Here is a 72089-nt window from a genome sequence, read left to right as displayed (position 1 = left end):
TGCGGGTACCAGTGACAAAACGCTCACTGTCGCTTGCTAATCATGGATCCTCCCATATATCAATCTGAGTGCCACACCCAACTCGCCAAATACACCCTTCCTTAATAAGGGCTTTAGCACTCTAAATGCTTTTCCATGAATAACTACAAGAGTAGCCAAGTTTTGCATCAAGGAAGTCACAAGAAGAAAAGTATTTTGCTTTCATAACACGGGCGAGAAGAGTATTAGGGAAACGAGTTAACCTCCAAGCTTGTCTCCCTAAAAGTGCATCACTGAAAACACTTAGGTCTTTGAAACCCATGCCTACAAAACACTTCAACGTGCACATTGTGTCCCAGTTTTTCCAATGAACTTTCTTGTGAGAATCAGAACTTCCCCACCAGAAACGGGCCATAGCTGAGTGAATCTTTTGAATGATCCTGTTAGGGATTTTATACACCCCCATAAGATACGTGGAATTGCCTGAATAAATGACTTGAGAAGAATTTCTTTTCCAGCTCTTGATAATAGTTTCTCTTTTCAACCTTGGAGTTTCTTCCTAATTCTGTCAAGAAGGGATGAGAAAATGGCGGTTTTTCGACCTCCTTGCAATAGAAGGGATACCAAGGTATTTCTCGTGCTTGTCAACCTGTCTCATATTTAGAATTCCCATTAGTGCTGTTTTTTTTATCAACACTGACACCTTTACTGAAAGAAATCTCCAACTTATCATAGTTAATTTTCTGTCCTGATGTTGCTTCGTAATTGTTGAGTATATCAACTATAACTATGCACTCCTGTCGGGTGGCTCTAGTGAAAAGAAGGATGTCATCAGCGAACAATGAATGAGAAATCTCAGGGCCACTTCTACTTGCCTTAGCACCGTGAATCATTTTCTCCTGATGCTTTCTCTGTATCATTTTCTGAAAAAGTGTCATCAATCAAAATAAATAAATACGGAGAGAGAGGGTCACCTTGACAAAGACCGTGAGTAGGGGCCACAGAGCCATAAACCCCTCTATTGATGATGAAAGAGTAGGAGACAGTAAAAACGCAATCCATGATAAGATCGACCCAACTCCCATCGAAACCCATAGTCAGTAATATATAGTTTCCTAAGAAATCCCCACTCCATTATGTCGTAGGCTTTGCTCATATCAAGTTTCATAGCAATTGCACCATTTTCACTACGCGGGTGATACTTCATAGAATGAAAAATCTCCATGGCTATAAGAGCATTGTTGGTAATGAGGCGACCAGGCACAAATGCACTCTGATTTTAATTTCATAAACAATATCAGGGAGAACTAACTTGAGCCGAATCACAATAGCTTTAGAAACAAGCTTATAGAGCACATTACAGAGGCAATGAGACGATACATAGCAGCACGAGAAGGCTCCTTGACCTTAGGAATCAAGGCAATGTTAGTGTCATTGATACTGGCAGGGGAGGAGAAACCATGGATAATATCACTAACAAACTTTGTCACACCATCACCAACAATGTGCCATAATCTTTGATAGAAAATAGCATGCATTCCATCTGGCCCAGGGGCTTTGCAGGGATGCATTTGTTGAAGAGCCGCATAAATCTCGTCCTAAGAATAAGGCCGCATTAATGTTGTTTTACAATCATCAGAACAATGGGGGTTATACATTGAAGAACATCATGAATAGTCAAATCAGAAGGATGCAAAGAGGAGAAAATACTGCTAAAATACGAGGCAAATATTTGTTCAATATCATTAATATCATCGCGCCATTCTCCTTACCTTGTTCATCAAAAAGACCCTTTACATAGTTTTATTTTCGCCTTTGAGACGCTTTGTGATGAAAATATGATGTATTTTTGTCACCATCTCGAATCTCAGCAACTCGAGATCTAAGGTACCGATAGGCCTCATACTTCTCATTTAAATCATCAAGTTTCTTTTCGAGCTCAGAGCAAACCTTGCAATTAGTTGCCGAAATCTGGTTTTTTTGCGCCTCTGCAAGATCTTTTTCAATCTTCTTTATTTGATTGCCTAGATGATGAAACAGTTTAGCACTCCAAACCTTGAGTTTTCCAGCTAGAGAGGAGAGGCCAAGAGATCATAGTATCTGTAATCCCCCATATTTTAAAGATATTTAATTAAATAGTTCTAATCATTTTTGAATTATTAAAGCTATTCAATTTCCGTATTTGAGAGTAGAAGGGTATTTTGGTCATTTTACCAAAAGAGTGTTTGAGTATTTTCACAAAGAAGTACTTTAGTATTTTCAAGAAAGTATTTTATTAATACTAGTAGGAAGATTATTTTGGAAATTGATCACCAAATGTATTTTGGCAATTCGATGAGTAAGGGTATTTTAGTCTTTTGACCAAATTGACCACCACTATAAAAAGGGAAACCCTAGTTTCCCCATCATTCTCCATCATTCTTCTAGCCACTTTGGGTTTTGTTTTCTCTCTCAAACTCTAGTTTCCTTCAAGTAATTTCTTCAAAGTTCAAACTTCTAATCCACTTTTTGTTTTTAAAAATTGTAGGAAGATCTTGCAAATATCAAAGGAAAGTAGAAAGGTTATTTTTCTAAATTTTATTTTCTTCTTTTACTGTTCTTCCTCTTTATTTTCGGATTCCCCCTCCCCCTTGCGTTTTCCGGCCACCTTGTGGCGGTGGGGCTTGGCTGGGCACCGGCGAGTGTGGTGTGGCCACTGCCGTGCCAGTGTAGCAGCAGCAGCTAGGCACGACGAGTGTCGCCTGCCACTGCCGCGCCGGTGGCGGTGCAGGTGGTGCTCGTGGTGGCACCGGCGAGTGTTAAGTTTTGGCTTTTGTGGTTTTCGAACCACTTGTAAAAAAAAAATTCTGTTATTATTTATTTTAAGTAATTTACAACAGTATTTAAGTTGTTAAATAATTAATTTTAGGAGGTTTTAAGTAGTAGTATATAGTGGGTTTTGCCTACTGGTGAAGGTTCTCAAGTTTATGACTCAAAAATAATTTTAAAGCATTTTTAAAGAAAAATCAGCTTTATCATTATTTTAAAAGTGCTGATTTTTATTTATTAGTAGCTTTGAATTGTTGTTGGTAAGTACTAATTGATAGTACTTTATTGTTGGTAGGTTTCAAGTATAATAAAAGCCAGTCAAACTTTTGACTGTTGATTTTTGTGAGTTATCAAGGTACATACATTTTGACCTTGACTTTAGTAATTTCAAAGGTTATTTATTTTATTGAGCATGAAGAGTAAGGATAGGCTTATGCCTTGTAATTGTTTGAGCACATGTTGAGAACTTATAAAGGAGATTAGGAATGGAACTTTTATTAGTTATTCCTATATTTGAAAAGCATGTGATTGATGATTGTTGCTTTTGAGCATGATTAAAGTTATTAAAGTTACTCTTAAAGCTATGGCTTGCCTTTGAATATTTTATTGAGCATGGTCTCATTTGAGGTTATTTATTTTATTGAGCATGATCTCATTTGAGGTTATATATTTTATTGAGCATGGTCTCATTTAAGTTATATATTTTATTAAGCAAGGTCTCATTATAAGTTATATATTTTATTGAGCAAGGTCTCATTACAAGTTATATATTTTTATTGAGCATGGTCTCATTAGAAGTTATATACATTATTGAGCAAGGTCTCATGAGAAGTTATATTTTGTTGAGCAAGGTCTCACAGGTTTTCAAGTTATTGAGCAAGGTCTCACAAGTTAAAGTTATTGAGCAAGGTCTCACAAGTAGTTGAATCATTGAGCAAGGACTCAATTGATTGGATCATGGATCCTTAAGAAAGTAAGAAAAGGACTCATGGAGTCGTTAAAGTAATAAGATGAGCAAGGTCTCAAAGAATTTAGAACTGAGTTAATTGTGGTGCTTGTTGCATTCACTTGTTAAAGAAAGATAAGAAATTGATTTATTTGCTAGATGTATTATTGTGATTGTGTCTCACATAATGGGGTTTGACAATAAAACTCTTGGGATGGATCCCCCATGAGTATTGAACATAAGGGAGGAGTTAGTGTGAAACTATACTCCTGCATATAACTTAGCATGACGATGCTAATGCTTTTATTTTATCAAGCAAATTTATCGAATTCCAATTATCAAGATTTTTGAGTGGACTAGGCGTCACTCGTATTCTTTATCTCTGAGATGTTGAGTCTAGAGGCTCACTCTCACCCTCGTTCATTACTAACAAGCTTAAATTTCTCGAGTCAAGTTATTTAAAGTTCATGGAACTTTAGTAAGAGGTGTGGGATCTCTTACACAAGGAATAGTAGTCCGTATGATTCCAAGAGGAGGACGGTGCCCGTTCATTGCCAAATAATAATAAAAGAAAGTATTTAGTAAGTACAGTTATATGCTTGTCGCATGTAGAGTCATAAGAAGAGCAAGCCAAAGTTGTCGAGGATTGCATGCATTATTATTCGCATTAGTTAAGTTGTGTTATGTACTCAACGTTACTGATGTATGTGTTTCTTTGTTTTCTTTTGGTTGTTGTTTTTCCTCAACGACTCTGTGATGACCCATTTGGCGAGCAGAGCTGAGAGGAAAAGTTTCAGGTACAAGTTCTTGATGTGCATGGGAATCATAAGCATCCGGATGGGAATTATAGTACAGGAGTACTTTCTTAATAAAGTTATTTTGAATTTATGTTTGACTTTACTTGGCCATTGGGGTCAAGGTTTGACTTGTTTTGAAGATGAGACTAGTATGGGACAGTCTCTGAGTTTGTAACTCAATTACATACTTTCTTATTTCAGTTGTATTAAAGTATTTTCATTTTATTTTAATAAGACTTCCGCTGTATTCTCTGATTAGCCTTACGTATTATCATGCGTGGCATAACAACTCCCGCAATTTCTCCTAGTTTATATAAGGAGGAGTCGTGGGGGTGTTACAGTATCCCCCACAGTCGAATCCCACGCTCCGCGAACCACATTCTCACAAGTTTCATCCAAAAGCCAGCAAGTCTCAAATCTGAACCCTTTTTTCTTCCTGCCCGAATTATTAAAACTTCTCACACGAGTCAAAATACCACAATGCTAAGATTTATAACGCACAAGATGATCAACATAAGTATCTGGGAAAATATCGAGCCATGAAAAAGTGCAGATGAAACGATCAAGGCGCTCACGGACGCGGGTAGCTTCAGTAAGCCCTCGTTCCCATGTATACCATGCTCCAGAGAAACCAAGATCACGCAAAGCACACTCATCCATGACATTTCGGAACCCCGTCATTGCCACGCGAGTTCTATCAGCTCCACCTTCCTTCTCTTCATAATTAAAAATTTCATTAAAATCGCCTCCAAAAATGATAGGGAGATTCGATTCACCACACAAATGTCGAATAAGTTGCCAAGTCTTATACTTCTCCTCCTCTTTTGCCCATCCGTACAACCCCACAAACCTCCAAATAATATCTCCCCTATTAATGGTACCACAAATATGATGCTTCGAGAAAGAGGTCAAAGTGAAATCAAGAGCCTCTTTCCAAAACAGACACAAACCCCCGGAGTTACCTCTACTAGATACACCGAAGGCATTCTCAAAACCAAATCTACTCTTAAGGTGCTCCACAACACTCTTATTTATCATAGTCTCACAAAGAAATTTAAAAAAAAATCTGGGCCATGGCTAGAGCTCCAACGTTGGAGTTGACGAACTGTCCGAGGGTTAGCCATCCCCCGGCAGTTCTAGCATAGTATACTCATGATGAAGGGTGGGGTTGGTCACCACCAACCTCCACCGGAAAGGAAACACTAAGATGAGCGAAGGAGCTCGACTTTAGACGCTTCATAGATCCTTCATTCACAACTGTTTCCACATCAACAATATCATCTTTAGTGCGTTTGTGGGAAGGATTAGCCAAATCCGTCTCCATGTCTTGGACTTGGCCTTACTCCTCTCTCTTCTTTCGAGTGAGTCTCTTCCATCCAATAGCCTTTTAATTAAAAAAAATTAACAAAGAAAATTATATCAATCAAATATTTGATCAATCAATACACAATCAAGTAGTAAATCAAAAAAGAAAATACAATCAATTAACAAAGTGAAATGATTTAATTAAAACAAAATACTTTTTTGATGAAAATATAAGAAATCCTTAATAAATTTGCGTAACATTCTTTTATCGCTCATCAGTTTTAATTTTTAAAATTTTAAAGAAAGTATAAATAAAATCAATAATAAAAGACAGGTTTGGTTAAGTGATATAGACTTAATCAACAAAATAGCTAGCCCAAAAAACATGTCTAATGTTTAAAATTTACCTTTGTTTATGCCCAAAAAAATTATAGATTATGTTCTAAAAAAAATGAGGTATGCATCGCGTGTATAAATTACTAAGTAAAAAATAGTGAGATCTACTTAACACCACAACAAAAAAAAAAAAACTTGAGTTAAGCAAACATTAAGGACCCCAAGTTTGCTTTTTTTCACCCTGTGGGACCTATCCTTTTTTTATGCACCATTTGGGACCTGGGTCGGAAAATCCGGTAACCTAACCACACTTTAACCACACCGGAGGTATAATAATAATAATAAAAAAAAAACAAAAGCATTTCATATTCAGTAAAATCCAAAAAAGTAACCGTTACTTCATCAACTGCATAAATACATGGGTTCCATGGAACATGGAACAAATGAACCAGTTTTTCTTCATCCAAAAAAAGCAAAAATACCATGTTAATTCTTCCCAAAAAAACTGTATAATCTAAAACCCAAAAAAAAAAACCACAATTCAGTTTTGGGAACACATGCATAGTCATTATCTTAGGCATGAACAACACTAGGTGGGGAGCTTCAGTTTCTTCAGCCATTTTTTCCTTTGAAAAATAACATCTAAAGTCAAATAATGACTACATAAAAATAAACCTAATACCCTCTGTTGTAGTTACTTAATATCATAACAAAGTTCAAACAAACCCTAAGTGTTCATCATAATTTATAGCAGATACACATACAAAACAAAATAAAACCACCACACAAAGTATAATCCAAACAAAAAAACAACAAACATGAACAAAAAAAATTCAAATTTTGAATTTCCATATTTTCAACATCCAAAACCCGTCCAACTGACCCAACAAATACACTGAATTTCGCTAAAAAGACAAGAAATAGAGAGTTTAGATGATTACCACAGAGATACAAGCAATTGTTAGCAAATTTTTTGGAGATGAAGCTTCTTCTTCTGAGCACTTTTTTTCCCCTTTGAGAGAGATGAAAGAAAAGAGAGTTCAAGTTTTCTGGAACAGGGGAGTGGAAGGCGCCAAGTACAGGTAAAGCCCCCTTGCACTCCTCATTTTTGACGGCTTGTCAACTGACAAATTTTTTTTTGGGAATAACAACAAATGATATCTTTTGGGGTTTTTACATTTATTATATTGTCAATTGGGGCCATAAGTTAACCAAGGTTAACATTTATGCTCAGAAGTTTCTTTTGGGTAGCAAACGGTGAAAAAGAAAGAATAGGTCCCAAACGGTGAAAAAAACCAAACTTGGGGTCCTTAATGTTTGCTTAACTCAAAAATCAACTAAGTAAAAAATAATGAGATCTACATAGCCTAAATCACACCAATGAAAAAGAAATGGATAAGGCGCATGGCGTTGGAAACTCCTCAGGTGACAGTATATTAAACACTGCTTAACTAGCTAGCTTTGGTAAACGAAATGTCTCCCACCTTCCTTGAGCTGTGATTTGCGCATACCCGGTATTTACAAATATCGGGTAAAGTTGTAAATAAATGCAACTTTTTCTTTTTCTTTTTTCTTTTTTATTTATTATTTTTTTTTTTGTTTTTTGTTTTTTGGGATTTACTTACATAAATTCATGATCTGATTCACATTGTAGTTGATCTGATTCACATTGTAGTTGATCTGATTCATATAATAGTTGATCTGATTTCTCTCCTACATGATCAGAGTTGTCTAAATTGCCATTAAGTCAACTTTTTTTGTCTTTTCTGGCAAAATTACTAACATACCCCGGTATGGACACTGCTGGCCCATACCGGGTATGCGCTGCTACTTTCTCCTATTCTATAGGACACCAAAATATTAAAAACCCCATTTTACCCTCATTACATCTCTATTCTAACTACTTACTTTAATTAAAAAATTTAAAATTTAAAAATAAAAATGAAAACTACCTAATTAATTTAAAAAATAAAAAAAGACATTACAAAAAGAAAACCATCAACCGTTCAAATATCCCTAATTTATTAGATATAATTAGCAATTAGTTTAATTTTCTACATCCCTTAAAAAAATTAATTTTCTAAATTAAATTGAATGATAGTTAAATTTGAACTAAACTGAACTGAACCGAGCTGAGCTGAGCTGAACTGAACTAAACTGAATTAAATTAAATTATGAATGTAATAAATATATAAATAATATTTAAACAATAATAATATGAATATTAAATAATTATTATAATGATAAGTAATAATAATAAATAATAATAGTATTTTGGATATTTTTAAATGATAGTTATGAATAAATAATATTAACAATCATAAATTAATAATAATTAATGATAATTAATAATAATTATTTTATATTATTTGTATTAATATATTAATATATTAATACTTGATGATGATTATATAACAACAACAATATATAAGAAGTAAATTAATATTACTATTTTAATAATTAGATTTAATAATATAATAATATTTAGTAATAAAATTAATGATTGGTCGGACCGTGCAAAATTGTATCATAAATCGTTTTGACGCGATTTGATTGGTTTATGGGTTAAAAACGTGGGTTTATTTGTGCTTTCGACCTACACCATGTTCCTTCTAATAATAATACTAATAATAATGAATAAAGCTATAATAAACAAAATAATATATAGAAATAATAATAACAATAATAATAATAATGATAATAATAATAATAATTAATAATGATGATATAAAATAAATAATAATAATAAGAGTAATTAGTAAAATAAATTAGACCAACATAATAATAATATTTCACAAAATGATTATAAAAGAATTGAGCTGAACTGAACTGAACTGAGCTGAACTAAATTGAACTGAACTGAATTGAACTGAACTGAAAATAAGCTGGAGAGAACAGGCCCTTAACCACTTCAATTTCCATGAACTTGAATGAAATTTTGTGATTTTTAGTTGCAGTGATTCATAAACACTTTGCCAATTATTTATGATAACTTTCGAGATTTTTCATGCCATGAAACGAAGAGGTGAAGGGAAGGATGACTCGGTAGCTCTAAAATTGAATATGAAAAAAGCATACGATAGAGTTGAGTGGTCTTTTCTGGAAAAAGTTATGTATAGATTGCCGTTAAGTGAAAATTGGGTCCGCATAATTATGGATTGCCTCTCAAATGTATCTTTTGCTTTCAAGATTAACGGACAAATTTTTGGGTCTGTGATATCTTCCATAGGACTCCGTCAAGTTGATCATATCTCCCCTTATTTAATTCTCACTAGTTGTTGGCCCGCGAGCTATCGTGCGCGTCCCCTAAGAAAGCGAAAATTATTATGAATAGCTTTATAGAGATACCAGTGAATTGAATTTAAGGTATTTCAAAGTATGTGAATGTATAGGTAAGATAACAAGGCTATTAGATTACATTTCTTATGTGCGTTGATTGCAAACCGTTTGATTGTTACAAAAAATGCCCCAAGGTTTTGTGCTTTCTCTAATTTGCTATATCTATTACAAACATTAAATCATGCCTAGTAACAAAAGAGATTAGTTTATATTAGACAGTGATTAACTTTAGTTGACACATTATTAACAAGGAGCATTAGGCCGCAGAGCAAAATAGCAAGCATAAGAACTTGATGATCGTGCATTCTTCGTTGTTGAACAGCTATCGGGCGTAGGTTTCAAGCTACAAGAAGGCAAAGACAATTTAAAGAAAGCAATGGTGAGGAAGTAGAAAAACTTGAAGTGATTATTAGTAAGCAGGAATGAAATTTCACTTTTGTAAAACTTGGTTGTAACTAAGCATGATGGAGTAATGTAATGCATCTTATCTTCTAAATTTCCAATTGCATTTGATGACACACTCAAAGCTATGTATGTCGTCTAGACTGAACCTTATCAAAATTACCTCACCTAGAGCCATGAAGGTGAAAACTTTTTCATAATATTTTTTATTGAAAGTATACAATCATTTATTAATTTATAAGTACTTATAGTTGACGTTTGAGGCTTAAAAATCAAACCTTGATGAGCATTTTTTCTTTTAGTAAGGCCAATAAAATTAGAAAAAAACAATGTGTAGTGTAGAAACTCACTTGATAAGAGAAAGGCTAGTACTTGACTTTACTTGCACATAAGATCTATAGGTCACAGGTTCGAATCCCCCTCCCCTTCTTTGTATTGTGGCTCATATGGATCAAGATCTAGAGTTTGGTAGTTTGATTATGATCAAGGGTTTGAGACTTCTTGCAAAGGTTTTGATCTTTTTTGCATAAGTAATACAAAAAGGTGTTATGTGGTAGATACATGCATTATATACATAATTTCTCTTTTGATTTTGAGATGATGGAAATACTTGTAAAACAAGTGTTGGGAAGTTCGACAAGATCGAATTTTGGTACGGATGGGTTTTTAGTTTGGTCTTGGACAAACTTTCTTTTGGCATGTTGTTTCAAGTCGAAAGATTATCTTTTTCAGGTAGGCTACTAGCCCAGTGGCGGAGCCACTTGGTAACAAGGGGTAGCAAGTGCTACCCCTAAAATATCTTGAAAAAAAATCAGTTTAGCTACCGCTAAAATGGTCGCAATAAAATTAGCGACCGATTTTTTGGTCGCAAAAGGTATTTGCGACCAATTTTTACTGGTCGCAAACTGTATTTGCGACCGATTTGTTGGTCGCAAAATGGTTTCTCAATCTTGATACAATCCTGTTGAAGAAAACTATAACTGTGTCATTATGGCAACTTAAATCCTGGGATGTTAAAGATAGTCCATCATTATAATCCACCACCAAACAAGTTAACGTCAACCACACCAAAAACTCAACCAAGTTGAATTCTTTTTTTTTTATTATTGTTATTGTCTTCATTTTTGTGGACCTGACTTCGCATAAGTCTGTACAGGCACATCAGTCTTCTTTATTTTTTTCTTCGGTTCAATCTTGGAATATGAATTCACTGTTTTTTTTTCTTGTAGTGTTTGTGTGCCACTCCCCCTATTCTTCTATCGGCGAAATTCACACTACCTAATATTTCAGGACATTTTTTTGTTCTGGAGGACACAAGATAGTAATATTTCAGGACATTTTTTTTGTTCTAGAGGGGCCACCTAGTAAAAATATGGATTTTTTTGGGTGTTAGATATAATCATAATATTACGCTACCCCTATCTCTAAATCCTAAATCCGCCACTGTACTAGCCTACTATTAAGTGTTAACATTATGGGAATGTTGTCAATGTTCGATAAAACTAGGGTTGGCATTTGGCAATGGGTCGATTTAAATTAGGTTCAGGTTGTTCCGTTTACTAAAAATGGGTTGAGAATTTGAGATATCTCATCTCAACTCACCCAACCTGTTTAAATAGTTAAATGGGTTGGAATTCTCAATCCAACCCAATCTGATAATAAATGGATCGACTTTAAATCGACTCACTAACTCATTTAAAATCATTTTTAATGTTCCTTAACAGCAACCTGATTATTTATTACTTAAATACCTCAATTTGTAAGCTCTTTGAGATACAAAGAGTTCATACATAACAAGAAGATAATTTTTTTCCTTTAAAAAAAACAAGAAGACAATTTCAAATACACTACAACTTTTTTAGTGTTCACATAATTAACTTGGAAAATAGGGTTTTTTGGATGGAAAAATAAATAGGTTATTGGGTCAACCTATCTAAGTAAACGGGTTAAATTGATTGAATCAAGTTGAAAATTTCAACATGATCCACTCATTTAATTAATACGGGTTGGGTCGACCCAATTATTCAAATGGGTTAAACCATTGATCCAATCCGTTATTATTGAATTAAATTGGTGGATTGGGTCGATTTTGACCAACCCTAAATATAATTTGATTGTCAAGGAACGCTATTAAGTATTAACTACTACATGTATATACCTAAAATTACTCAATACGACCAAAAAGCTCAATTTATACGAAAATTGGCTCACCCATGAAGGTGATAAAAGCCCTATGCGGTATCGGACCCAATTCTCCGATGATATCCGCCAGTACCTCGTCATCGATCTCTTCGTTGAAACACACCGTTCCACCCCAGCCATAGATATCGTGCAATATCTGGGCCATCATTGCCGTTTGAATATCATCTACTTCCAAGATCGGAGCCCTGACAAGATGACTGATATAGAAGCTTTTAATTCTTGTTGAAATTTTGTTATTCATCCTATCTTTCAAAGTATGAATATTTGCAATTACCCTGGAAAGATTTCCAGAGCACCTCTCCAACTCCTGGGAAGTTATGAGCGTAAATGGATCAACATTACCTAGATCCCTTAATTGGATATTGAGATTATCCTTTTCCTTGGTTCAATTCAGCAAGATTTTCGGCAGGTTCAAACAGGGGATTGTTTGAGTGGATCAAACAATTTCTCATGCTTAAGAGAAATTTCATTCTTACGAGATCATAAGGTTGTAGATTCGCCATGAAACAAATTTGAACTTGAAGGATTCTTGTTTTCTTGAAATGGAGAATCAACAGAGAGAGGAAGATGTTTAGGAGTTTAGGAAAGAAAGAAATTAGGGATTGTGTAGACTAACGGTATTTTTTTTTTGAGGGGTGCTTATCGAGCGAGCCGAGCCCGAATAGCACTGGGCTCGGCTCGAGCTCGTTTAAAATTTCTTAGGCTCGGCTCGGCTCGTGAGCTCGCCGAGCTTGGGAGAGCCGAGCTCGAGCTCGGCTCGTGATGGAAATTTGGGGCTCGAGCTCGGCTCGCGAGCTCGTTTAGGCTCGGCTCGCGAGCTCGTTTAGGCTCGGCTCGCGAGCTCGTTTAGGCTCGACTAATGAGCTCGGCTTGGCTCGTGTAGGTGAGCTTGTTCACTCACCCATCATATGCTTTTATAAGTTGATTTCCCTCTTAGCATTGCTAAGATTTCAATGTGGGACTCCATGGTTTGTTAAAGAAAAACAAACTCACTATCCCCATTTCAATGTGGAACTCATGGTTTGTTTAAGATAAACAAACTCATTCTACATATGCTTATATAACTTGGAATCCCTCTTAGCATTGCTAAAATTTCAATGTGGGACTCTATGTTTTGTTAAGAAAAAAAACTCATTATACCCTTGTTTTGTTTACATATGCTTTTATAACTTGGAATCCCTCTTAGCATTGTTAAAATTTCAATGTGGGACTCCATGTTTTGCTAAAGAAAAAATTATCAAATATTTTAAGTATTAAATAATCAAATATTTAAAAATATACTTCATTCCCTCTATGAAGAAAATAAAGTATAGTTTTTTTTTCCAACCAAGGAGATACAAAATTAAACTTTAAGTTGAAGTAAGGAGTAGTAGCTATTTATAAAGAAATAAGGTTGATCCTTGTTTTCTTAACCAATGTGGGACTTTAGTGCCTAGTGGAGTAGAGGTGAAGTTGGATCACAAATTAAAATATATAATTTGTAATCTAAATTAAAATATAAATTAGTATTAAATTTTTTTAATATAAAATATTTTTTTAATATAAATATTTTTTTAATATAAATATTTTTTTTTACTTAAAGATAATTAAAGATATTAATAGTTAAAGTTTTGCATTGGCAAACATGAAAACTCTATTGTTGCAATAGAAAAAGAACGGAGATAGTATTTTTCTATTCAAATTCTTCCAGAACACAATTATAAAATCAAAACTTAAGCACAAAATTTGTCAAAATTACCCGACAATCACCTGCTTTCGGCGTTGATATTGTGGAAATCGACTATAATTCTTCCAGAATATTCATTGAAATTATATGCTAAGAAATTAAGACGACTGCACTTATCAACTAAGCGTTGTGAGATGAGGGAGGAGAGAGAAAAACTCAGTAAAATCATAAGCTTCGTCAAGTCCTTTTAAAACTAGAATTTTAATTGGCTCTCTCACAATAAAGACAACATTTTACCTTTGGATTATTGTTTAATATTATAAACTTTATATCAAAATCGAGTAAGATAAAACCATATGCAACTTAATAAATAGGTAAAATTGGACACTTGTCGTCATTTCATATCACTCGAGGGATGCATGCATACAGTCTCAATGACTAGTTATGAAATGGGTGTGCAACAATCTCGAGTTATTTCTTGTTTCGACAACAAGCGTCACTTGAAAGTATTTTCTTAACCAGTGTCTGTGGTAGTAGTTAAGGATAAGATATCATATGTTATAAGTATACAAGATTAATGCCTTGAATGTGTACGACAAAATGCACAAAAATGGTGTCTTCGGAGTACTGCCCAATCGAGCCCGTAACAATTTCGTCAAGCAACTCTATTGGGAAGCCGCATGATTGGGCGTACTCAACGAACTATGATAGGGCGAGTTCGCCCGATCGGGCCCGTAACAATTTTGGGTTTGGTAAAATACCGTCTGATTGGGAGGTTGCCCAGTTTATGCGGGAAACGCGTTTTTGACGCGGAGTATAAATAGGTTATTTTACCTAGTTGTTTTAGACTACGAATTTAGTCTAATTCTATGTAAATATGGTTTTTCTCACACAATAAAGCATTCTCTCACTCTGCCCGTGGACATAGCCAAATTTGTGAACCACTTAAATCTGTTGTCTGATTTTCATTATTTTACATTTATTATTTGTTTCTTTCTCACGTCCGTTATAACAAATTAGTATCAGAGCTTTGTATTCGATTTGTGTGAGAAAGATGTCTGGGATGAATGTGAAGATTGATAAATTCACTAGGATGAATAGTTTTAGTTTGTGACAAATCAAGATGTGGGCTTTACTGAAGCAACAGGGATCGTGACAGGAAAATAACGACATTGTTGCGGTTTCGGCCTAAAACCGTAGCAATATGGTGTATAAGCCAGCCTGTTGATAGCCAATTGCCAGAACATCTTTAGTTGTAGGGTCCCGAAATTTGTATGAAGAAGGTGTGAATATAGCAAGCAAATTATTTTGAGACAAAAGCTTACTAACAGAAAGAAGATTATGTGTAAAATAATCAGGTATTAACAATACATTTTTCAAGATGATTTTATCAGTAAGTTGAACATTGCCAGTTATATGTACTAATTTGGTTGTACCATCAGGTAAACCAACTTTGATAGGTGTATGTAATATATTATGTGAAGCAAATAAGCTTCTATCCCAGATCATATGATCTGTTGCTCCAGTATCCACAATCCAAGCTATTTTATCATGCAAATGTGGCAATAATGAATTAGCATTGGAAGCAGTTATAATACCTGCAAAATTCACTAAAGGATTGAAATCTGAAGCAGCTAGAGAAGTGGTTTGGCCTTTCACCATCTTCATCATTTCTTTGTAAACAGCTTGGACAAGAGCTGAATCAACTTGAGTACCATTAATTCCTCTTCCAGGAATTTCTAAAGGTGTAATGCCAGCAAAGTCAGTAGCAGTACCAGTGTCTCCAACATGTGCAGCCAATTTATTTGTGACAGTAGCACAAGTAGATTTGTTTTTCATATTAAGAAACCAATCCGGATACACACCAGTCAACTTGAAACATTGATCCATAGTGTGACCAGTTTTCTTGTAATAGTCACATTTTCTACTATTTTTATCAATCTTGAATCTATTACCATCTCTTCTGTCATACTGAGAAAGATTAACATGTTGTATAGGTCCTTGAGGTACTTGTTGTCTCATAGAAACACATGCACTGGTCTGTAGTGGAGATTCTTGCTGTACATTAAGCCTATTCTGCCTCTCAACTTGTAAAAGCATGTAATATGCTCTATTCACATTAGGTAATGGATCCATGCTTAGGCTCCGTTTGGTAGGGCGTAAAACGTTTTCCCGGAAAACTATTTTCCTCTATTTTTAGTTTTACATTGTTTGGTTGGCAAAAGAGTGTAAAACCATTTTCCTTTGGGGTAAAATTACTCTCCCAATGATGGAAAACCATTTTCCTCTCAAAATGAAGGGAAAACTATTTTCCTTATCTCTCTTGTACACTCCTCTCACTACCTCCTTACTTTCCCTTTTGTTGTGCATGTACATGTTATGTTTTGATGATGAAAATTAATATAATATGTTGTAGCATGAAAGTATGTAACAGTTGCAACAGATGCATGAAGAAAGAAATTGATAAACGAAGACTTTGAAGAAAAGAAGAATCAAAGAAGAATCAAGAATGAAGTTTTAGTTTATAATTTCTTAGAATAGTAACTTTAGATTAAAATGTAATATGCTCAAACTTGGTGATATGCTATGTGTCGAAATATAGATTATATGATATTAGTATAATTATTATTTTCTTAGAGTTAAGGAAATAAATAATTATGTTAATGTTATATGTCTATATAAAAAGGAAATTAGTTTTCAAAATAAGGGAAATAGATTTTCGAAATCAGAAATAAAAAGGGATTAAGGAAAATGAGTTTTTAGAAAAAGATTTTGTAAAACCGAGTTTCTAAAAGATTTTAATAAAAATGAGTTTTTAAAAGATTTTAATAAAAATAAGATTTTGATAAAAACGAGTTTTTGAAAATATTTTAACAAAAATCAGATTTTGATAAAAACGAGTTTTAAAGAATTTTAGAAAAAGAAATTTTCGGAAAAAACGTGTTTTGAAAAAAGGTTTTAAAACTAAATTTGAATAAAACGTGTTTTGAGAAAATATAAAATCAGATTTTATTTTGGAAAATATCTTTTTGATAAAAGAAAACAGAATTTGAGTTGAAAAGAAAATCTAATGTGGAAAACTTATCTTTGTTTGTTTAAAAGATAAAGATAGAAAAAGATAAAGTTTTATCCCTTAAATCAAGGATTAAAAGATAAAGATATTTTTAAGTGATTTTCGTCCTAACCAAGCCTATAAAAGGGAATCAGAATTCACTTTTAAATCTCACGTTTTCAGAGACAAAAACCGAAAATATTAAGAGCTGAAAATTGTTTCCTCCGGCACTGAGCATAGCACTGAGCGAGTCAGGTTTAAATTACTATTTCATAATTGTAATTGTCCTCTATTTGCTTGACTAAGAAGCACATCATTGAGGATCGTTCTTTCTTGTAACTTTTACATTATAAAGAGTGTCAACACTTAGAGTTAAGTGTTGGGAGTCATTACTAGGGTTAGTAGTGAGGGGAATCGTATTGTATCAAGAGTTTGATATTTTAGGATTCAAAGAAATAAAAGAGTTTTTGTTTCTTGTGGACGTAGATCTCAGAGGTGAGATTGAACCACGTTATATTTTGTGTCAAATCTAATATCTTTTAAGTTTATTATTCGCAAAAACGCAAATTAGCAATTTTCGAGTGTTCAGTTTAGAGCCTGGCACTGAGCTGTTAAAGGATTTTTGCGAAAATCGATTAGATTTCACCACTCAATTCAACCCCCCTTCTTGAGTGTTCCCTTGGGTTCCAACACCTTTTATTTTCCTTTCATTTCCTCATTTTTCTTACATGTAACCAAATAACGGAAAACTAATTTTGGAATTGTGTTTTCCATTGTAAATTGTTTTCCATGAAAATCATTTTGCACTGAAAATATTTTACGCCCTACCAAACGGAGCCTTAATATGTTTGTTGTTACATAATCATAACCTCTATCTAATCTAACAAGCAATTGAATTAACTTTTGTTTCTGATCAGCAGCTAAGACTTTCTTTAAAATTCCACAAGAACATTTCTCTAATGCACCACATTCACAATCAGGAAATCCATCTAACAATTGTATTTCATCCTAAACTATTTTCAGTTTAGAATAGTATTGCACAATAGAATCAGGACCTTGAGAAATAGATGACAATTGCTTATGTAATTCAAACAACTGAGGTGCATTAGATTGTCCATACCTTTCAATGATTTCTTCATACAACTGATTGGCAGATTGTTGAAGAATGAAACCTTCTGCAATCACCTTATCCATGGAATTCAGTAACCATGACTGAATCATGTAGTCATTCCTTAACCATTTCTGCAGTTCTTCAGAATCAGATGGAGGTCTAAGAGTTTTTCCATCAATAAATGTCAACTTATTCTTAGCTCCCAAAGCTAATCTAATTCCACGATTCCAAGTGAGAAAATTATCACCATTGAGCTTATGAGCACCAAGGTGCTGATCAGGTTGATCTCCTGATCTTAGGAAATACTTATTTGTATATCCTAGCATAGTAATATGAGGTTGAGAAACTGAATATTGAGAACCTTCTGTCATTTTTCAGAATCAAAAAACAATAATCTTGCAAATGAAGATTAAAATCTGGAGGAAATCAACTTAGATTGTTGATTTAATTGAAGAAGTTTGAAGATAATCAACCGACACGTTGATTTGAATCAAGAAAATGTACAATTTCAGCAAGAATTGTATTGATTTCTGTAAGAATTGACTGAATACAATCAAAAAATCGAAGAACTCGATCAAATTTGAGCGTGTGGCTCTAATACCATGAAGAGATAACAGAAGTTATCTCAATGAGATTAGAGAGAGAAACTCTTAATCTTTATTTCATTCAAATCTGAAAGTGAAAATTTACATCCTAAAGATTATTTATACAAAGAGTTCTAAGCAGCTAAAAACTAATACAAACTAACTTCTAACAAACTTGAATTGTAACAAACTCTAACAAACTTCTTAACAGAAAATGCCAGCTCATTAAGGAGGTTAATACCTCCTGAGTTACAATCTTAAAGTTTAAACTGTCAGTTACTAGCCATAAATGGTACGGCTTCCATGGAGGTGGAAGTGTGAGGGCTGTTGTCCTGAAAGGATGTGTTTGTACTAAAATAATCCATGACCACACACTCCATACTCTCCAAACATTCTGGTTCTTTACGCTTGGGCACATGGGATGACCTGATTCCCTCAAGAAGCACCACAATTTCTCTCATTGTAGGCCGTTGTTTACCTCTCATGTTCAGACATTTCCTTGCTAGGTCAGCAACAACGATCAAATCTTTTTCATTGGCTTCTTCAGAAATGGCATTGTCCACAATATCGAACAAACAACAATGTTCCATTTGAAAGAGAAAATCAGTAGCCAGGCTAATCCACCCACCAGATTTGGTGGGAAAAACTGGTTTTTTGCCTGTGATAAGCTCAACAAGGACTACTCCAAAGCTATAAACATCACTTTTTTCGGTGAATTGATTAGTTTGGAAGTACTCCGGATCCAAATAGCCATATGTGCCTTGGACACAAGTAGTCACATGAGTTTGCTCAATGGTAATGGCCCTTGAGGTTCCAAAGTCAGAAACTTTTACCCTGTATTTGTCATCCAAAAGTATATTGGAGGATTTAATGTCTCTATGATATATTGGAGCACCTGAAGATGAATGCAGGTATGACAGCGCACTAGCTGATTCCGCAGCAATTTGTAACCGCATTTGCCAAGTAAGATGGAAATCTTCACTTGGGTTATGAATATGCTCGTGGAGTGTTCCATTTGAGATAAACTCGTAGACAAGCAACGGGACTTCTGTCTCTAAACAACAACCCAGTAAATTGACCACACTCCGGTGATTGACTAGAGAAAGAATAACCATTTCATTAATAAATTGTTCCAACTGGTTCTTGTCAATCTTTTTGGATTTCTTGATGGCCACAATTCTTCCATCCACAAGCATTCCTTTAAAAACTGTACCTTGTCCTCCTTGCCCGAGTATTCTGTCTTCACTAAAATTGTTCGTGGCTTTCTCTAGCTCACAAAAACCAAAAATTCTTGTTTTTTCAACAATGCCATCTTTAGAAGAGATTTGCTGCTGCAATAGTAAACCACCATTTCTCTTAAAGCATCTCGCTTTCTCCTTAACCTGTTTTATCTTCTTTACCAATCTATAAACCCAATAGCAAACTAGGAGCAATATCACCAATCCTGTGCTTAAGCTGAATCCTGAAAAGACATTGTATACATATAATTAACATTTGAACAGATGAAAATCAAGATCCTGAGCTTCTATTGTATGGAGAATAATTTTCCTGTTAAAACATGGCAATCTTCAAGTAGCCAGTGACTTTAGGATTGTTTCCATAGCAAAATAGAAATGCGATTCCAAAGATTAGTAATTCTAAGATAAAAATTCAAAAACCTTGTGGACTGGCCCTAGAATTCTTTTTAAGATTCTACCATAAAAGGCAAAACAAGCAATCATCTTCGAATATCTAACAGAGATGTGAATATGTGACATGTCGAGGCCCTTATTTGATTCACCACATTTTACTTGCCAATTATGTTAGTCTATTAAAGATACAATAGCAAAGTTCCTAGAAACTCGTATATCCAAATTGAAGTAATGAAATTACTTGAAAACAAAACATTACTTCAAAGTGGTTTTCCAAATATCATGAAACTTCTAATTTCTTCATGTAAATACCTTGCAATGAGACAAGTAGAACTCTCTATGTGGCTCTGTGTACTACCAGAGATATTATTTTTGATGCCCTGATAAAAATAGTTTAACTCATAATTTAGATCTTCCATATGAAATGAATTTGTTGAGCCTAACAAAGCCCAAATATATAACAGACAATCATAATATACTGACTTAAAATAAAATCAATTATAACCCTTTACAAAAATACAAATTTAATATTAGCGAATTGAACCAATTTTGGAACATTTTGAGTACTCACCAAGAATAGAAGCTCGGTTAAACAAACGACTGTGATGTTTCTCACAATAAAAAAATGGATGAAGGGTTGTACTATTGAGAGAACAGCCATGTTTGCATTTCTGACATGCTCTGACCACTAAGACAAAACAACATTAATTAATTAATTTGTTCTGGATATGGAAGATATGTTTATGTAGAATGCTACTATGTTGCTTACATTGGCATCCACCAGGTAGATATGCGTTTCCTTCATAACCTTTGTCGTAGTTGCACTCACACTGATATAGTCCTGCAGATTCATATAGTTCCATACATTGATAATTTTCTGAAAGCAGAGCCTTATCTGCAACTCCAACCCCCCATGAAAGTTTTGTAGAAAGTGACTGTGTTCCATCATTATAAAGATAGGTCACAGCCACAGCCACATTGCAATTCTCAGACTTTGATACGTGCGCTGGGCCAGTGTAAACCAACCCATGAATACTCTCTGCAGGATACATGGCAATGGACAGTGGAACATGGCAGCATCCAGCCCCATAGTAGCAGTTATCATTGTTGTTTGGAGTAGTATGATTGGATTTGGTACATATTGAAGAACATCCACCCATGATTTTGCCGCTTTTACTCTTCACTGCAATGTTAGCATTACAACCCTGCACCACAAGACCATTCAAATATGAAAGGCGGTACGGACTGCCTTGGAGGTTAATGTTTGAGACAAGTGGAGTATCAGTACTATCACTTCTGCAGATATTCTGAAATTGGGTCCTCACTGATAATACTACTGGATCCGCCACCATATCTATGTCCAGAAGCTCGAGATGTAAATGATGCAAGAATGGTTTTGGGGGATGAAAAGAAGCATTGCAGATGATCTCAAAGAATTTGTTAAGAGAACAACTGGGACCAATTCCAAAAGGATATGGAATTGAGACATTACCACACTGGTCTAGGCAACCAGGCTTTGCAATCTGCGAACGTGAGGAGGAAGACGATACACTTAGCTGCAGTACTGATTGCACCACAACAAACACCAAAAATAAGGATATCATCTCTGTTTTACTCTTGTATTGCATTCTTTTTTATTTTTTATTTTTTATTTTTTATTTTGATTTGGAGAGAGCACAACTGTAGAACAGTAGAAGTGTAGAACTATTTTTTTTTTTGAAAGAGAAATTTCATTAATTGAAGGCCAAACGGCATCTACAATAGATATTAAAGAAAAACAAGATACAATTAAACAAGATTAAATCAAATTCGTCTTCAAAGAAACTATAATGAACCAAATCGAGCAATACAGCGCAGCCCCCTTGTATTTGCTGAATCAAACAGCTATTGATGAGGAAGTCTATCATTCTGACATAGTTTGGGAAGAACATTCTTGATCGAACCATGTTAACCGTATCCGAGATTCCAATACCTTCATGTTGAGTCTCGAACTTCAACCAATAAGAACAATTTCTCATATCTAAAAACAAAAAAACTACACTCACAACTCCCATAGGGGAGAAGGAGATCTCCACAACGGAGACTAAAAACCCCATAACAGGGTTTGAAGATATCTCATAAAGAGATACTAATTTATTCAACAAAACAAGAAAATGAAATAAAAACTGAAAATAAAAGCGGAAAAGGGGCTTACCATGGATGAAAGCATCCATGGCAGCCCCTAACGGATGAAAAAGGGGTAGAGGAGGCTAGGGTTTTAGAGAGAAAAAAAAGAGAGGGTTAGGGTTTTTTTTTAGAGATGCCAGAAGTGTAGAACTATTACTTTTCTGACTTCTGAGGATACGAATTGGCTGTTTCTAACTTCCTTTTTTTTTTTTTTTTTTTTTTCTCTTGATGACTTTTCTCGATTGCTTGGCTGATCTAACAATATACAAATACTTGAGTCAAGATAATAAAGGGACCACCACTCCACCAGAAGTTTGACAATTTGTTTGGTAGAACAAATTTGGAAGGAAAAAAAAAAAGCGGTAGGAAAGTTAGTTTTTAATGTGTGGTTCAAAAAATAAATTTAAATAAAAGGAAATAGAAGGAATTAAAGGGAAGACTCAAGACTTGTTAATAAAATTTTGGACATTTTTTCAAAAAAAAATCTTGACGTTTAATTTTGCAAGAAAAAATCTTTTAAAGTATTTTTTGCGAAAAAAAATCACAAACTTAAATTTTCTTGTAAGATGAAACATATTCTCATTTTTCGGTGTGGTTTTTGAGATGCATAGGGGTGATGTTGCAGTTAATAGAAAATAGAGGGTTAAAGAAAGATAGAAGGGTCAGCGTCGGAATTGAGAAAACCACACCGAAAAATGGAAATAGGTTTCTTCTTGCAAGAAAAATTAAGTTTGTGGTTTCTTTTTGCAAATAATGCTTTAAAAGGTTTTTTTCGCAAAATTGAACTATTAAAAGTCTTTTTTGGCAAATTTTCCTAAAATTTTGGTTTTTTCACCAGGTCTTCCCCTATTGTTTCAAAAATATACCAAATGACCTTACTATTTCGATAAAATGTATGAAATTCCCTTAATGACTAATAGTGTCAAGTTTATGTTAGTCCTTAACCCTAATTAACCCTTCTATTCCTAATCCCAAAACCCTAACCTTAACTATAAACCCCCTAAAACCTAACTGCATCCTAAACCCTAACCCTAACCCTAACCACCCAACCACTATAGCCCCCATCTGCCCTATCCCACGAGCACCCCCGCCCCAATAGCTCACCCCTCCCCTACCCCCATAGCCCCCTAATTTCCCCTGCAGCCCCATCCTCCTCTGCCCTTCCCCGCAACATCCCCACTCCTTCCCCCCACCCTCGCAACCCCCCTCCCCTATAGCCTCGTTGGAAACCTGCCATAGCTTCGTCTCCAATCCTCGTCATGGTTTCATCGTTGCTTGCACACCATTCTCTCCTGCTTTCCTTACCTCTATTTCCAAACCCTAGAAATAAAAAATACTCAATCATGAAATAAGTAACAAAAATCTACAAATGAAAGCATAATGAAAAGAGATGAAATAATAAACTCATGAATTAATGATGAAAAATAACAATTAGGGTTTACTAAAAAAACTAGAGGAGAAAAGGAAGAAGAAAAGTAAACTAAATTAAAACCTCTAATATAAAACTAACGTTATGACCACAAGAGTAGACGTGACTCCTTTTCCACAATTCTTCAAATGATTTTCAGCTTTGTTTTAGCTTAAACTCGTACTATGAAATATCCAAATGATCCTTATGCATTGTAGCCTTCCAAATGCTCTTAATCCTCAAGTTTAGCTAACCATACTCCAAATACGTTCTCAATACCTGAAATTCATTAAAACAAGGAAACATACCAAATATGATGCTATAATGAACCTAACACTAGTAAAATAAATACTTATTGCTGCGGTCATTAAATGACCTATTACGGCGGTTTTGGCCGCGCAACAATTAAGGGGGCAACAATAGATACATAATATATTGCTGTGGTCAAAAACCACAGCAATGTTTGAACATATTGTTGGGGTTTCTACTCAAAATCGCAGCAATATGTATTTTTTTAATTATTAAAAACACAGATCTATTGCTGCGATTTCTTCCCAGAACCGCAACAATAGACGCAGGGCAGGTAATTTTTTTTTTTCATTTCTCTAGACGTAAATTTATTATTATTATAATATAAATATACTTACAATAATCCACTATTACAAACCTGAGAAAAACAAACTAAAACATTAAAAAACTGAAATGAAAAGACTTAGAAACTAATTAAAACTAAAAAACGAAGAAACTGAAATGTAAAGAAACTCAAAAAAAAGATCTGGATGAGATTATTTAAAGAAAATACAAAGTTAAATTACTTAAATAGTTAAATATATTGATATCAACTTTTCCAGTTTCTAAAAGGGAGTAAATTCTAAAGTTACAACTAATTTAACATATAGTTTCTTAATGCATTCATATTTTTCCAATGCACATTTGGACATATCAAGAACACCCCACTAGTGGAAAAAACCTTATATGTCACTTTGTAACAGATGCAGTATTTATAAACGGCATCCGAAAAGCAACCAAAAAATGAGAAGAAAAGTTGGCAGTAAAATCTGATGCGGTCCTGTTGTGAACCGCATCAGATTAAAAAAACCGCTCCGGTTTTTTAAAAAATATGATGCAATTTAGTGGACCGCATCAGAAGATGAGTCAATATAAGCGCCCAAAAAATGTGGCCCAGTTTTAATTTTGTGTGGCCCATTTCATGCTATCAAAAAGAAAACGCGACCCACCCTTGACCCCCTCCCATTTCAGTCTTCTTTCATCCTCTTCCCTCTCTCCTTTCTTATGAACCCTAATCCCAGCCTCCTCCCTATCTCAAACTCCCAATCTCACTTCCTCCTCCATCCTCTTCTTTCATCTCACTTCCTCTTCCATCCTCTGCTCTCAATTCGTTTCTTCGTCGTCGTCTCCAGCAATTCTTCATCGTCATCTCCGGCAATTCTTCGTCGTCGTCTCTTCTCTCTCGTTCTCTTGTCCTCTGTCGTTCTCAAATGCCAACGCCAACGCCACCAACGACTTCAACAACGCGCAAATCTAGACGCCGACCATCACCCACGAACAAAGATGCGCAAGTGAAGACGCCCAGATCTAGTCTTCTTTCATTTTTTGCGAACGAAGATGCATCTCCTCTATTTTCGTCGTTTTCGGCAAGTGTTTTAGTAACATTTAGGTTTTTTTTTTTCGAATTTTAGCATTTTAATGATAGTTTTCTTTTTATGAGTTCAATTTTCTGTAGTTTATAATTTTAGTTAGATCTAGTTCCTTTTTTTTTGTAATTTTCGTTCACTTTATATACGTATTTTCATTTTATTTTTTTCGTTAGATCTGATTTTTTTAGTTGGTTTCAATACATTTTTTCGTTTGTATTTTTTAGTTAGATCTGATTTTTTTTCTTTTTTTTGTAATTTTCGTTTTTTCCATTGTTGAACTGTAAATTTTGGTATATATTTTGTAATTTTGGTATGATAATTTTGTAAATTTTGGATTGTTTCTATGTATGTATTGTTTCTATAGTTGATCTCACTGCTTTATAAAATTGGATGTGACATAGTGCAGACCCTGCAGCTTGCAGGTCTGCATTTTTTTTAGACATCAATTCACTAATTCTGATGCAGTTCTAATGTAAAACCGCATCAGATTGTTCCCATAATCTGATGCGATTTTCCCCATGAATCGCATCAGATTATGGTTTCTGATGCGGTTTTGGACCGCATCATAATTTGTTATAGAGTTGTTGCGACCCCACCTGATGCGAACCCAAACTGCATCTGAAAGACTAGTTTTGACCGCATCAGGTGGGGTTTTTTTCATTAGTGCCCTTTCTTTAAATAATCAAAAATCAAAATAAATCCTAAAACAAAACATCTACAAACAGATTAAAAAAACGAAAAAAAAAATCAAAAAAAATCCTAAAACAAAACATCTACAAACAGATTAAAAAAAAGAAATGAAAAAAAGGAAAAGAACCAATGGTGCCGGTACGAACGAATTTGAACGAAAGAACTAATGGCGCCGGTACAGTCGAAAGTGCGAACAAACGAACGAACCGCTTCAAATCGCGAAGATGGAGATCCGTTCTTGCCAAAGCGTGAAGATGGCGCTTCAAATTGCTTCAGATTCCTTCAGATGCCTTCAAACCGCATATGCCTGCAAATTCGAAACCGCAAATTCCTTCAGATTCGAAGATGGAGCTTGAGAGAAACCAATTCAGAAACAGCAACAACCCAGTAGAAACAAGAGAGAGGGAAGAGGGAGATATAAGAGAGAATTGGAAGCTGTAAAGGCAGAAAAGGAAGAGGAGATCGATTGTGAGGGAGAAATGGAAGTGAGGGAGGCGCCCAACTTAGGTTATATTTAGGGTTTCGTTTTTTTAGTTAGACATATTGCTGCGGTTTTTGACAAGAACCGCAACAATATATTATAATAATATTTGAAAAATTAATGTTTTGATATATTGTTGCGGTTCTTATCAGAAACCGCAACAATATGTCTGGCCAATGTCTAACTTTTTTCCGTTGAAACATATTATTGTGGTTTCTGTCGAGAACCGCAACAATATGGTTATTTTGTATTTTATCTTTTTTTTTAACGTGATACTTCCTCCGTTTCTTTTTACTTGCAACGGTTTGACTTTTACACTATTCACCAACTCTACTTAATTTATGTTTGGTGATTTATAGTTAAGGAAAAATATATTCATGTGGGATCTTGTTGGATTCATATGAATGTATATTTTGCGAATATATACTTTTTATAATTTTTGTTTATCAGTAATTAAACTTATTGATGGTTTAAATTATGCATTGGCAAACGTAAAAGTCAAACTATTGCAAGTAAAAAGAAACAGAGGAAGTATATTGTTGCGTATGGGTAAAACCGCAGCAATAAGCATTAATTCTACTAGTGTAAATATGAATCTAAATGCTCTAAAATACAACCTAAATATATCTAAAAACTATGTATAAATATGACTTATCAAACTCTCCCAAATTAAACCATTGCTTGTCCCAAATTAAACCATGGAAAAAGTAATACAACCTAGAATATAGGATTATAAGGTCAAACACTCAATTGAAAACACGAGATGTATAACCATAAAATTTTGATAGGTTGTCGTACACCTGTCAAAAATAATTCATGCAAAACCTTCTAATAATATAGTAGGGTAAGTGGGGTCAAATCCACCGAGAGATGGTTGTTTCAATTCGAGCTTCTAAGACATGGAGAAACTAAACAGTATCACACATATAATAATTAATTCTAAACTAAAAGATCTAGGGAATCGGTTCTCCATGCTTATAACTATAATCTATCAAAATATCATCAATGGTTCAATTAATCAGATATTTAGAGCACGATTTAATCCTACGGTCGGGTCTTAACACTCTAAAATTAACATATGCAATACGGTTGCTAAGATAATCAAATTTGTTAATTGTAGGCAAGCTTCTAAAAATAAGATCTTGGTCAATTCTAACTCTCACTACTAAAAAAGGCGTGTTGTGTCGACGCTTTTTGGCCCAATTGACGATGCTTAAAAACGCCGAGAAAAAAGGGGGGGAAAACAACAAAGAATATAATTTTGCTCCAGTAACTTCTCAATATCAAAACCATAATTTTGTTCCAGTAACTTCTCAATATCAAAACCATAATTTTGCTCCAGTACCAGATAAGAATATATGATTAATGCAGCAGAACAACATACATTGTATGAATAGGTGTAAGAATAGTGACTTGAATGGTGCCTTGAAGGTGTTTGGTAGAATGCGTGAATAATGAATGACATAAGGCTGACTTTGAATGGACATATCTCTCAATCTATACATGATTTTGAGGTGATTCAAAGTGGAGGTGATAGCTTGTTCCGGGAGCTTTCCAACGATAGGTCATATGCCCAATTCCGCTGAGAAACGAGAAAGTTATGACAGTTTTACGAAGTCGCCCAATGGCATTGGGCGAGGTCGCCCGATCGGGCGGCTGACCAAACAACGGCCGGCCGAGCTTCGCCTGATCGGGCGCGCAACAAAACTAGGCAAAGGGAAATTACCGCCCGATCGGGCGGCTGACCGGGTAACGCAGAAACGCGTTTTCTGTTGTGGATATAAATATGTTATTTATATCTTAGGGTTTAGACTACGAAAAACTCTCTGTTCTTTCTGTAATCTGGTTTTCCTCACATAATAAAATATTCTCTCCTTCTCTCTGCCGTGGATGTAGCCTAATTGGTTAACCACGTAAATCTGTTGTCTGTTTTTATTGTTTTTGCATTCATAATTTGTTTCTCTCTCACGTCCGTTATAACAAATTGGTATCAAGAGCTTTGGTGATCGATCTGTGAGAAAGATGTCTGGGATGAATGTCAAAATTGATAAATTTACTGGGAGGAATAGTTTTAGTCTGTGGCAAATCAAGATGCGGGCTTTACTGAAGCAACAAGGGTTGTGGGCACCGTTGGCCAAGAAGGCAACAGATTCAGTTACCGCTGAGATGGAAATTCTGGAGGAAAAGACGCATTCAATAATTATGTTGTGTCTGTCTGACGACATAATTACTGAAGTTGCGGAGGAGGAAACTGCTGTTGGTCTGTGGTTGAAGTTAGAGAGTTTATACATGACGAAATCTCTAACCAACAAGTTGATGATGAAGCAACGTCTGTTCAGCCTGCGTATGCAGGAAGGTACGTCTCTAAGGGATCATTTAGATAAACTGAATAACATCTTACTAGATCTGCGAAATATTGATGTTAAAGTAGATGATGAGGATGCTGCTTTAATATTGTTGGTATCTTTGCCTATATCATATGAGAATTTTGTGGATTCCTTTATTATTGGTAAAGATAGTCTGTCGTTAGAAGAAGTAAGATCTGCTCTGCACACTAGAGAGATTCGTCATAAGGCGTCTGGTACAGGTACAGGCGATCAGGCTGCTGGATTAGTAGTCAGTAGTAATGGACAGGAGAATTCGGGGAAAAAATCCAGGAAACCGTCTTCTAGAGGTCCTAAATCTAGTGATGTCTATAATTACTGTAAGGAAACGGGGCATTGGAAAAGGGAGTATCCTAAAAGGAAAAATAAATCTGGGTCTGATGAATCTGGGTCTGGTTCTGCTGCTGTTGCAGCTGAAAATTTCAGTTCTGATGATGATATTGCTTTAGTTGCTAATGAACAAACAGATTGCAGTGATGTGTGGGTTTTAGATACTGGAGCGTCTTGTCATATGTGTTCGCACAGGGAATGGTTTATGAACTATAAACAGGTTGATGGAAGTGTTACTATGGCCAACAATGAGGTCTGTAAGACAGTTGGTATAGGGTCCATCAGGATTAGGACATGTGATGGCAAAGTTTGTACTTTGAATGATGTTAGGCATGTTCCACATGTCACAAAAAATCTGATTTCACTTAGTCTGTAAGACAAGAAAGGGTTCAGTTTCAAAGGTGAGGGTGGAGGGCTATATGTCTACAGGGGTTCAAAGATGATTCTGAAAGGGGTTAAACGGGAGACATTGTATATGTTACAAGGGTCTACGGTATCTGAGTCTGGGGTTGCTACATTGGCTGTTTGTGATAGTGTTGAGAAACAGGTGGAGCACAGAGGCACTCTAGGTTGGAGTGGTGGTTCACGTCAGGGAGAAATCTGTCAACACTCACAATCTAAATCTGAAATTTTGGGTTCTTCGTCATCAAAGTTGGGTCAGACAAACTTGACTCCGGGTCAGCATGAAATCTTTGGGAACTCTCCCCAAAGGGACGGTTGTGAAGACATGGTGGGTTCTGCACTGTATGTCGGAGAGGTGAATATTTTTGGGCCGTCCAAGGAAGGTGTTACTTGTGCTAGGAAAGAGTATAAGGAACACATCTGTTCGAATCTGATTCCGCAGGGTAAGTTCCAAGATTGTTTGGACTTACAAGCTGTTCTTGATTGTTAGTTGCCCTCTTGAGGCAATTCTAGGGTCCTTAGGGACTAATTTGGTCTGGTTGTCTGTTGGGACAAATCTGGTGTAGGGAGATTCTGGCATTGTGATCAATGCATCTGTTTTCTGGCTTATTGTGAGAGGATTCAAGTCAAGGTGGAGATTTGTAAGAATAGTGACTTGAATGGTGCCTTGAAGGTGTTTGGTAGGATGCGTGAAGAAGGAATGACATAAGGCTGACTTTGAATGAACATATCTCTCAATCTATAAATGATTTTGATGTGATTCAAAGTGGAGGTGATAGCTTGTTCCGAGAGCTTTCCAACGATAGGTCATATGCCCAATTTCGCTCAGAAACGAGAAAGTTATAACAGTTTTACGAAGTCGCCCAATGGCATTGGGCGAGGTCGCCCGATCGGGTGGCTGACCGAACAACGACCGGGCGAGCTTCGCCCGATCGGGCGCGCAACAAAACTAGGCAAAGGGAAATTACCGCCCGATCGGGCGGATGTCACCCGATCGGGCGGCTGACCGGGTAACGCGGAAACGCGTTTTCTGTTGTGGATATAAATAATTAAATATGTTATTTATATCTTAGGGTTTAGACTACGAAAAACTCTCTGTTCTTTCTGTAATCTGGTTTTCTCACATAATAAAATATTCTCTCCCTCTCTCTGCCGTGGATGTAGCCAAATTGGTGAACCACGTAAATCTGTTGTCTGTTTTTATTGTTTTTGCATTCATAATTTGTTTCTCTCTCACGTCGGTTATAACAATAGGAAATCCTATAAAGAGCATCATATCTTCACTGATGGTCAAAAGGCAACATCTTCTGCGTAATTACATTGTAGAACTACACCTTATGTTGCGGTCAAGAAAAAATCTAGAACCACATGATTATGTTGTAGATTCAGACATTAAGATATATGGTTGACTAATCAAACAAAGATCTGAGGTTGTACCCTGGTAGCTTGACTAATCAAATACAGATCTGTGGTTGGTAGACTGTAGCCAAGCTAGCCTGACTAATCATACTAGGATCAGTAGTACGCCACTAGACTTGCTAAGTTGATTTGCTAGGCACCTCTAAAAAGGGTTTTTCACGCTTGTTTAGTAAAGTCAAAGCTACTGACCTAATCGGAAACTTTTCAGCCAAGGCCGCCAGATTTAGAGGGAAAGTCCTGCGGAGCTCTCGGAGAGAGCAATGATTTGCCCATATCTGATATGGAGTGACAGTTGCCCATATCAGGGGCATATTAGTAATTACCAAGGAAAAAGTAAAAAGGAGGTAGAGTTAGTAATTACAAGGAAATAGATATTATCAACGGTAAAAATTAAAACAAAACAAGCAACTTCTTCTTGAAGTAATAGAAAGCAGTTTCTTCTCCCTCTCCCTCCCTGAAGCATCATCTCCTTCACATTCTCTGCAATTAAGATATGTCCGATTTTGTTGAAAATTGTAGAAGTAAAGTTTTATTAGTTGAATCTGATTTTTATGTAGTTTTTAGATAAATTTATAGATAACTATGGATGTGGGTTAAAAAGTTAGGGTTATTGGAAAAATTGCGTTAAAAGAGATGGCAGTTAGTTGAATTGTAGAATATTAGTCTTTAATTGAGAAAATAAATTGGCTTTATGTGTAATTTAATGAAAATTTAGGTATGAAAGGAGTTTGAAGAATTACTGTTGTATCGTATAATATTTGTTGTTTTGAGTCTTGAATAGTGAAAATGTTATAGTAAGGTGATGAGTTATGTGTGTTGGATATTGTTTGAATATTTTTGAATATGATATGTTTGCAAGAGATTATTATTATGAGAAAGAATTTGATTAAATTGATGAATACTGGTAGATGGATTGAGTATGTTGGTATTCATTATGTATGTGGGAATTGTATAAATATGAATGAACGGAATGACATACTTTGTCAGATGAGTACGAGGAGGAAGCAGAATGTTTGGAGGAGGTAATTTTGAAAATGTGTTTATTAGATTATGATGTGTTTATTATAAATAGAATGTAATAAAGTTAATTATTATTGGAGTAGAAGGAACTTACTTTGTTACATTATGATTAGTAATTCAAATGTCTGTAGTATTCAACTTTCGGATTTATTAAGTAATATGTTTCCCTTTTTAAATTCATGTTCAGTCTACTATACTACTACATTTCGCACGTTGATTATAAATTAACTACGAATTCATATCATTCACTTAATCTCCAATATGATTCTATTACTTGCCGATATGATTCTTTTTTAAACAGCTATCAAGAAGGCACATATAACATAAAAAAGTTATTCATGTTCACATTTATAAGTAGTAATAACTTCGGTTCCTTATGTGTGCCATTTGTGATATGATTCGTTTACGATTTAATATGATATCCTATGGTTTTGACATAATTGGCATCATATATAATATGATTCCTTAAATATATGATATGATATGCACATCAATACTTACTAAAACGTATATTATCGAACAAGACACTAATAGCAATATAGGCAATTATGTTAAACCTATAGTTACTAAAGAAAATTCATAGACGGTAATCGATCTATCATTCAATACTATTCAGTAAATTAATAATTTGGAGTTTCAAAACGGTAATCGTTCAATACTATTCAGTAAATTAATAATTTGGAGTTAAAATTGGAGAGTTTATATTTCCTAATCCTTGATTTTACAATATGATTTTAAATGTGTATGACCCGATTCATTCAATTTGTAATATGATTCATTTAAGTAGTAATATGATTTCCTATGTATATGACATGATTCGTTCAATATATAATATGATTCGTTTAATATATGATATTATCCAATAGTCATAGCTATATTAGCAAGCATTACTTAACATTACTAAACATAAAGAACTAATTACGGCCGAATTTTCCAAAATATTACCAAACATGCATTACTAAATATTACACACATAAATAACTTATTTATTCCGTATAATTGATAATGACGTATATAACATCCCCATCAAGAACACCTTCACTGTCAAAGGTACCTTCAAGATCAAGAAGCGCCTATTCATGGTACAATGTAACAATTGCGGGGTCTATCCCCTCCATAGACGCCCACAACTAATTATCAAGTCTACCAATTTTTATATTACATTTCATGCGAAATACCCTAACAGTGGGCCTGGATTGCAAATCTCGCATTGTAACCAAGTAGTAGTCCGGATCAACAACAACACAATGTCCTTACTGTAATTATTACACATTTACATACAAATCTTATTATAATAACATATATATACTTATACATATACTTAAACAACATATACTTAAAAGTGGATTACTTATTTATAATTGTTTCTTACTAATTACAAAGAACATAACCAACTGGGGTAGGCGTGAGTGGTTAAGGGTCTCTCGCTCCTTAACCAAGGTCTCGGGTTCGAGCCTTGGGTATGGAAAAAATCCCAGCTGGGAGGGATGTTGCCCTTTGAGGTACCCATGCAAACTCCCGCGGGAGATTAGTCCACTCGCCAAAGGCGGTGGGAAACTCCTCGTAGTAGGACCAAAAAAAAAACAAAGAACATTTACTCACACTATATACGGGCATACATGTAAAATCTGTAATAGTTAAAAACAAATCCTTTTGTTCAAACTTTTTATTGTTGGACATTTGTACATAATTTATATAGACATCTTATTATAACAAAAAAAAAATATATACTTAAACATCTACTTAAAAGTGGATTAGTTATTTGTAATTGTTTCTTATTAATTATAAAGAAAATTTACTTACACTAGAGGACAATATATAAAGGTCATACATACATATAAAATCTGTAATATAAATCTTATATTCAGTTAAAATCTGTATTTATTTGCTCAAAGAAAATTGGATTAGTCCTTCAAATGACTTATTCACCTTTTGCTTTTATGCTTATTACAACCTATTCACCTTTTGCTTTTATACTTATTACAACTTTGCCACCGATATGGGTAACTGTCAACCCATATCGGATATGGGCAAATATTTTCTCCTCTCGGAGAAGGATAGCCTAGTGTGTAAGCACAGCAAAACCGCCGCGATCCCTCAGACGACCTAATTTTTTCTACCCAACGAGAGAACATAACGATCAGAAATTTAAAACATTCATTAAACATAAGTGCTATACATAGCAAAAAAAAAGGCTAAATACAGCATCTGAAATTATGCCTAACTTAACCATGGCTAATTTAAATTTTTTTTAATAATATAATTGCACAATTATTACTCACCCCATAGCAAATTTGAGAATATAATTTCACTCACCACAAACACTTTTTCCTTTACCGCGTAAGTCATATTTTATATTTTTCGGGTTGCGATTATGGAAATGGGGTCATTTATCATAGATGACCCCCCCATTAGGGAGGTCATTTGTTATAGATGACGCCCCCAAAGCGGGGTCATTTGTCATAGATGAACCCCCCTTAGGGGGGTCATTTGTCATAGATGAAAAGATAGGTTAGTCTTTTAACATGTTTTGCTGTATTTAGGATTTTTTTTTGCTATATATAGCACATCCCTTATTAAAACCAGTGATTCTTCTTTTTTTCTAAAACAAAAACAAGGACCCCCTTGCAAGATATTTTAGTACTGCAAAGCATCAGGAGGTCCTTCACACTCATTCACAGTTCCTTGCATGGCGACAATGGCGTGAATACACAATGGTAAAAGTTCTGGACAGATTAGTTGGTGCAACTATGCAAGACCCACTTTTATAATTATTAATCCAGTTCGCTAGACTCGGAAGTACGAGGAGATATGCAAGACTCAGCAAGAGTGCCTAGGTATTTTTCGTTTCAGGCTATGGAACAGTAAAATGTTCATTTTCATAAGTGAATTCTGATAATGTTTCACTTCAACAATAAATGTTTGTTTTCATTTTCATAAATGTTCTATTTTACATTGTAAGAACACAATTCATGGATTACCCCGCTGGTCCATCTTCAAGATGTACAAGGCATGTTTATCATATGGCATTTTCATAATTAAATAATGTTATTATTTGTATGTCAAAATATCCAATAGTGATATTTCTTTTTAAATAAATTCAATTGGATATTTGTCCTGATGTTCCTAGGACTAGATAATAACTAGAGTGTAGCTCGTGTGGCACCCCAAGTTTTTACTTTAAATTAGTATTTTGGTCCGGGAGATGTCCCGAGTAAGTTACAATTATCAATATAGTATTAAGCATAAATTTCATAATTGATTTTATAAGCTTTTCGTAATATTTTGTCTAGTGCGAAATTGAAAAATAGACATTATGATATGATGAGTTGTTTAAAAAAATTTCTAAGGAGTTGGGGATAAAAATAACAATTTCAATGAAGTTATGGTAAAAGAATACTTGATTAAAGTGTTAGAGATTAAAAAGTTAATTTATATCTTTATAATTACATATAATTACAAGACTTTATTATGCTTTGTTTTGAAATATTAAGCATTAAAATTTTAGTGAATTAGTGGTTAAACACTTAAATTTCATTTTAAAGGTCTTGTGTTCGAATCCTAAAAGCATGTCCATTCATATATTTTTTGGACATCAATTTGAGTCATGAACCTTGCTAAAAAAACATGGGATTGCATTCATTGTTTTTTGATGTTTGTATTTGGGTCATGCTATGACTCAATCCATGGTTGGTCATCTTATGACCCAAACCATGGTTGGTCATCTTATGACCTAAGCCAACCATTTATGGACATGTGGCAATATGTCATAAAAGTTATTTTTTATAATTCAAGTTTTGTAATATGAATAACTTAAATAATTCAAATTTAAAAAAAAAAAAATTTCACCAATGGTTTTATCTTTTTGAGATCTTTAAATAGACATCCATTTTGCTATATTTTAACACACTTATGAAATTAACTATTTTCTCTCTATTCTCTACATTGTACGCACATGAATAATTATTTCTGGAAGTTTTTATTATTGAAGAAGTTTTTTAATCAAATAAAAAGTAATTACTACCAAATGAATTTATTTAGGATCATTAATATATAAAATAATTTTTTTATAATCTTGTATGATATATATCTATACAAATATATTAAAAAGCGTGCGTGACAATGTATACACGCCACGTGACACCTCTATTACTCCACTAGAATTATTCAATGTGTACATAAGTCATGTCAATCAACAAAAGTAAAATTAGCTTGCAACAAGATTTGAACTTGTGATCTCTTGCTTATTATACATGACACAATTACCATCTCAACTAACTTTTAATCATGCTTTAATTATTCACATTATTATATTTGTACCTTTTAAATGTTGAGTTTTCTTTAATATTTTTTAATGAGAATGTGAAAAAATGCATATCAAGTTTGGAAAACAGTGCAACCCGGAACAACGTCTAGGTCCAAATACTTGTTATAAATATCAAAAGGTATAGATATATATTGATGTAAGAGAGAGAAAATGGGATGGAGTATAGTAAGAAATGGAATTAATAAGGGTGATGTTTTTTTTTTTGAATCATGAGTGGGGTGCATTTATCAAAATGGATTATAATTCATAACAAACTTTTGTAAGATGAGAGAGAAAGTTGATGAGAGAGAGAAAGTTGATGTGAGAGAGAGATGACATGTTTTTTTGGAGCATGAGTTGGCACGCTCTAATAACTACACATTGTTAATATTTTAAAATGAGATTATAAACATGTGTATTAGAAGTTTGAGAAGAGTGTCATGTTGCACCGTTCCTTTATTTAAGCCTTTTAATATAGATAGGAGGAGTGATAAAACGCTAGCAGCTAGCGTTTTATTATGTCAATAGGAGGACTCAAAAGCAAATAGAGGAGTGGGAAGGAATTTGGCAGAGAAAAAAAAAAGCTAGCATCCATGTGTCAACATGTAATTAGCACACATGTCAGAATATTGTTTATCCAAAACAAATTACTTTTTGCTATTTTTAAACTTGTATATCTCAAGAAATATATTTTAGAAAAAAATAAAAAAATATACCAATATTCATATATTTTTATTCTCTACAAATAGACATCCAATTTGATATAATTTCATCATATATCAGTTTTAAAATTTATATCAGTTTTAATTACCTTACGTCAAACAAGTTTATTGTTATAAGAAACAAGTGTATTTTAACAAGCAACAAGTGTATTGTATGGGGAAACAAGTGTATGTTAACAAGAAACAAGTGTATGTTAACGAGAAACATGTGTATTGTAATAATAAGAAACAAGTGTATGTTAACAAGAAACAAGTGTATGTTAACGAGAAACAGGTGTATTGTAATAATAAGAAACAAGTGTGTTATAAAAAACAATTGTATTTCAACAAGAAACAAGTGTATTGTATTAAGAAACAAGTGTATGGTAATAAGAAACAAGTGTATGTTAACATAAAACAGGTGCATTGTAATAACAAGATACAAGTGTGTTATAAGGATAAGAGTAAAATAAATATTGTATGAAATTATATCAAAATGGATGTCTATTTGTAGAGAATAAAAATATATAAATATATAAATATTGGTATATTTTTTATTTTTTTCTAAAATATATTTCTTGAGATATACAAGTTTAAAAATTGCAAAAAGTAATTTGTTTTGGATAAACAATATTGTGACATGTGTGCTAATTACATGTTGACACATGGATGCTAGCTTTTTTTTTCTCTGCCAAATTCCTTCCCACTCCTCTATTTGCTTTTGAGTCCTCCTATTGACAAATTAAAACGCTAGCTGCTAGCGTTTTATCACAGCTCATATAGATAGATTGATCAAAATGTCCCATTTTTTGGCTTTTATTTACGATGCTGCCATTTCATTTGCATTGCTGGTATATGAAGGAGATTAATTGACAATTTCTCCTTTTCTTTCCCATACCTTAGTAATGACATCTGGATGTATGAGAAAATAGCTAGGCATTGGCAATTGAGATATAATTGCTTTCAAGTGCTTAATCAGACCAGTAAATAAAATATTTTCCTATAGCAGTACCATAATGAAATGCCAAAGGACAAGGGTTTCAATTAGATCTGCCAAATAGGTTGTATCGTATCTACTTCGTGTTCGTGTTATTTATTAATTATGTAATTTTTTTATAATAACCCAATTTGTTTAACTAATTGCGTAGAAACTCTTTGACACTAATCCGACTCGTTTTATAAGGACTTATTTATGTCGGCCAATTTAACTTATTTATTCAAAATCCTTAAAAAAAATTTAACTATAATTTAATATTTCATGTCCAATATTTTTTTATCCATGTTTATTTAGATAATAACTTGCTGATATACCAAGCTAAGCTTGGCCTAATGGTAAAAAAAGAACCTTCCAACCTCAAGGGTGGAGGTTCGATCCCCATTAAGGACACTTTGGGAGAGGGATTCTGCTTACCATCCCCCCACCACCACCACTCTCAAAGTGTCTACCTGCAAACTCGGATCGGGTTAACTTGTGAGAGGTTCCGATCTGGCAGGGTCCTTCACCTTACCATCAAGTCCTTAGTGGGGGACCAAAAAAAAAAATTCGATATTACAATGATTTAAATTAAAGAGTTCATTAGCGTTTTTCTAACTTATACCTTTTAGGTGAATGCTAAAATGTTAAAATTTTCCTATATGTTAGAGTTAAATGTGTAAAGTCGTGTCAGTTTCGTGTCGAAAATCTCAAAATTAACCAAGCCCATTTATTAGATAGTAAAGTGCATTACTATTTAGCGCCCGTATTTACTTAAAATCGCTCGTATTTTCTTCAAAATTTTCCTAAACTACCCATCACCCTCTCTCTCCTCTGCTCACTTTCTCTCACCTCACACCACCACTTGAACCACCACCACGGGACCACCACCACAGCGGAACCACCACCACCAAAACCACCACCACCAAAACCACCACCATCAGAACCACCATCCAAACCACCACCACGGGACCACCATCACAGCGGAACCACCAACACACCGGAACCACCACCCAAACCACCACCACCACCACCCGACAATTTTTTTTTGAAAAATACCACAAAGGAAACGAGCAAAATTTTCATTTTCTCCATGGAGGAAACGAAAGCAGATCTACGTTTCCTCCATGGAGGAAACGAAAATTCTGCTCGTTTCCTCTGTGGTATTTTTCGAAAAAAATCGCGAGGTGGTGGTGGTTTCGATGGTGATTCCGGTGTGGTGTGGTTCCAGTGGTGGTGGTTCCAGTGTGGTGGTGGTCCCGTGGTGGTGTGAGGTGAGAGAAAGTGAGAATGAGAGTGAGAGGAGGAGAGAGAATGTGAGTGAGGGGTAGTTTAGGAAAATGTTGGAAAAAATACGGGCGATTTTAAGTAAATACGGGCAGTAAATAACGAATAGGATAGTAAATCACATGTTGACCTGCGTATATAAACATATTGAAAAAGCTTAACCAACCCATTTTTTCGTATCTAGTTCGTATTGTGTTAACTTTTGACAACTCTTGTTTCAATTGATAACATTATAAGTTTAGAAAAGGGTCGATCCTCACAACAATCTATCTATACTAATAGATTAAAAGGCGTTACTAAGAAAGTTTATGTGCCACATAACATTCTCCTCTAAGGGTCTAACGCAAATGCTTTATTTTCATGTTAAATCCATCATTTATAAAAATAAAGTTATGCTTACAAGGTATTGAACTCATGACCTTTGATATGAAAAGTGAGAGCTTAACCATAAATCAAACATAACATCATTGTTTATTATTTCAAAATAAAATATAGTAAAGTCTTGTAATTGTATCTCATAAAAAGGCTTACATAGGTAGTTAGACACCTGACACATTTATGGTAACAATATACTTATTGTAGACATAAACTCTTACTCCAATTCCTTGTAGAAAGTAAAGCTATTGCTTTAATTTCAAAACTTTTAAGAGTGTATTATTCAAATTATTATACCGTCAGTTTTTCCTCATTAGAACGTGTTCCTAAACAAGGAATAGTGCAACGTGGCGTTCTCCTTAAGGAAGTGTTAGTTCATGTAATCCATGTACAATAAAAAAATAAAATTAGAAATTACATAGTATATGTTTCGATCCTGTGACCTCAAGTTTACATACTAAAGCAAGTTTTAACTAGGGGTATTCGCGGTTTGGGTTGGTGCGGTTTGGGATGTAACCCAACCCAAACCGCAAATATACGATTTGACAATTTTCCAACCCAAACCGCACCGCACTTTTCCCCAAACCAACTCAAATCGAACCGTGCAAAACGGTTTGGTGCGGTTTGATTTGCGATTTAACCATTTTTCCTCCGCGACATTAATTTTGCAATCTAAGAGTAAAAAAAAATTTGTTAATAAAAGTCCAAATAGATATGAAGTTGACTTCATAATTAAACTTAAATAATGATTTATCAAAAGTGTTAAAGTTCTTTACCTCAAACTTCTTTTTTTCAATTTTATACTTGTATGCCACCTTATCAAGTGTATTTAATTTTCTTTTAAAAAATAAATTATAAAATTGCGGTTTGTGGTGCGGTTTTGGTTTACAAAAATCAAAACCCAACCCAAACCGCAAACCGAGATTTTCTTGAAATCATAATCCAAACCGCAATTTTAAAACCGCAAACCAACCCAAATCGCGAAAAAATGGTTTGGGTTGCGGTTTGGTGCGGTCCAGACCGCATTTTGAACATCCTAGTTTTAACCACTAGAGCAAGTTGTATTTAGTGTTATCATTTTAAAGTACAATATTGATAAATGAACATTTTCCATACCCAAGGCATAGCCCAGATCAAAAAATTACTTCCTCCATCCCAAAATATAGTTCCCACTTCCATATTAAGTTTCACATTTTTTCATAATTTGTCTAGAAAAACCGTGTCCTATCATTAATTTGCTTCTTGAATTTTGTTTTTTCATTTGTTTATTCAACCAAAATGTTACAATTAATGCTCTTTCACCATTTATTCTCCACTCTCTCTCCTAAAATCATCTTTTCTCATACAACATTTATTTAAATAAACAAAAAATCGTTACTATCCCTCTCATATTCTACTTGCATGAATTACCGTGAAAAAAGGGAAATGAGAACTATATTTTGGGACGGGGGGAGTAGTTCACTGGCTAAAAGGTAAAAGGTCTCTAACTACATTAACAAGTTGTCATCGATAAACTTTTCTGACCTGCCGATTAAGTTTAACTAGCATGAATGCATTATTATTATGAACAACCCAAAGTTTATGAGTAGATTATCCTGTATTATCGAAGTCGCATTAATGCATTATGGAAGTTGGGTGGATTCATGCAAGGTACTAGAGTAGTACCTTGCATGAATCCGTTCAACTTCCATCAAATTAGTAACTTTCACTGTTCTCGATTCATATTTCCCTTTAAATACAAAGCTAATACTCTTCATTCTTACTCTCAATCAACACTTGCTAGAAACAAATTCCAAAAGGCCCATATTTTGCTACATTTTCTCCTGCAAATATGGTACAGAATAAGCCAAGATCACCCAGAAAGCCTCATGCATCATCTCCTACCAAAACAGAAGTCCCTGAACTTTCTGATACTCCTCATATTGAGCATGATACCACGCCATCCGCCGTTTTTTCAGTCTCACCACCTCTATTATCTTCCTACAATGACCACATTCGGCCTCTTCTTGATGCAGTTGATAAGCTGCGAAATCTAAAAGTCATGAAGGAAGGCATTCAACTCCCTACGATTGTCGTCGTAGGGGACCAATCATCAGGAAAATCCAGCGTCCTAGAATCCTTGGCTGGAATCAGCCTACCTAGAGGTCAAGGTATATGCACACGAGTCCCACTCATTATGCGGCTACAGCACCATTCGGAACCGAACCCACAACTATCCCTTGAGTTCATGGGTAAAATCTTGCAGACAGACGAAGCCCATGTTTCTCAAGCAATCAACTCAGCAACTCAGGAAATTGCAGGAAAAGCCAAGGGTATATCAAATACTCCAATAACACTTTCAGTGAAGAAACATGGTGTTCCTGACTTAACCATGGTTGATCTCCCTGGGATCACTCGGGTTCCAGTTTGTGGACAACCAGAAAACATTTATGAACAGATTAGGGATATTATCATGGGGTATATTACCCCAGATGAGAGTATTATATTGAATGTTCTATCAGCAACAGTAGATTTTTCAACTTGTGAGTCAATAATGATGTCACAGAGTGTTGATAAAACTGGGCAGAGGACTCTTGCTGTTGTCACAAAACCTGATAAGGCTCCAGAAGGCCTGTTAGAGAAGGTTACGAATGATGATGTCAGTATCGGTCTAGGGTATGTCTGCGTAAGGAACAGGATTGGGGAAGAAACCTACGAGGAAGCACGATTTGAGGAGGAAAGGCTGTTTGGGTCCCACCCTTTGCTGTCTAGGATCGATGAGTCGATTGTGGGGGTTCCAGTGTTGGCTCAAAGGTTGGTTCATATACAGGCTAACATAATCTCCAAGTGTCTGCCCAACATTGTGCAGCAGATCAATGCAAAGTTGAATGCTAATGTTGCTGAACTTAACGACATGCCTCAGAATTTATCCTCTCTGGCTGAGGCTATTGCAGCGTTCATGCAGATCATGGGTTCAGCGAAGGAATCCTTGAGAAAGATTATGATTAGAGGAGAGTACGATGAGTTTCCTGACAATATGGAAATGCATTGCAGAGCTCGTTTGGCAGAGATGTTAGATGGGTTTTCGGAGCTCATGCGGTCAAAAGGGAGTGATGATACAAAATCAGGTAATTTCTTAATGTTTGAGATTCAAGTTCTTGAGGAGGCAAAGGGAATTGGGCTACCAAATTTTCTTCCTCGCTCAGCTTTTCTTACTGCAGTGCAGAGAAAAGTTGAGGAAATTTCAAAAACTCCGGCTGAGTTTATGACAAAGTTTTGGGGATATGTAGAGGGTATAGTGCTCTCCATAATAACACAACATTCTGAAAATTACCCATCCCTTCAGAGCTCCTGCAGGAGAGCTGCTGGTAATCTGATTTCTAGGAAGAAAGATCAGTCAATTGCCCGTGTGAAGGAGATTGTGCAAATGGAGACATACGCGGACTACACTTGCGACCCATAATACCTGTCTGTTTGGAATCAACTAATGTTGCATCAGGATAAGTTTATAAAAATTATCGAAGGGAAATTAGTAGATCAAGGGGGTTTGAAGGTGACTGACATGGAAATTGAAGGGCTTGGAAAGATTGATTTGGGTCCTTTGAAGAATTACAAGCACCTCGCTGAACAGGCATTCGACATGAAGATGCGAATGATGTCATATTGGAGAATTGTTCTGAAGAGATTGGTGGATTCCATGGCTCTTCATTTGTTGTTTAGTATCCAGAATTTGGTGAACAAGGAACTGGAGTATGAGATTGTGAACGAATTGATGGGGCCTTACGGGAGAGGCATCGAAAGGATGCTGGAAGAGTCTCCTGCTGTGGCAGGAAAGAGAGAGAGACTCAATAAGAGTGTAAAACTGCTTAAGGAGTCTAAAGACGTCGTTTCAAAGATAATGGACAGGTTTTAAGTTGAATTAGAAGATTAATCATAAATATAGTAAACATTATGCTCCTACCATAGGCTTTTCGCCAGCAGAACATTTGGTATCAGTAGCTTATGTTAGTTTCCTTTTGCTGTTAAGAGGTAATCATTTTATTAATGGTCTTTTTCCGGATCAACTTTGGTTGTTTCATTTCAGATTTTCTTATATCATGAATGTTTATTTACTTGCAACTTCTTACACATCTGTATCTAATTCTCAAGGCAATGCTAAGCCTCTTTTGGCAAGATTAGCAAGAATCATATATGGATTGTTGGAATACACCAACATTTTGTGAGAATCGAATATACCACCAAAATTAGTAGTAAAAGTATTTAGCTTCATGGCCAGTTTACTACGCTTTACTCCCTCTGTTTTTTTTTATCTTTCTCACTTGGAATCTTGACACTATTCATGCATAGAGAGAATCTTCTCAAATATTATCAATTTATAAGAAAAAACATAGTCATGTGGGGTCTTGTTTGATTCGTCTCAATTAGTACTTTATTAATATTCAATCGTTATAATTTTTACTAATATATAATGAAAGATATTTAAGTTTTAAAACGTGTATTGGAAGACGCGCACAGGAAAGTGAGAATGATAAAAAAAGGGTTATTCCCGGTGGTATACTTGGGAGTTTGCATATTCCAAGTAGTATACCCCAATTTTTAAAAATCCATTAAACATGTTTAGGTTGGTGATGTAATCTAGTTGCTAAGTTAAGTGGGTTTTCCGGCTAACAAGCACCACTAATCTAACCATAGTTAGCTTTTTGTAAGGTTTTAATTTTAAAACAGAAAAGGAAAAAAACAAAGACATTTAATTGACCACACAAACCATCAGTTACACCTACGTATTTCCATCTCTCTCAACACTGTTCATCTTCTCAACTTCCTCTGCTACATCGATCATCAGTCCTTCAATGCGCGTCATTTTTGGCGTTTTTCTGGAAATTCTTGGCGAAAGTTTCTTCCTTTGCTTGAATTGTAAGTGTTTTCTTCCTAATTTTTTGTTATTTTGGGTTTTTGATGCTGCGTAGAGGGATTGTATTTGCTGTTGCGAAGTAGAATTGTTGTTGTGATCATATATTGTAGGTGTTTTGGTTGATGGTTTTTAAAGTTTCAATGTCGAATTTAGGGGTTAATGATGTGTTTTGCGGTTTATGCATGATGTGGGGTTCACTTGATGCGTAAAATGTTCAGATTGAAAGTGTCATTTGTGGAAGTTTGTTTGATTTGCGAATTATGTAGTAAGTTGTGTTCTTCAAATTTTGCCAAGTTGTTTTGTGAATTAGGGTTAGAGAATGGGATTTTTTTTCAAGAATTGGTTGTTAAGTGTTCATGTTATACGTGCTTATTATGTCCATTTTTACATGTTTGAATTTAGGATAAAGCTGAAATGGGTGACAACATTGTTCTGAGGTTTCAGTTTAAGGGGAAGGATACAGATGTTGTTGTGAATGATGTGGACACGGTCAATTTGCTTGATTTGGTTGGTGAGTATTGGGAAGTAGCTGACAAGGAGGAAACCCCTGTTCCCAAGTACCAAAGTTCATGTATTTACACAAATGAAACACCAACCACTAAGCACTGATTTGGAGTTGATGAAGATGTTTAATGACTTGAATAGGAGGGAGTTGATTCACATTTGGGTAAGTGAGGGCACAAAACCAACATCAGTTGTGAGGGCAGCCATAGAGTTGAGGAAAAGTAAATGTACAACCACTTTGCCACACACAGAGCCACTGCATGAACCCCCTACTGAACCTTCTTTTGAACCAATTCCTGAACCAGTTAGTAAAGAAACCATTGAAATGAGAACACCAAGAAGCCAAAGAAAACAGTCAACACCATTGAACATTGCTAGCCCAAGGAGGAGTCCTAGGTTGATCCCTGATGTTGTTCTAGTTGATGCTAATGGTACTTCCATCTCTGTTCACTCTTCTGCTCCCAAATTTTTGTCATGTGATGTTGGTGGTAGTGACCCTCCTTTGTCACCTAATGCAATAATGAATGACATGGTTGTTCAAAACATGGAGTATTGGAAGGATATTGAGATTGACCCCTTTGAACCTTACATTGAAAAAGAACATGTGAGTGGTGTTGGTAGAGGTAAAAGGAAGTCAAGGAGAGGGAGGGGTTCAGGGAGAAGCAAGGGGTCAGGGAGAGGTAGGGGGTCAGGGAGAGGCAAAGTAACACATGCGCCAACTGATCCAACAAGGATTTCTGAGAATTTTAGTGGTCCTACAGATCAAAGTGACTTTGGTCTTGAAGCTGCTCAGTCCTCAAACCTCCAGCCTCATTCACCACTGTTTAAAAAGAGAGTTCCTAGGAGACAGCAAGAGGAAGGGTACTTGGTGTCCAACTGGTTTGAGGGGTGGTAAGAAGAGAAAGACTGTTGTCACAGACCTAGTTGATGAGTTGAACAGCTGTGTTGACTTGAGTGATGTGAACAAGACAAACTTCGTGGAGAGTTTCAATGCAAGTCTTGGAACAAATAGAAGTAGGCCCATATTGACATTCCTTGAATGTAAGTGAGGACTGTGCACATCTTTAACATGTTAAGAACTAACCTGACTTCTAAACTACTTGCACTTCCTTACTTGTGTTGCAGGTTTGAGAAGGGTAACCATGGTAAGGCTGGCCACAAGGAGGGAGTTATGCGAGGGTTGGGATAGGTCTGACATTTGTCCCAACATCATAAAAAGAGTGCAAGTACTATGCAATGAGGCAAGGTTTTGTAGAGCCTATCCATCTGGCAAGGGGAATATGAGATTGAGATGGGAAGTCACACTTGGCTGTGAGCCTCAACACACATACATGTCAATGCAATCAATGGCAACTGACAGGAATCCCTTGTAGGCATGGGATGAGAGCCATTTTGCATGCTTGTATGGACCCTATGAGATTTGTCCATGAGTGGTACTCAGTTAGGAGGTACAAAATGGCCTATGGTTCAGGCATTAAAGCCATACCTGACAAGGAACAATGGCCATCAACTGAGTACCCAAGATTGAACCCCCGTGCTCAAAAGGAGGTGGGCAGACCAGTGAAAAATAGAAAAAGAGGGAGGAGGAACAGAAAAAGGGAAAGAGGAGCAAGACATATAAGTGTGGGAAGTGTGGTGCATTTGGCCACAACCAGACCAAGTGTCAACCTCCATCAACCACAAACAACAAAGGCAGCACTACCAACAAACACGGATCCACAAAGACAGCAGCATCCAGAAAGGGGAAAGAGAGAGCCTTTTGAAAACTTCAGTGATGGTTTTTTTTGGGGTTATTATTGTTAAGCATTTTGCTAATATTGTAAAGGTCTATTAAAGATGTTGGCTAACTGTAGAAGTAAAAGTCCTCTTTTTGCTACCTAAGGATGTAAACATTGTTGGCCAAGTATGGTTTATGAAATCTGGACTTCAATATTACCCATGTTGTTTTTCTTGTATGATGCTTCCAACAATTACAGCTTAGAAATCACTCCAACAAACAATCCAAAATTCAATCCAAAAATGCAACAAAATATAAAGGAAATTAAACAAGTTCTTCTATTAATTGTTAAGCAAAATACGACCAGCACTCCTCCATCAAACCATTCAAAACCATCCAATTACATAAACTAATCTAAAATCATGCTACCTGACACCCCAAAAGTAGAAAAACAGAACACTGACTCTACTTAAACATTACACAATCACTAAAACTAAGTACATTAAACCAGCAATTTTCACCAAAAAAGACAGATCTTGCCATTGATTCGACCCGCTCCTTCACGCAATTAAGCTCAGCATCAACTTCAGTATATGTTGCTTCCTCTTCATCGACACCATCAACCTTCATCATATCTTGTTCATAAACCCAATCAAATTCACCACAACTGAAGCACTTGTAGAATGGTCTTCCAGGATTGTTCCTCGAACCCGAAACTTTAATGTCGAAGTACTTCGTTGGTTCACAATTGCATTTCTTAAATTTGACCCAATAACCATTGAGTTGAGGCCTGTGCATTACCCCGGTTGAAGATGAAGACCCACGACTAACACGAGACATGGATGTGAAATTGAAGATGAAGAGAAGAAGGATAGAGAGAGAGAGAGATAACGTTTGAGAGTGAAGAGAACAAGGGAGAAACGTTACAGAGTAAATGAGAGAGATAGGGTTTTAAAAGGTTTAACCTTGATTTTAACCTTGGTTAAGAAATCAAACTTCAACTGTTAGATTAGTGGTGGTTGTTAGTCGGAAAACCCCACTTAACTTAGCAACTAGATTACATCACCAACCTAAACATGTTTAATGGATTTTTAAAAATTGGGGTATACTACTGGGAATATGCAAACTCCCAAGTATACCACCGGGAATAACCCATAAAAAAAAAACAGAGGGAGTATTATTTAAGATTTTTTTTTTGGGTAAAGAGGAACAAACTAACATTAACTATTAATAAGTTTTTGACACACACATACCCTAGACCAATGTCAGAAACAAGATTAAACATAAAAGGAAGCGTGGTTGGAAGAGGAGAGGCTGTTTGGGTCTCACCCCTTGCTGTCGATGATCAATAAGTCGATTGTGGGTTCCAGTACTGGCTCAGAGGTTAGTTCAAATGCAATCCAGCATAATCTCTAAGTCTTTGCCTAACATTGTCAAGCAAATTAATGTTGAATTGAATGCTTATGTTGCTGAACTTCATAACATGCCTCAGAAATTATCCTCTGAATATCCTCTGAAGCTGAGGCCATGGCAGTGTTCATGCAGTTCATAGTATCATTAAAGGAATCCCCAAGGAAGGTTTCATTAGAGGAGAGTACGATGAGTATCCTGATGATATACATATGCATTGCACAGCTCGGTTAGTTGAGATGTTAGATAGGTTCTTGAAGCTAATGCACTCAAAAGGGGAGGATGATATCAAATCAGGTAATTTCCTAATGGAAGAAGTTCAACTTCTTGAAGAAGCTAAGGGGATTTGGCCACCTGATTTCCTTTCTCGCCCAATTTTTCTCACATTATTGCAGAAGAAACTGAAGAGGCTTTCACAGACACTGGCTGAGTTCATGACACAGGTCTGGGGTTATGTAGAGGATATAGTGATTTCTATAATAACGCAGCATTCTCACAATTACCCATCCCTTCAGAGCTCCAGCAGAAGAGCTGCTACTAATCTGATCTCTCGGATGAAGGATCAGTCACTTGCTCATGTTAAAGAGATTGTGGAGATCTCTCTGTTCGGAATCGACTCATGCTAGAACAGAATGAGTTTATGACGATTGTGGAAGGCAAATTGGAACGTGGAGGTATGAAGGTAATTCACATGGATATTGAAGGGGGTGGGAGGGTTAATTTAGAGCACTTGAAAAGATATAAACACCTAGCACATCAAGCATTCGACATGAAGATGCGAATGATGTCATATTGGAACATTGTTTTGAAGAGGTTGGTGGATTTGATGGCTCTTCATTTGTTGTTTAGTATACAACATTTGGTAAATAAGGAATTGGACCATGAGGTTGTGAGATGGGGCCTTATGGGAGTGGTGTTCAGAAGATTCTGGAAGAGTCTCCTGCTGTGGTGAGAAAGAGAGAGAGGCTCAATCAGAGTATAAATCTGCTGAACGAATCTAAGCGTGTTGTTTCAAAGATCGTGGACAGGATTGCTGTGACAGAATGCTTTGAGGATGAATTAGAAGAATTGGTCAGAATTATGGTTTATTTTCGTATGACTAGTAGCTGTTGTGGTTTATAAGCATTATGCTCCCACCATTGGCCTATATAAGGAGCTTAGCAAAACATATGGGAATTAGTAATCATGTTGCAAATGGTGTTATTTCTTCAGAACTTGTATTTCGGATCAGATTTTGCTATTTTCAGTTCAGATGCATTATAATGTCTTGAAGGTTTATGTAGAAGGTTATTTGCAGCTTCTTACCTAAATAGGCATCTGCTTCTTTATAATAAGGAGTCTAGTCAAACATATGGGAATTACTAATCAGGTTGCGAACTGTGGGTTTTTTTCCCTTTTCGGCAAGGTTAGAAAATGTCGTGGACTGTTGTTCCTGCCTCCTGGTAAGCTAAATTTTGTGAGTATCCCAAATACCAACATAAGAAGCAGAATTTTCTGTAGTATGATTAAAGATTATCGGTGAAATATTAATGGTCGAACATATATCTTTTAAGAGGTTTCAGGAAATGACAACATAGTATAAAATAAACTACAGTCTTACAATAACAAGCTCCTTCTCTATTCAGATGTATTATGAGTTCATTCAGAAGTAAAATACAACAGAATCGAAAGTATTGAACTATCAGAAGAACTGAAAAATCTCATCAGTATGAAGAAAGTCATGTTGTTTGAGCATAATGCAAGGAAATATGGCATGCAAAACATAGATGATTCCATGCGTTATAAAGTTTCGTGAATCTATATGTCATGGAAATCAGTCTAGGTGCTCATAAGTCATAACGGGATCATTGTAAGTTGTAACAGCTTTTATCTAGTGTTCAGTCTAAACCAGTTAATATAGCATTAGAAAATAAAGTTCATCGTGATGAAATGTGGTAAGCAAGGAAAAACAGCAAAGGAGATAAAAATAAAAGAGCCAAACTTTCCTGGTTTTAATCCTAGCTATAACAAGGAATTTGGCAGGTCTGAGTAGTTTCTCTCATCCTTCCTCTAAATGGAGGCTACATACGCTAATGTTTTTCCATATTCATGGCTTTCCATCCTTCCTCTGTCATTTGTTAGTTGAACAGAAATCAGTCACATACATGTTTACTCTGATTTCTTGTCACTAATCCAAGATTTGCATCTAAACTTTCCTCAAGATTAACATTGACAGTGATTTTTATAATAAATTTTTTTGTTGAATTTTTTTTCTAAAAAAAATTATTTCAACCACGGAATCTGACTGAAAAACTTACTCCTATTCACATTGAAAATCTGGATAACGCAAAATACATAATCTTAGAAAAGACTAAGCCACCTTAGTTGGAAGCATATAAATGGCTACGGGATGCTTGGTTCCAAGAAAAGAAAGTGGAAATGTATCTCTCTTAGCCCTTCGATATCCCTGTACTTCCGTGAGCACAATATACATGCTACTGAAGAACTCATTAGTGCAAAACAAGGGCTAGTTCTTGCTAAGGAGGAGGGCGAAAAAAGAATAGTGCCTAACACTAATTCTGTCATCACCAAGAAGATAGTCTTCAGCAGACTACAGTTGCATAATATCACTAATAATTTGTGTGCTGATCAACAAGTTGGCATGAAGAAGAGGTACAGGAATTTTTATTTGTCCGAACTGGAGAAGTTTTTTACTTTATATGGTGTTTGTAAGCTACGCCCTCTGTCCCTATAAGTTGTGTTCTATATAATAGCTTTATTGCGGTCCTAAATATATATGTTCGACCATTAATATTTTCTTATTATGTACTTTGTAAAGATTATGAAAAGTTCATATTCCAAAATGTAAGTTATGTGAGAAGATGGAGCAATGAATGAAGGACGGAGGGAGTAAAAGTTTATTAATTTTGACTCTGAAAAAGGAAATGGGGCAGTGAATGAGGAAGGGAGGAGTGCGTGGTTTATAGGTGCGCATAGAACACAATATAATGGGAAACCATAGTCTACAAATAAACATGAAAAGAACTAAGCCCCCTTCATGCTCAGGGGGAAAAAGAAGAATCCTTTGCTTTTGAAGCCACACAAATGATTATACAAGAAAATTACTCTCACAACATGATAATAACTGATTTTCAAGTGTCAAGTATTGCAGCTGGAGTATTTAAGGAAGTACCTTACAGTGGTGTCAGATGCTGACCATCAGTGGTTGGACTTCAAAGGAACCAGGACAGTCATCTGAAGAGAACAATCCAACACTGAGAGGACCGCTAAGTGTGCTGACCATCTCTGAACTGACACGCTTGCTTTCTGATGGAACTAGTTCTTTGAAATTCTGGGTGTGGTGTGACCTTGTCCAATCTAATAGTACAGAATTTTTCTTTCATAGTTGGGCTTTGCTTCCTTTCCATTTCGAGGCACTGTCTTGCAAGGTTAGCCACAGCCACAAACTCATCTTCCTTAACTTCGTCTGCAACTCAAGCATCCAGAATACCAGAGAGACGAGAACTCTCCATGAGAGAGAAATTCAACTGTCAAGCTTATCCATCCACCATCTTTAGTGGGGCAAATTGGTTTCTTCCCTGGTATGAGCACAACAAGGACTACAACAAAGCTGTAAACATCACTTTTCTCCGTGAACTGATTGGATTGAAGTACTCTGGATCTAGATAACCATATGTACCAGAAACACAAGTAGTCAAAAGAGTTTGCTCAATGGTAATGGCTCTTGAGGCCCCAAAATCTGCAGTCTCAGCTCTATATTTGTCACCCAAAAGTATATTGGGTGCTTTGATGTCTCTGTGGTAAACAGGAGCAGATGAAGATAAATTGAGGTATGCTAGAGCACCAGCAGATTCTGCTGCAAGTTGCAAGCGCATTTTCCAAGAGAGATGAAAATCTCCACTAGCATTGTGCATGTGCTCATAAAGTGTTCCATTGGGGATGAACTCATGCACAAGCAACTGCACGTCAGTCTCGAAACAGCAGCCTAGTAATATGACCACATTTCGGTGATTGATTTGAGAAAGAATAACCACTTAATCAATAAATTGTTCCAGCTGGCTCTCATCTACCTTTTTAGATTTCTTTATAACCACAGTTTTTCCATCCAGTAACATACCTTTGTAGACCGTACCTTGGCCTCCCTGGCCAAGTATTCTGTTTTCATTGAAACCATCAGTGGCTTTCTCCAGCTTGGTAGCAGTAAAAAAATTTAGTTTTATAAACAACACTGTCATCGGAAGATATTCGTTGTTGCAATAATAAACCACCATTTTTCTTGAAGTGTATCTTTTTGCTGAACCATGAAACATCATGAAGTAACCTAGGACCAGAAGCAACCTAGGACCAGAAGCACTAATCGTGAAGACGTGAACCTATGCTGAACCCTGAAACATCATGATGTACATAACATCAATAAACATTGGGTTGACAAAGTTGAAACCTTGCTTTCTGCTGATATAAAGGATGTTATCACAGTAAATCTAGTCTTTTTACCATTGGCATTAAGCATTAATTCCTTAACTCAGACCACCCCAAAATAGGTAATAACTAAAAAATGCAATCAGCTCCCTTCTCCCTATCCTGTTCCTATCTTCATCCTCAGTCAATTAGAAAAATCTAAAACAAAACGCTTGTTATCCATTGAATGAAACTCTGATCCACTGTCATGATCTAATGTTCATGAAACCCTCTAACAAATGCAAAAACTTAATGGATCAGAGCAAATTGAAGGTAAAAAAAACTTTACGAGGATCAACACTGTAAAGGGTGTCACACTCTGAGTGTCTCAATTTAGGACAGATCCTAACACAAAAGCTAAAAGTAAAAATTATAACCACTAATAGCACAAATCTAATAACATTGTAAGAAATTTTGCGAAATAAGCACCATTTCATAAGCTCAATGCTTATATGCATATCTAATAGCAAGACACAAACACAACGGGTACTAATTGGTCAGTGAATTTAAATAACCCAAAATCAGAATATGTTCTTCCCTTTTTTAAGCAGGTATGGAAAGGAAAAGCTTCAGAAAGAGGGGAAAGCCTCAGAGCTGATGAACAGCATGCATACATTCATACACTGTCTTGGACTGAGTACACATTCTTATGTTAGAAATTTAATGCAGTAAATAGCAGCAGAAAGTCTGACCTCACGGAGCAAACTGGCTTTCTAAGCTCTAACGGCTCGTTTGGTAGTCGTTAATAAATTGTGGTAATGGGAATGAATTTTAAGTGTAATTTTATTAGGAAAAGACCCTTAAAATCTCCATGGGGAGACATTTTTTTCTCCATGGGCAAACAATCTCACCCCTAAACTTGTGTTTTTGTCTCCAAGGGGAACCAATTTTCATTACCACTCATTACCACCCTACAAGGTGGTATTGGATGGGAATGAAAATTCAAGAAGGAAAGTGGACACTTTAGGATAAATTAGCATTACCATGGGAATGGACAATGATATTTTTCACAAATTTACACACAAATTCATTCCCATTACCACCATTTATGACCATCTACCAAACGAGCCGTAAGGATTAATGTTCTGAAACATCTATAATCCTCTGCTCTGAGCTAAGTTGATTTCTCGCGACTGGGTAATTAACTCGTCTGCTGATAGCAGTATATCATATAAGATGGATATAAAATTACAATCTGGCAATAAAATCCTCAGGAACTTCATAAGATGGATATAAAATTAATTATTCGGTGGCGTGAAATTTAAATTAGTGACAAAATATATAAGCTCTTACGAAAGAATGCACGATTTTCATGAATCATGAGTGTATGTTTGTAATATTTTGATCGTTGTCTGCACAAACAAACAAGAGGATGTTAGTTAAAGAGAAATATTACTGGCTACCGGCCTAATGTTGACGATTGTGTTGTGGCATAACCGAATTGCCAAATCCGTCCTCCTATAAAAATTGGTGGAATTTGACAAATTAGAATAAACAATATCCTACAAAATCTCTTGGACCATCCTAGAATAATTTACTTTGTAATACATGAGTAATTTTTCGCCCTAAAGGAGCTATTTATAATAGATACAAAAACTCTGAAGTAAGGTAAAAATTGATCCCCTTGTCTATAAATGATCATTTTAACTTTTTTGTATGGCGGCCTTACACAAGAATTACTAAAAATGTCAATGGCTACAGCCTAATGAGCCTACATATTAGCATAAACAGGAACTCTTGGACAAATTAGTATAAGCCTAAATAATTGTCATATACTCAGATTTAACATTTTTCTTGCCAGATTATAAGCTAAAGGAGTAGGGAGAATGAATCTGTTCATCAGAAAAAACCGTTGTTGGGGAAAAGGGGCGGTTAGTACCTGACAGAGTCTGACTAGACATTGTAGTATTGTACAGCATCTCAACATATGGAATTCAAATAACCCACCAAGCTGAGAGATCTAGGAACCTGACCACATTTCAATAATCTGAATGGAAGCCTGCCGTAAACACAATCCAACAGGACCTCACTCCTCAGTTCACCTTCGTTCAGGTCCTTCCGAAACCAATGGAATCATATAAGAAAACCAGCAGATCAGATCATTAAATCATCGGATTTCAGAAAACTTACAAGTTACATCTTCGACTTATAAGCCTCACAATAGTTCATTCGATAATATCAAATCTGATAAGTGAGCTGAACATGGCCTTATTTGAACGAAGAAGGCATTGTTAAGCCTCAGGGTAGTAGGACTTCAGAATACAGCAAAATCGCTGTAAGAACAGGTATATCAGAGAAGAGCAGATTATTACAGTCCGAAGCTTGAACTACACCAAATATCAAAAGATAGGCAGAAAATAGAGGTAGGCAAGAGTGTGCCAGAGAGTCAGAACGAAAAGAAGGCAAAATCTCATATTCTCATCCCACTAGATATTGCAATTGTCAGATGACTGGTATTTGTAATGCAAAGATGGTTTCTGGCTTCAGTATATGATCGCTCTTTCAATACCAATTTGTTCGTCCAAATTTCAATTGAAAAAGAGTACGAAATACAGAATCAGATACAAAACCAATAAAAGAAAATCAATGAACTTTGCTTGGAGCCACAAATACGGAAAATTTGACAGTGAATTTATAGATTTATTTCAATTATGTAGCTGTTGTGCATATGAATTCTATTCCTTCATATATACAATATCGACATTCAAATTGCAAGTCATATATGTTAGTTTAGTAAGACAATAAATAGCCTGCTAGTGCAACAAAAATCAGAACAAGAAAATCCGACCTGCCGGAATCGAACCAGCGACCTAAGGATTAATCTGCTGAAACAACTACAGTCCTCCGCTCTACCAACTGAGCTAAGGTCGGCTCTTTGTTAAACTCCACGTCCAATATTAATAAAAATGGATTTTAAATTTCAGTGACGGGCCAAGAGAAATTAAAAAGGGAGAATGGAAAAAAATTAAAAATGGCGTCGCCCGGGTTCGAACCGGAGACCTTCAGTGTGTTAGACTGACGTGATAACCAACTACACCACGACACCATCTTTGAGAGATTATTTTTATTTCGCAAACATATGTTTTTGGCGCACTATCGACCAAACTACTTAGACACTAAGGCTCCGTTTAGTAGGGCGTAAAACGTTTTCCCGAAAAACTGTTTTCCTCTATTTTCAGTTTTACATTGTTTGGTTGGCAAAAAAGTGTAAAACCATTTTCCCTTGGGGTAAAATTACTCTCCCAATGATGGAAAACCATTTTCCTTTCAAAATGAAGGGAAAACTATTTTCCTTATCTCTCTTGTACTCTTTTCTCACTACCTCCTTACTTTCCCTTTCATTTTCCTTTCATTTCATCATTTTTCTTACATCGAACCAAACAACGGAAAACTAAATTTGGAATTGTGTTTTCCATTTTAAATTGTTTTCCATGAAAATCATTTTACACTGAAAATGTTTTACGGCCTACCAAACGGAGCCTAAGTCCAAACTCCAAAATAAGTATCTAACTATGTGAGAAGCGTCGCTTAACCATGCTTCATAATTTAAAAAACAGACATTATGGAAATACATATACTTAACTATCATAGTACAATACAATAAGAAAAGTCTCAATAATTATATGTGGAACAGTGGAAGAGTAGAGGACTAATTTGGGATCGCAAGTCTTGTAAACTAGTACTGAAATTGATCCTAGTTTTATTGATTTTGAATTATTTTTTGAAGTCATTTTATTTTCATGGATTATACTAATTTTTACTAACTCTTTATTGTTTTAGGTTACTTCTATATATTGTTTATTGATTTTCACTACATTTTACTTATACTAGTTTAACTGAAATCATTTGTATTGAATTAAACTAATTTTGACTAGATATTCGTGTTACTTAGTCCCGTGCTTTATTTGTTATATTATAAGAAATAGTTATGATTAAAGTAAATTTTCTTAAAGCGTGAGTGAGCATTTTGCTAAAAGTTAACTTGCACCCAAAGGAAAAAAAAAAAAAGAGTTCACACAATTATTTTATACATACATATAGTTATTATATTTTAAAAGATTTACGGGAAAAAAAATCAAAAACATTAATTTTGAATTTAGTAAGTCTTCTAGTATAGATCCTCTTCTGCAACGCGGGACGAGGCTCCATTTCCTTTACAAAAAGAGGATTTTCTTTCATCCTCTTGCTAAGAGGATCCTCTTGCTTTGGTCTACAATGGAGAGGAGCTCCTTTTTGAGGAGAGAGAGAGCTAAAAGGAGATGAAATCCTCTCCATTGTTGGTGCTCTAACTCCATCTTTGAGGGAGGAGAAAGTTATGCTTCTTAGCTATTTAACTAACGCTATTTGTCGCTTGTATTTATTAAATACCACTCGTATTTATACTATATCTTTTTCTTCTTTCTTTCTCTTCTACTTCTTCTTCCTCTTCTAACCTACCATAACCACCACCCACATCTACCTCTCACAATCTTACCCACCCACAGCCCCAGCCGTCATTGTTGTGAACTCTTTCTCCTCGAGCTCCTTCCTTCTCCCTTCTTCTTTTTCCTCCTCCTCCCTTCTTCTCCTCCCTCCTCCCTCCTCCCTTCTTCTCCTCCCTGCTTCTCCTTCCAAGCTGCGCTGCTTCTTCTTCCTCCCTTTTTGGGATGCGATGTCCCCCTACCAGCCCCTTCTTCCTCCCTTTTCTTCCTCTTAACTGCCTTTTGCAATTACCGTTGTAACAAATTTCCTATTTACCATGGAATTTTTAGTTGTACTATGGTGGATTGAAAAAATCAGTCGGTTCCACAGTGGTAGAACCGAAAATTTCAGATAGTCATGCTACAAAAGATTTAGAATTTTATATTTTTTTAAGATAAAAAAAGTATAAAAATACAAAATTCGTATAAAAATGCGGACGGTAAATAGTAAGACACTAAAATTTTAACTCCTGCTAGGGCAACATTTGGCCAAAAAAAAAAAGAAGTCAAAAGTAGCCCTACACAACACACATGGTGTAATGGTCCAAATTTGGCGAAATAGATGCACATAGTAACTCTCATAAAAAATTGCATGATTCGACGAACGAACAAAGAGGGCTATACTATATTGTCATCTCTAGCACATTATTATCATAGTTAATATCGTAGAGGAAGTTCTTTTGATCAGGTTAAATTAAGATTCGTTCTTCCTTGATATTAAATGTAAATGACGTATGACATATAGCCTTTAATTAATGAAAATTATCTTCTTTCTTAAAAAATTAAACAATGTGCAAATTTCGTGTTGTTTTTTTTACTATAACAGTCATTTTAGGGTTTATGTCTCTTTTACTGACAGCCAGACAAGATAGCATATCTCAAAGTCCTATAAACTTTGGTTATGAGGAGTAAGTTAAAAGAGTTACTCCAACAACAAAGTTAACACAAGCAAAAACACACATCTAGGCTAATCTGAGCGATGTATCATTGTACAACATATGATTATTTTAACTATCTTAACAACCACCTAGTAAACATGAACGCCGAAAGAAAGACTTAGGGCTTGTTCTTTTCGGCATAAAACAGCTGAACTGAACTTAACTGAACTAATTAAATTGAATTAAATTGAATTGAATTAAACTGAATTGAATTAAATTGAATGTAATAAATATATAAATAATATTTAAACAATAATAATATGAATATTAAATATTAATTATAATGATAAGTAATAATAATGAATAATAATAATAATAGTATTTTGGATATTTTAAAATGATAGTTATGAATAAATAATATTAATAATAATAATAATTAATGATAATTAATAATAAATATTTTATATTATTTGTATTTATATATTAATACTTGATGATGATTATATAATAACAATAATATATAAGAAGTAAATTAATATTACTATTTCAATAATTAGATTTAATAATATACTCCATCTGTTTGCTAAAGATGTTCCCTCTTTCCGTTTAAGTGCGTTTCCAAAAGATCTTTCCTCTTTTACTTTATTCCTTATTTGTAATTTTTTTTCCCCTTTTTACCCTCTCATGTCTCTATCATATGGTCCACCATTACATTATTAATTCAATTTTACTCCCTTTCTCTCTCATACTTTAACCTCTTTTTATTTGTTTATTTATCTTAAACTCTTTCTCTCTCCTACTTTACCCACCCCCACATCCCACACCCCACACAACTTGATTCTCATTGGTATCTGTAGTAACAATAACAAGGAAGATCTTTAGGAAACGGAGGTAGTAATAATATTTAGTAATATGATTGGGTCGGGCCGCGCAAAATTGCATCATAAACCGTTTTGACGCGATTTGATTGGTTTATGGGCTAAAAAACGTGGGTTTATTTGTGCTTTTGACCTAAATCATGTTCCTTCTAATAATAATAGTAATTATAATGAGTAAAGCTATGATAAACAAAATAATATATAGAAATAATAATAATATATAGAAATAATAATAATAATAATAATAATAATAATAATAATAATAGTACTTAATAATAATGATATAAAAATAAATAATAATAAGAGTAATAAGTAAAAAAAATTAGACCAACATAATAATATTATTTAACAAAATGGTTATAAAAGAATAGAATTGCACTGAATTGAACTGGACTAGACTGATAATAAGCTGGGGAAAACAGGCTCTTAGGCTCTATTCTTCTGAACTGAATTAGTCTAAACTGAACTGAAATGAATTTTTCTGAACTGGTCTGAATTGAAAATTGTAAAAGAAAACTAACTGAACTGATCCAAAACTGATATGAACTAAAAAGAATTGAATTTTTATTAATTCGGTTAAAAAAAACAGAGCATTAAAGTGCATTCTCTTTAGCTAAATTTATTAAACCTAATCAAAACTGATCAGCTTTAAATTCACCTTATATTTTAACTTTATTGGACTTGATCAGGTCTGAAACTTATCTTTCAAAGTCAAAGAGAAGGCACCCTTCTTATAATTAGTGACCAAAGTGTACAGTTACAATGTTACATGCAATGTTCCAGGAAAGCATTTGTTCTAAATTCAAACAGACACACATGCTGCAAAGCAAAAAAAAAAAAATTATTTAATTATAGAATGTATAATGTTACAGGGTATGTTACAATAAAGTAAATCTATCTTAATACAATTACTTTTTAACATTGACAAAGAGCAAAATGAGTCATATATGGAAACTATAAGCCTCTGAAGAACAAGGATTTGGTAACAAAGCAAGGATATACAATTTTAAGCAATAAAACTGTCCAACAATAAGCAAAAATGAGTCATATACCGCAACTTTAAGCCTCTGAAGAACAAGGAATTGGTAAGAAAGCAGGGATATACAATTTTAAGCAATAGATTGTCCACTAGATACTGTTGTACACAATGCTTCTCCCATTGTTGAAAGTAGTTCCATCACATTTCAATGTCATCAAGATCAGGGAGTGGGAAGCGAAGGATAGCAGCAATGCCAGTCAGCTGCGCCAATTCTGTGTCCACAAACCACTATCAGAAACAAGACAAAGACGTAGGCAGACAGAAACGAAAAGAGAAAGAGAGAGAGGAAGAGTGGGAGACAGATTTTCATCACCAAGAGAGGAGATATGACTACCGTAGTTTCATTTCCCTTCACATTTGGTTCTTTTATCGCTTTTTTTTTTCTTTACAGAGATGTACTTTCACAATATTTCCCATGTTTGGATATAACGTTGGGGAAAGAAGGAAGGGGCAAGAAATTGGGAGGAAATGTTATCCTTCCCCTCTCATAAACCAAAACTTCTCATTGTTGCAAAGATTTGGCCATAAAATGCAATCACTCTTCTATTCCCTCCCCTACCCTCCACGATTATTATACCAAGAAAGTGCAAATGATAAATCACTAATCATGATTCCATTGTAGCAATTTCAGGAAAGGAGAGGCAAGATGCTGCCAAGGGTACAGTTGAGGAGAGAAGGCGAGCTGTGAGCTTTTACACCATGAAAATTTTAAGATTTTATACTTGAGAACACTCAAACATAGGGTATCAAAACAGTTGCTATATAATTCAATTCCTAAGCCAAAAAACACAGCATAAAGGTCGCCGGTCGGTACTCCTTCCTCCTTAAACAACACAGGCTCTCGATCAGTAGAGTCTAATGCTCCCTATATTTTTCTGATTTTCATAATAAATAAGATCCAACAGCTTCACCACAAGTTAAAAAAATGGGGCAGTAATTTGCTATTTGTTCAGAGCATTTCCTCTACCCAATACTTCCTGCGTTCTGAAATAAGTGAAACACTTCTCTCTTTTATATGAGAGCTTTTTGAGAGGAGTGTGTCACTTATTTTAGGACGGAGGAAGTACAATATTGCCATGATAGCTGACTTATTGATATCAAACCTAGTATGCATGTTACCTAAAATTCCCACACATTATTTAATAATGTAGCTCAAGTAAATAAAATGGTTATAGCAGAGGAAAATTGCACTTACGCTCCCCTGACACATGCATGGACGAGAATATATACGCGCTTCCTCCAGAACCTTTGACTGAGTCAACCAAGTTGATATATTTTTTCCGTGTTGCTACATCAGCACTCCTGATGTCCACTCAAAATTATAAACAATATAATTAATCATTAGTTGACACGAAAGGAATTATAAAGAAAAATAACAAGCTTATAGCGATTGACCCCAGGAAGACAAATAACACAACTATCATTGAAATCAAATCATGTTTGGAGCAAGGGATATGGTTAGAAAGCAGACACACTTCATATATAGCCTATAGTGAACAAGCTGTCTCTAAGGAGGTGTAAGCCACATGTATCATACAGGGTCAAGAACATTGCCCTTGGTAAAAATTTTACCTTTGCTGTACCAAGTGAAAATTGGACAACCTCCTAAAAGATTCTTGATTCAATATATTCTCAAAGATTAGGGCCTAAATGTTAAACTACTACGAGGCCCCCTCAAATTAATTGAGATGACCCTTCTAGTGAGCTTGTGGTTCACAGCTTATAGAGCACATATATATCACTATACGGACAAGGCAAAGCTTTAAATTTTCACCATAGGCTGATAAGATTGTTTGCTCTACTTGACCACTTTATAACATCACTTAACCGAGTTTTGAAACAGAACTCCCCATATGGAAATCAGGTAAAATCGTATGCAGTCTAATATAAATCCCACTTTTTTAAACGTGGGTTCACTGGGAAGGAGGTTTCTGACTTTCTGGGACCAGATACACAGGAAAATTGAACAAAACATTGCATTATAGGAAGTAAGATGCACAGAAATGTCCCTTACAGCATATACATGAAACATGCTAGTGACTTAACACTTTTATGATCTAAATATTACTAGACTCAGCGTAAGAACAAACCTGAATAGTTCATCTGTGATAAGTAGTGTTTGGACAGCCATTCTCTCATGAGCAACTTCTACATGTTTAGGACCATAGCATGCACGAGCTGAATCCTACATGATTCACAAATGAATAAGAAGAATGCAAGGGAAATAATCAAGCAAGAGTCTAACCTCTACTACTTCAGAATATTACACATGTGGTCTACCTCTAGAGACCAAAGGTCTGATAGCAGAATGTCAATAAACTGATAGTACTATGCCAAGCCATAGGATGATGCCATCAAATTAAGTTTAGGACCCCCAAACCCCCATTTAAAACCAAATTTCTTTTGTTCTAATGAAATTTCCATAAATATATCAGGACCCCAACTCCTCCCGTTCCAAAGCAGCACATTGAATTAGATTGATTCACATTTGAGCTCATCTATTCATGCATCTTTGGGAAAGAAGATATGGATGGGGAGTCAGGATGTGCAGGACCTAATTCCAGAAAGGACTACAAAAAGGGTGGCAGCAAAATACAAGGACAGTCAACTCTATAACACATATGTTACTGAATACCATGACATAGGAGGATATCTGAATGTTGAAGGTCAAATTCCAACAGCAACAGACTGCAGCATAAAAAGCATATTAAAGCAAGTCAAACATACATCTCAAGAATAGAACCTGACATTTGATAGCATGTTGAAGAACTCCTCGAGGGCACGGACCTGAACCAAATAAGAGTAGACAACATTGTCACCAGATGCCGCAAGATTACTAAAAACATATCATAAGACTAACCACGGAACTTGGCATTCAAAAAGGACGAACAATCAAAAGATTCACAAGTTAGTCACCTCTTGCGCTGCCTTCGTATCCTTTATCATACTCATTACGTTTGGTGCATCCAGAACCTCCCTCAAGCTATGCCTGTTCAGAAAAGAAAAGAACATCTTTAAAAATAAAAAACAACCAATGCAAGGAGACCAGGCTAGACAACATCTTTTGTTTTCAACGATACCAAGAATATACAATAAGAGACCTAAGTGCAAGATAATATAAGACTTAACCGTTGTCAAGATTCCCCAATAGCTAAGTGACTGAAGCACGGAACTATGAAAAAGGTAATTCATATCCACTCTAGGCCACATAGAGCAGACAAGCTAAGAAAATCTTACAAATCAAACCTGCAGGATCTTCAAGTTGCAACTAAACCAATAATCTCTCAGATTCATCATCCAATCTCCCAATGGAAGATCTCCAGTTAAATTTTATTATAGTAAACTAAGAGGTATTCTAACAAGAAAAAGAACTCCCAAAGCTTCACCATTTCCCCCAAGATACAAAAGTAATGAAGCAAGTAAAACAAAAGACATGTTCTTTCCATACTTGTATCCTGAAGTAGTATGCACCAGAACTATGCGCGACTTGTTCTCTATAATAGATCTCATCTGTCTTCTTTCAGCTTCCAGCAACAGGTGACGGTGAAACTGATCCTAAAGACGAAGAAAAGGCCCTTGATCAATTAAGAAAACAAAAACCCCTGCATAAGAACCTGAATATTTCTAAGGTTATATTCATCAACTCCAAAACCACCACAACCAAATATACCAGGAGTAATTCACTGAAGCCATAAGCCACGAGAAATTCAGCATTATCCAACTAAGAAAGAGGTTAAATGAGACTTCGTGAAACTGAATACCATGCAGAATATATGATAATAGATCACTCCACTAAATTCGAAAATCCCAATTTGACATGCTTATCAATCATTATATTCTCTTAATCAAATCATGCAATTGAGCTGTAACATGTTGCTATTTTTTCAGGACCACTCACAACTTACCCACACAGAAACTAGAAACGCTTCAGAGATTTGCTATTTTCATTGGTAGTCAATGACATATTGTGAGGATCTCATGGCTACAACCAGAATAAAGTAAATAAATTTACAGATACATCCAGAGTAACCATGATGTATAGGGTTTTTCTCCAAATAATATTTTCATACATTGATATACTGCCGCTACTATTAAAGGTTAATTCGGGTTTAAAATTCTGAAATTAAGATTATTCTGGAAATGCTGAGAAACATGAGGTTGAGCCAAAAATTTATATATTTTTGTTGATTGGCTCAACCAAACTACATAAGGATGTTCAAGCCATACTTAGAATGTGTCTGGATGAGGGCCGAGAATGGGATTGAAAGTGACAGATCCAATTTCTTTGTGCAGATGTGGAATGGCAAAGGGCATGGAAAGGAAGGAAATTGGAGGGATCCAGTATCCTTCTTCATTCATTAAAGTAAATCCTTCAAGTATCCAAAAGATCTAGACAGAAAATATACGCCCACTACCTTCCCCTTCCGTCCATTCTTTTCCCTCTCCATTCCAACCTCTTCTTTACGGTTCCTAACCAAACACAGTGTTATAGTTAGAGTTGTCCCACAAAAAAATGTATCCTATCAAGTTCTACATGGCTCTACAAGCTTAAGTCAAGAATCAAGACTCAAGCAATCCATCTTTTTGGTATGTGTGTGTGTGTTGGGGGGGGGGGGGTAAAAGCAATACAAGAAAAGGCAAGATCAACATAGTTTGGCAATAGCCCAATACTAACATCAATTAAAAAAACAACTGACCTTCGTAAATCCAGGACTTGCAATGACAGCACAGCGGACGACATTGAAATCCACATGTTTCAGGAAAGCCTGTAACATCAGCATGGAATATGTCATTTCAGTCACAAGCTGAAGAATATAGAACAGTATTGAGTCATTTAAACATGTGCATTGATACGAATGCATACTAACTCACCTGCATAACATTCTCGAAAAACTTATTTAAGGCCTACAGCGAAAAAAACAAGGGAAAATCACGTCAGTTCTCACTTGTCCAGCTCTAGGACCTTCATTAAAAAATGGGGAAAAAAAATCCTGGGGTTTTACAACTCTGGGACCTTGTTCAGCTGCAGCTATTAAAATATAGCTTGTAACGGTAATTGTATTGTAACACATACAGATTCATATCCAGCAATAGCAGGACCATGTTTCCGAGGAATTGAAACTTCTATTCGAGCACGGGTGATGGTTACACTGCCAAAACAAGAAGAAAAGCATACCAAGAAGTCAGTGAGTAAAAAGGACAACCTCATGCTAGCAATCGCCACATCACGAGAACTGATTGTTACTAGAGTACTGCCAACCATACACTCAGAAGTCAGAAGCCACATTGCACGGCTGCATATTTAGCAAAACCATAGGCAGACATCTAAATATATATTTATCGTTATAACAGTTGGCAAACAGAGCTAACAAAAACCATATATGTTTGGCAGTACGTGGTCCCAAATTTCAATTGGATAAAGTGTCTTCTAAGCAGGTGTAAGTTTCACAATAGAAACAAAATTATAGATCCTAACCAAAACAGGGGAGGAAGAAAGAATCTCTTGTTATTAAGGATATAAATCCCCATAATATGCAGCTGAGAGTAGATTAACAATTCAAAAGGTTACGGAAAATGTGGTCAGCAAACCAAAAACCTACTTTAATTTAGTGCTTCCCACTTTCCAGGCAACAAAGAAAAAGCAACTTATTGTTCATCCTTCTTGTCAACTATTTGGAACTATTAGTGATGTAAAAATCATCAAAAAAATTCGACCAAAAGTAGCAATGGGTAGATTCATTTCCAGTAAAAAGCCATTCACTGAGAAAAACATCCAAAAGGGAGATCTAAAGATGTGACAGCATCTAGGTCAGTAATATCTGTGGTGTTTGTCGACTTTAGGGGCAGTAGCAGATTAGATTTCATTGAAGTAGCTCTTACTTCTTGGACTTACATGCTGCAAATAAATAAATATTCAACGATCACTTTGCGCTACTAATTGTACCTTTTACCAACCAAAAGTATGTGTGCAAGTCCCTCTTGCATTATTATCACTACTAGATCAGCACTGGCAGCAGGATCTGGATAAAAACAAAACAGATACAAAAAAATTAAAAGACCAACAAAGCAATATGGTTAGACGGAGCATACAATCTCTTGTTACTCTATGAAGATTAAAAAAACCAGAAAATTAAATATACCTGCTGCTTGACGGAGCATATCCAATGCCAAGGAGTCCCAGACATCCTACAACATTAAGTAAACAGATGTAGCATGAGCAGGTCAATGACAAGGAGAAATCAAAACACGAAACATAATGTCAATTAAAGAAAAAGGGTATAGATCTGCATAACACCTATATCAAGTGATGCACTTCCTTAACACATCCCCCATCCAACTAGTGGGAAATGTGAACCTATGGATTAGGTTCTATATAAATAGTAAATATTAAATAATATTATTTCTTTATATAAGGCACGCATATTATTAGAGGTCGAACAGATCGTTGACAAATCTCAAAACATATTTGATAGAAATTATATAAAAATAATTATAAAAGTATCTTTTGAGATAAATCTAATGGTACAGTTTTATAATTTCATCTAGCATATTATAAGCGATATTAGTGATCAAAGCAAATATTTGAGAAGTATGTGTGCCTTTTATTTAAAATGTAGGAAGTAGATGCCAACTTGCCTCATGCATAGAGTAAACCAAATGCACTCTGGGAAGCTTTATAAACGTCTAGGGCAAATGCTTTTCCTTCCATTCTAAGGTTAATGTTCAAGAGGATTGAGTAGCTTTGATGCTTAAAGGATATATATATCTCAGTACAAATAATATTAGGGATGAAAATGGTTGCAAATTCTTAGCGGCCAAAGACTGCTCCTACTTTACACTAATTAAAGCACAACTTACAGCAGGCAAAAACAGGCTACCGTTCCAGGTATTAAAACTCTCCCGTTCCGTTACAAAACCGTGGTTTAACATATTTTGGATTTGCCGTTCCGCAAAATCCCGTTACCGAACACTATAATAAAAGTAGCATACTTCTTGCCGCGTTTTCCGTTCCATAACGCGAACTCGCCGCGTCATAACGTTTTTATCTTCTTTTCGAACATTGGCCAAAAATATTTTATGAATTAATTATTAGCTGATGAAACATGATATTCTGATAGATTTGATTATATTATGTTGTAATTATGCTTCATAAGCTAAAACAACGCAAATAAGGTTAGAACATATTAATGTGAATTTTTTGAAAAAATTCATGCCGCGTCGGCCACAATATTTTCCCTTGTCTCTTTACACTACTTAAAGCACAAGAAAGGTGCAAATATCTCTTCAAACACATGCAGGCCAAAGCATACCTTTCTTAGCACAAAGGGTCGATGAAGCTCAAGTTCCAACGTATGAAATGCGCCTATCTTCAATGGAAAGCAAAAGAGGAAAAAAAAAAAGAAGCACAATCAAGAATTATATGGTAGAAAGCATCAACCACATTAACGCAATGTAGCTCACTTAGGTACCTTAACATGCTCATTTTCCAAAATGTTTGTTCCTCGTAAACGTAAGATGGAGCCTTCTTTTTCATAATCCACTGCCTATGAAAATTATAAGTCGAGCCAACAAATACGACAGATAATTAGAGTAATTCAAAAAAGCATTATAGCTCAAAGTCTTTAACACTCACTAACTTTATAAATTATAAAGTAAATAGAACCTGTTACAAGGCACACATGTTATTCTTGAGAAGGAAAAATTTAATGATGCAGATTTTAGTCAATACATTATGCATTTACACATCAAGAAAATGATCCAGATGAAGTTTTCAAACAGCATTATCATACAAAAAGCAACATGTACCTTCCTCTCACTTCTTACTTCTCATACTGATTTCAAAGAAAAAAGAATATTTGGGGATGCATGATTTTCTTACCTCTACTTTGATTTCCAGCCGAAGTTTAACTCGCTCTGCATCCCTCCTTCCAGAAGTTGCCTCTCTCAATACTTTCCTGCAAAATCAAACAGCAGCAAGGCAGCACCGTTGTAAAAATTGTCTTCCAGAAATCTCAAAATGATATCCCTAGAAATTGACCAAATAATCTCATCCTACAATAATCAAGCTTTACATGGACAACAGTAGAGGTCCTTTGTGATGCAGTAACATTGGCAAGATGTTTTCTGTTCAATTGTTCCCGAGGACAGTCTTACTCACCATGTTTATGTATGAAGGGCATACTAACGACAGTGGAAAACAAATTACGAAATATATTGGGGATCCTGGGCCTAGATGCAAATCACCTAAGTGTTAAGATTAAGGGCCAAGTAAATGGCACCCCCACAAACATTCTGAACTCTTCCTTTCTTTTCCAAATTACTAGGATATTAAGTGTTTCACAATCTGGTACTACAAGTTCAGCCTTCTGAGTTAGGCATTCATCTGAACCCCCAACTACACCTTTGGGCAAGAGCCTAACAAAAACTCGCCTTCGGTAATTTGGTTTAGAGATCACATATATTACAAATCTAACAATTCATGTTTCAACTCTAACGAGCAAAAGGAACATTTTTATTTCACACTGCTAGTACAAACGGACTAAGGCATTGATAATTTACAGATAATTCGACATTAGACTAATTATTTAAGTAGACAAACAATAAGGAATTATACACCAAATTAGAATGGTCCACCCAAATGAATCAGAGTACTCAAAGGTCCAAAATTTGATAAAGATTTCTAATTTGCATCAGTAAAAATATGATAGAACCACAAAAACAATTGGGAAGTCGAAATTCAATACATACCCACTTAATTAAAGCAACCAAGAAAGCTAAAAACTGATATAAAATCAAAAACAATTGTAAATTTAGTTGGGTGGGATAATCAAAATACCTAACAGTGACAGCTAGAACAGAATCACCTTCAGCAATCAAATTGTAAGCAATCCACAAATCATCTGCTTCGTCTGGAATCATCTGCAAATTAGCAAATTGAAGATGAAATCAGTTCAAATTCCCAAATTTTTCATCAAATCAAACAATAAATATGAATTAATAGTTATAATCTCAAATAATAATAGCCAAAAAAACCCCAAAATACACCCAAACAAATGTAAATATAAATAAAAATATGACCTTGACGCTGCCAGGTCCGCCGTGAATGTAATCTTTACGGACGATCTTCATTGCGTTGCTATAATCTTTATTTTTATTTTCTGACCTCCTGTTTAATTAATATGGAGGAAGAGAGAAAAGGAAATGATTTGGAATTGCGTAAAAAAGAGTGGAATAGGTGGGAATGTAGGATGCTCTCTTTTTTTTTTTTTTTTAGGGGAAAGAGAAGTGCATTAATCAAAGGGACAAGGTGTCCATAAGTACATAAGGTGTAACAATACTAGGACAGTGACGCTCCCAACATTGCTCAACACCAAAAGGCACTACTCTAGCAAGGTTATGGGCAACAGTATTCCCATCCCTTTTAACATGAGAAAAAAAAACAGAAGAAAAACCATTACACAGAGAAAGAATGTCCCCAAGTATTGCATCCAAATCAGAAAAGAAGATTGCTGCTTTTGTTAATCTTTTCGTGGCTACTAGGGAGTCAGACTCGAAGATCACATCACCATACCCATGAGCTTTGGCTAAGCGGGATGCCATATAAATGGCCTTACATTCAGCTACCTCGGGAGGCCAGTAGGCGCGCACACGTCTAGATGCAGCAAAGCACACCTTACCTTCCGAGTCACGGGCTACCACTCCAAGTCCCACCCAACCTTCATCCGCCAGACTTGCATCTGTGTTCAATTTAATAACACCAACAGGGGGGGCATGCCATCGACCAGGACTAGGGGCCGCGAGGGGGCGTCCTCCTCCATAAATCCGCACCGCATAGTTATTGAAATCATCAACTTGTCTCATAATTCTCTGGCACACAACAGTGGCAGGGTGGCTTGTATGCTCAAAGACTTTCCTGTTTCTTTCAACCCAAACATTCCATAGGATATAGCAACCCTTCTGAACCACACTTGCATCCATCTCACTCCATCTAATGAGGGTATCACACAATATAGGATGCTCTCTTGAGTTTTTCGTATCAACTCTTTTAAAACTGTTTCACTACCTTTATTTTTTCTTAATTTATTACATTTTTTACATTTTACACTATTCATAATTTTTTTTTTGACAGACACTATTCATAAATTTTTTACTTTGACCATCATATGTAATTTGTATGTGAATAAAAGTATAGTTAACTGAAATCTTATTATATTAGTGTTAATATGTCTTTTACTAATATGTTTCTTTTGTAATTTTTTAAAAAAAAGTTTCGAATTAGTGTGCCTAGGAATGTAGGTGTAACAAATTAATAATTTTAAAAGAAGAGGGAGTAATGAGTATTAAAAAAAACTCGAGTGATTAGTGATTATCAAGAGAGGGCGAGAATTAATCCAACCCATCTATTCAACGGATCATCCCAAACCTAATCCAATAATAACAAATTGGGTCGATATTTTCAATTCATATAATTAGATGAGTTGTTGCATCGCAACCTGTTTAATTAAATGAGTCAATCTAATCCAACTCAACTACTCTTTTAGGGGGTGTTTGGTTCACTAGTTTTAGGTATGAGGTATGGGTTTGGAATGAACAAAACCCATACCTAGTGTTTGTTTAACTTATTTCTAAATTTTAAACCCATACCTCAAACCCATAAGGTATGAGGTTTAGAAACCCATAGGTGGAGGTGGGTATGGCTCATACCTTACCTCTAGGTATCAAATAAAAGAAGATTTTTCATTCCTAAATGAAACCAAACACAAGGTATTAAGTATCAAGTTCCAAACCCATACCACATCGATTTCATTCCTGATTCCAAACTCATACCATTATATGAACCAAACGCCCCCTTACATAGATAGGTCAGGTTTGGGTTGTTGACTCACTACCTATTGATCTTTCCATCCAATAAATCAATTCTTCAACTTAAATCAACAATAAAAAAGGTTGTATTTGGATTCATCTTTTTGTTATGTAGAGACTCTCTTTGTATTTCAAGTTCTTAGAATATGAGTTACTAAAGCAATTGTTAATGAGTCGTTGCTAATAGAAATTGCACAATGTTATTAAATGGATTAGTAGGTTAATTTCAGGTCAACTACTCATTGCAGCTAATACTAACGATATACACTATTCCTCTGTGATGTGAATTATCTTTGGAATATTTGTTAATACTACTTTTTAAAATAATAATTTAAAAAAAGATATGGAACATTCCCTTGCAAGAAGGTTGAAAATTAGGGATCCTTCTGCAAGGGGTGAGAATCAAACCCCTGCCATAGGAGTGAAAGAAGGGTCCTACAATCGCTATGCCAACCTTGATCCTTAATGATAAATGTTAATATTACTATATTAGTACTACCTATTCATATTCACTTTTGAAAACAATTATTGTATCATTTTAAAAATTTAATAAAAAATCAAAATACTAAAAATGTTTGAATAGCATGGCTCACAGACCTTTTTCATTGAGTTTTTATGCCAATAGGGCCCATTTGATAATTTTCCTTTTATTAAGAGGTCATTACGTTGGGGTGTTCAAGAAAGAGTAAGGAAATCAAGTTTACTTGTTTGTTTACTCAATTTAATGAGACCCTTTACCCTCTAAATATGTCCAAAATCCTCTACTTTTATTCCTCCCTCCCCACCCCTAATCCTTTATTTGACTTATTGTTGACTATCTCCTTGACCACCCAACTAACACTTGTACGAACCACTCAATTACTAGCACCGTACCACCCACCCAACCAGCGTAACCTGACCCGACCACCAACCACTATCTAACCCCTCAACCCTAACGACCCAATCAAGCCACCAACCACTGAAAACTACCCACACAACCACCAAAATCATCCACCCAAGTGACCCAACCACCGAGAAACCCCCACTACCATCCACCACCTAAATAATGCACAAACTCTAGAAAAAACATCCAAGGACATAGAGAAAGGGAGGGGGCGAAAAACTGACAATAGATGGAAGAGGATGAGGAGGAGGGGATGGCGCTGGAAAAGGGTGGGGGGAATGCCGACGGGCGATGAGGCAACATGAAGGGGAAGGGGAGAGGCGACGACTCGGCGGTCCAGTGAAGGTATT

The 72089-nt window shown here is 35.4% G+C and overlaps 3 protein-coding genes, 2 non-coding genes and 1 pseudogene across 5 annotated transcripts; 1 reads left to right on the top strand and 5 right to left on the bottom strand.

Annotated features, from left to right (window-relative positions):
* Positions 1–18559: 18559 nt before the first annotated feature.
* Positions 18560–21867, bottom strand: LOC104890791 (wall-associated receptor kinase-like 2). The gene is made up of 3 exons (XM_010676384.4): positions 20928–21867; positions 20730–20846; positions 18560–19989 (listed from the first exon to the last, which is right to left on the bottom strand). Exons 1-3 carry the CDS (start codon positions 21784–21786, stop codon positions 18800–18802), a joined length of 2166 nt encoding a protein of 721 aa, XP_010674686.2. The 5' UTR covers positions 21787–21867; the 3' UTR covers positions 18560–18799.
* A 19722-nt stretch (positions 21868–41589) lies between these two features.
* LOC104890891 (dynamin-related protein 4C) lies at positions 41590–46526 on the top strand. The gene is given in 6 exon segments (XM_048642310.2): positions 41590–43643; positions 43822–43906; positions 45052–45206; positions 45295–46032; positions 46094–46194; positions 46279–46526. Coding segments are annotated over 6 exon segments (3381 nt in total).
* A 4649-nt stretch (positions 46527–51175) lies between these two features.
* On the bottom strand, positions 51176–52790 carry LOC104890793 (putative wall-associated receptor kinase-like 11; annotated as a pseudogene).
* A 2730-nt stretch (positions 52791–55520) lies between these two features.
* TRNAY-GUA (transfer RNA tyrosine (anticodon GUA)) lies at positions 55521–55609 on the bottom strand. The gene is given in 2 exon segments: positions 55521–55556; positions 55573–55609. It is a non-coding gene; the product is annotated as a tRNA-Tyr (tRNA).
* Positions 55610–55710: 101 nt separating this feature from the next.
* On the bottom strand, positions 55711–55784 carry TRNAV-AAC (transfer RNA valine (anticodon AAC)). Its single transcript has one exon. It is a non-coding gene; the product is annotated as a tRNA-Val (tRNA).
* A 4000-nt stretch (positions 55785–59784) lies between these two features.
* Positions 59785–69245, bottom strand: LOC104890794 (protein PELOTA 1). The gene is made up of 16 exons (XM_010676386.4): positions 69072–69245; positions 68830–68912; positions 67873–67948; positions 67463–67537; positions 67304–67360; positions 66134–66179; positions 65938–66013; positions 65068–65143; positions 64866–64898; positions 64691–64759; positions 63442–63548; positions 62910–62982; positions 62742–62780; positions 62084–62178; positions 61189–61295; positions 59785–60205 (listed from the first exon to the last, which is right to left on the bottom strand). Exons 1-16 carry the CDS (start codon positions 69120–69122, stop codon positions 60132–60134), a joined length of 1137 nt encoding a protein of 378 aa, XP_010674688.1. The 5' UTR covers positions 69123–69245; the 3' UTR covers positions 59785–60131.
* Between the last annotated feature and the right edge of the window lie 2844 nt (positions 69246–72089).

The sequence above is a fragment of the Beta vulgaris genome, chromosome 4 (assembly GCF_026745355.1).
Source record: "Beta vulgaris subsp. vulgaris cultivar EL10 chromosome 4, EL10.2, whole genome shotgun sequence".
Classification (NCBI taxonomy): Eukaryota; Viridiplantae; Streptophyta; class Magnoliopsida; order Caryophyllales; family Amaranthaceae; genus Beta; species Beta vulgaris.
Note: the sequence above shows the minus strand (reverse complement) of the source record. Positions and strands in the feature narration are given on the sequence as shown.

Coding starts and splice junctions, on each gene's coding strand:
- LOC104890791 (XM_010676384.4), bottom strand. CDS start 21,786: ATGCAATACAAGAGTAAAACAGAGATGATATCCTTATTTTTGGTGTTT. Junction 20,847..20,927: donor TCTACCTGGTGGATGCCAAT/GTAAGCAACATA, acceptor GTTTTGTCTTAG/TGGTCAGAGCATGTCAGAAA. Junction 19,990..20,729: donor TAACCGAGCTTCTATTCTTG/GTGAGTACTCAA, acceptor ATGTCTTTTCAG/GATTCAGCTTAAGCACAGGA.
- LOC104890794 (XM_010676386.4), bottom strand. CDS start 69,122: ATGAAGATCGTCCGTAAAGATTACATTCACGGCGGACCTGGCAGCGTC. Junction 68,913..69,071: donor GCGGACCTGGCAGCGTCAAG/GTCATATTTTTA, acceptor GCTAATTTGCAG/ATGATTCCAGACGAAGCAGA. Junction 64,760..64,865: donor TTTTCGAGAATGTTATGCAG/GTGAGTTAGTAT, acceptor CTGATGTTACAG/GCTTTCCTGAAACATGTGGA.